Source organism: Malania oleifera, chromosome 1, assembly GCF_029873635.1.
Source record: "Malania oleifera isolate guangnan ecotype guangnan chromosome 1, ASM2987363v1, whole genome shotgun sequence".
Taxonomy (NCBI): Eukaryota; Viridiplantae; Streptophyta; class Magnoliopsida; order Santalales; family Ximeniaceae; genus Malania; species Malania oleifera.
The window spans coordinates 147,753,114-147,825,202 of NC_080417.1; the positions used below are offsets into that span (position 1 = coordinate 147,753,114).

Consider the following 72,089-nt stretch of genomic DNA (forward strand, 5'->3'; position numbering starts at 1 on the left):
TTATTCACAACAAATGCATCGATTAAATTTCAGTGGAATGATCAATGTGTGCTCATTGCATGCATTTTTAATAATTGAAACCCAAAACCACATTTTTTGAGCTTTCTGCATATAATTGTCACTTGATAAGTTATGAATATGAATGCAATAGGTAAGCATATTATTTTATGTAAAAGTTTTTAAGGTAAGAAAGCTTTATGTTGTGATTAGAGTATTTTTTTTAAAAAAATTTGGATTAGTACTCTTCTATGATGGACTTTACCCTTCTTTTTTATTTTTTTTCAGATATTAAAGGGAAAATGAGCAATGACTTGCCTATAGAGGTGGAGGTGCCAAACTTGGAAGATGCAATAATGACGCAAGCTAATTCCGAACATCAGCCTTCAAATCCCTGTATGACAAGTGAGAGTGCTACTAATCCTCCTACTCAATCAAATGAAAAAGTTAGGAAGAGAATGAGACCAAGATCTGAAGTGTGGGATCACTTCACTAAATTTGTGACGGAGTTTGGTGAAATTAAGGGTAAGTGTCATTATTGTCATATTGATTACTGTGCTGATCCTAAAAAGAATGGTACGGGCACACTTAGATATCATATGGTTAGATGTGCACAAAATCCACATGTTGAAGAAACAAAACAGACACAATTAAATTATCAACCAGCCTTAAAAAATGCAGAGGGCTCAGAGGCAACTCTTACAAATTGGAAATTTGACCAAGAGGCAATTCGAAAGGCATTATCTTACATGCCTACTGTTGATGAATTGCCTTTTAAATTTGTAGAGAATATGGGATTCAAACATCTTATGAAAGTTGCATGCCCTCGTTTTCGAATTCCATCAAGATGGACAATTTCTAGGGATTGTTATGACCTTTACATGGAAGAGAGGTTAAAGTTGAAAAAGTTTTTGAAAACCTCCTCTCAAAGGGTTAGTTTCACAACTGATACATGGACTTCTTTGCAAAAGGTCAATTATATGTGTTTGACTGCACACTTTATAGATAATGATTGGAAATTGAACAAAAAGATCCTTAACTTTTGTCCAATTTATAGTCATAAAGGTGAAGAGATAGGTATGGCCATTGAGAGGTGTTTGCTTGACTGGGGAGTTGATAATGTGTTTACAATGACTGTAAATAATGCAAGTTCAAATGATGTTGCAATTGCCTACATAAAAAGAAAAGTTTCAAATTGGAAAAAAGACATTTGTGGAGGCAAATTCTTGCACATGAGGTGCATTGCACATATAATTAACCTAGTTGTGCAAGATGGTTTGAAAGAAATGGGGGATTCAGTTGCTCGTGTTAGAGACGCAGTCAGATATGTTAGGCATTCACCTGCTAGGTTGAAAAATTTCAAGCGTTGCGCAGAAGTAGAAAAAGTAGAATGCAAAAAGATGTTATGCCTAGATGTTAGCACTCGATGGAATTCTACTTATTTGATGTTAGACACAGCTCAAAGATATGAAATGGCTTTTGAAAGGTTTAGGGATGAAGATCCCTCATTTAGAATTAAGCTTGAGACTAGGGATGGCATACCAAGTAGTTTTGATTGGGAACAAGTTAGAAAATTTGTGATGTTTTTGGAACACTTCTATGAACTCACTATACGAGTTTTAGGTTCTTTGTATATTACAAGTAATACCTTTTTTGACGAAATTAGTGGGATTGATTGTCTTCTAAAAGAGTGGGAAAATAGTGATGACCTGGAGTTGAGTTTAATGAGCATGAAAATGAAGGATAAATACAACAAGTACTAGGGAAACATTGACAAAATGAATATGTTGATTTTTGTTGCATCTGTTCTTGACCCTAGAGGTAAGTTGGGATTTGTGCAATATGCTCTTTCTACTATGTATGAAGGCGACAAAGGTTTATTGGTGGGGAAAAAGGTACAGGATACAACAATGGAATTGTTTGCTGAGTATAAAAAGTTGTCACAATCTAAAAATGAAGAATCAAATAGAAGTGAAACTTCAAGCTCGACTTGCTCCACTGGTCAAGGTGAAGCAGCAGAATGAAAGTTCAAAGTTTTGTATCAAAAGTACAAGACTCAAATTGGAGGTGGAGATAATAAATCAGAGTTGGATAGGTATTTGGGGGAGGATTGTGAAAAGGATGTGGAGGGTTTTGATATTTTGGAGTGGTGGAGGTTAAATAGTCAAAGGTTTCCCGTCCTTTCACATATGGTTCGTGATGTTTTTGAAGTACCCATCTCTACAGTTGCTTCAGAGTCTGCTTTTAGCACAGGGGGGCGTGTTCTCGATGCCTTTAGGAGTTCTTTGACTCCTAAAATTGTTCAAGCTCTTATCTGTACACAAGATTGGATTCGGGGTTCACATACTCCAATTAAGGTTGAAGAAGACATAGATGACCTTGAAAATCTAGAAAAAGGAAATATTATATTTATATATTGTCAAAAATTTTCAGTTGTTCATTGAATGATTAATTATTACAACTTACGAGTGCTTCTATACAATTTTTTAGAGTTGTCAAAGGTTGCATTGGAGTCCACAATTGGTGAATAAGACAAACAAAGAAAGACAAAGGTTTGGTTTCATACTTTCATATTGAGATTATGTTTTAGTGTTTTGTCATATAAATTACATGCTATCAATTATCATTATTTTGGTTTGTTGCAGACTTACAGGTGAAATAAGCAGAGAAATTGTGCTTTGTATTTTGCAATGTAAGAAGCTGAAAAGTGAGAGTTTCTAATACAAGAAGCCATGAAATTGTAGCTGTCACTTGTCAGCTGATGTATGAAGCATTGAAGTTCTAGTTTTTTATTTTAATTTTTTAGAAAAAATTTATATTTTATGTTTGTTTTTTATTTTTATTTTGCACAAACTATTTACATTGGTCTGTAATATAATATTATGAACTTTGTACTCTTGAACTCAAATCCAAGTAGACATTGCAGACATTTAAATTTCATGTTTGGCGACTTTGGTCTGTGATTATATTTTTTTAGGAAGATTTTCTAGATTGTTTTGGCATGCAGATGATTTTATTTTTACATTTATTAGATTTTATGTAAACAGGGTTCTATACTTATATTTTTACATTGATTATATTTTATCTAAACAGGGATAAGACACCTAGTTGACTAGTTGTGAGCCTCTGATGGTGTCATTATAGATTTTTTTTTTCTTCAAAATTAAGAGTTTCTTAATTCAGCTGACGGTGGGTAACCCTACCCCCAATTCACTCCACCCCACTTTTTTTTTTTTCTATTGAATTCTGGGATTGTCTTGCTTAATTTGCCTTTAGTAGAAACTAAACTTGTGCAAAATATAGATTATTTGTTTCCATTATTCATATCACTATTTCACCAGTTCCGTGAAGAGCGTATTTTTACTTTCCCAGGTCCTTTGAAGCTTCATCTGGCCATACCTAGTTATCACCTTTGGTCATTTAAAAGAGGTAGAGATGCAGGAGCTGCAAAAGAAGAGATTTTACCAGTAAGCCAAACAACCATTATGGTACAAAGAGGAATTTGCACAAATGGTGAAAAATCCAAGTTTCAATACATGGGTAGATGATAAAAGTTAGTATCAATAATAATAGTAGCAGTAGAAGTAGTAGTAGTACTAAGTGCCAGAGATGTCTTGAAGGAGTGAAGAGGTTATGTGCCAAGGCTTCCACTGGGAGCGTGAGATTTGGCATCATACCCCACTAGTCAAACAATTAATAATTTTTATTAAAAGAAAAGTGCATAAGATTCTCTTCATCTAGTTAAATGGACAATCCTAGGAGTAGTCCACAATAAAGCTCTGCTAACATGCAAGTTTTACAGACCAGGAATTAGATTATCTTCCAAAAAGTGACATTATATTCTATACCCTTTTCTCTCTTCAATTAATTGGTGGATATAGTTTTTAGAGTATCTTTTGAACTCTATAGTCTCTATATAATCCAGCCAAAAAATTGCCAACCTTTTGAAATAAATTTTTAAGGCTTCATTTGCAACTGCCAGCCTCTTGAAATATATATATATATATAAATCCTTTTCCACAAATTTTTGCGATCATGGATCATTTCTTTTGATGGATTCAAGGATATTAAATCCTTAATCACTATCTCCTCCCAAATTATACTCGTCATTATTATTATTATTATTATATTTTATCGTCGTTTTTCTTGTTTTGGGTTCTTTGTTCTATGGTAAAATATCATTTTTATTAATAAAATTAATAAATAAGGTATTTAATTAAGCTAGATTTTGTTTTTTAATTTTTTTGTATAATTATCAATTTTAAATAAAATCGGTTAAAATCGGTTAAAATGGTTAACCGAATTACCTGTTCGGGTAATTCGGTCGGTTCGGTTAACACTTTTGTTTAACCGAATTTTTCGGTTAATTCGGTTAATTACCCGAATTCGGCCGAACCAACCGTTTGCTCACCCCTAGTTGGATCCGATATCTGTTGTTGGTTGAGTTTGCATACAATAATAGTCACCAGGCCAGCATTGGAATGGCACCACTTATATGGTCGTCGGTGCAGATCTCCGTTGTACTGGGATGAAGTAGGTGAGCGGAAGATTTTGGGACTAGAACTTGTTCAGCAGGCCTTTGCAGAGGTCGAACTTATTAGGGTGTTAGCTTTACCGTGATCCCAAGAGGGGGGGGTGAATTGGTATTTTTAAAATTTATCTTCTAGGTATTCCTCCTAACAGCAGTATGTTCACAAGCGTATGGTCAATCTAGTGCAAATAATGTAAATATACCAGAAATTAAATAAAGCAATTTAAACAATCACACAAGCACTAGAAAGCAGTAAATAAAGGGTGACACGCAGATATGTTATCGAGGTTCGGCCAACTGCCTACGTCCCCACCTTGGCTAACCAGCACAAGGATTATCACACTAACTTGCTCACTTGAACGGGTGGAGCGGCACCTATACAAACCAGGTCAAATTACCACAGGGCTGACCTTAACCTTTACCAATCCTTACCGGGCTGGATTACTGCCCCCTCAGGCCACGCCTGGAATCTCTCAGATATACAATCAAATGGTACAATATATGGGTGCTTTCACATAAAGCAGATTTGTACCACAAATGCGCACAAACACAAACACCACAGATGATTTAATAATGTAAGCTCAATGTGGTCTAAGTAGTTTAACTCTCAAAGATGTTTTCTATCAATGTAATGAGTACGTGAGTGTATCAATAATAATCTGTGTATCTCAAAATATTCAATCAAACATGTTTACACATAACACCAAGCAAGCCTAAAGAATATCAATCAGAGAATATCTCAATCACAAGAATGTGTATATGCTTGGATTGCAAAATAGATAATCTTTGTTTTCGGCAAATGATATATATACTTGTATAAATATTACCACAAAGATTAGTGTAACAAGCACAAATATCTTTTGACAAATAGTTCAATAAATTCAACAAGATATTTGAGTAAGCTTGAAATGTGTTTTTGCAAACCAAAAACAAATACAAACTTCTAAAAATATTGCAATGATAATGCAACACTTGGAAGTTTACCACAAGTCTTCTTAGGGTAGACTTATTAGTAAAGCCTCCTAAGAAAACTTAGGTTATGCTCTCGAGAGAAAAATCGATTCAAACACTTCAAACAATGAGAGCAAAACCTTTTAGAATATACACTCAAAGTACTTACAAATTATTTTGAACTTGAAGAGGTAAGCTAGAGTGTTTGTAAGAAAGGTATGAGCAATACGAATCAAAAGGAGTATTTTTTTCTTGAGAGAGAAATTTTTAATCCTTTTTCGCTAATCACGCTTAATTTTCCTAAATGAAACAGTATATATAAACATACCAAAATATTTGACCGTTACGGACCTATTAGGGATTATTGGAAAAGTTTAATGACACTTAAAACAATTTAACCCTGTTTAAAATTAGTAATCGCGGTAAAAAAATAGGAGCAACTTGAGAGGTCCAGTCGACCAGAAATGGTTCGGTTGACCAGGACTCAAATGGCTCGATCGACCAGGAGATTTTTGAATTGAAAGGCTCAGTCGACCGAAGAGAGAGATTTCCTAAACTTCCGAGGTTCGATCGACTGGGCCTTTTTGAACTGCATGGTTTGGTCGACCAGACCGTTGGGAATTCTCCCGAGACCCTCCGGTTGACCAGGTAGTTGGAGTACAAAAGTGGTCGGTCGACCAGGAGGTCAAAAGGTTGACTCCTAGGTGGTTTGGTTGACCGGGTTCAAGTGAACTGTAGGGTCTCAGTCGATTAGGACCTTGGTCAACGGTTGACCCAGGTATGGTTTGGTCGACCAGGCCAAAAATGAACTGATTTGGCCGGTCGATCGAAAGTGCACCAAGTGTGCATTTCGGTCTCGTCTTGACACAATCAAGCCCTATTTAAGTGCCTAACAAATATATGTGAAAGTATGAGTGTCCTAGGGGCACTTAGGGTCCAATTTGATGACACTAAAAAAATTCGGTGTCGGTCGACCGAAGGGAATACCCTAAGGTCTTTCTAAGGTCATTTTTGATTTGTATTTGGTTTGAGCTTACAAAATAAATCATGCATGTGATGTATGTGTTTATTACAAACCGAATACCCTAATTACTATTATAGACAAAACTCACTACAAAAATATTACAATTAAGAGCTTGAATTTGTCTTCAAGTTTTGAGCTTTCGCGTGCCATTGATGATATGCTAATATGAACCTGCACATGAACTAGATATTCATTAAATACAAGAGTATTTGTCATTATCAAAACCAGGGCGTGACCTATAAGGTCAACATAGGGAAAGGATCAAGGCAGCCCAGAGTCAGTAGAAGAGTTATGCGGACTCGCTGAAGGGAGTTAGAATTCGAAGTAGGTGATATGATATTCCTGAGGATTGCTCCGATGAAGGGGGTGATGAGGTATGGAAAGAAGGGCAAGCTGAGCTCTAGATACATTAGGCTGTTCGAGATTCTGGAAAGGATTGGTTTGGCGGCGTAATTGATAGCACTATCCCCAGCGCTATCCAGGATACACGATGTGTTTGATGTGTCCACGTTGAAGAGGTACATTCTAGACCCTTCGCATGTGATCAGTTATGAATTGTTAGAGATCATGGATACTTTGGCATACGAGGAGGTACTAGTTCAAATTTTGGATCGAAAAATACAGGAACTGCGTACTAAGGATATACCGTTAGTGAAGGTGTTGTGGCTAAATCATGTAGTTGAGGAGGTTTCTTGGGAGTTAGAAATGGAAATACGCTTGAAGTACCCATAGCTATATAGCGAGGGTTAGTGCTAGACGAGTAAGGGTATGGTTGTATATAGAGGGATTAGAGTAGGTTGTGTAGTTAGTTGTTGGTGGTTTTAATTATGGATAGTCTTTGGGAAAATTTGTTATGGTTATTGTAATTTTTCAAAGGCAGTATTGTAACCATGGTATTCCTCCACCATAAGTCAGGGTAGTTAATAAACATGGGACGAGGCCACAATGTGGGTGGCTACCGACTTTTCTATAGACGGGGATCGTGAGTTAAGGAGGTGATTGGTAGTAGTTAACAAATTTCGAGGACGAAATTTTTTGTAAGGAGGGGAGAATTTAATGATCCTAAAAAAATAAAAAAAAATAAAAAAATAAAATTAAAATAAAAAAATTTATAAAAATAATAAAATTAATTAATTAAATTATTATTATTATTATTATTATTATTAATTAAATAATATAATATAATATTATAAAGATATATATATATATATATAAAGAAAAGCTTCCTGAAGGTTATCTTCATTAGGAAGCAATTGAAAATTTTTTTCCAGAGGATGCTGAGCTTCAATGCCTCCGTTCCTCCATCTCCTCTCTCCCACTCTCCTCCATCTCGTCTCCGATATTCGGCTGATCAAAAATTCGAAAATACCGTTGGACTCTGCTCGGCGCCACCGACATTTCTACTGGAGCGGATATGTCGTGGGAGCGGCGTAAGCATATCTCCTCGGGTAAGGCCAAATCTTAAACTTATCTCAATTTCTTTTAAATTATAAGCCCCATTAACGAACGAAAATTTTCATGAGACTCATGGGGAGATTCTCTACAATTTAGTTAGAGCGAGTTTTTAAATTGGAGCTCCGGGGTACCAATCCTAAATCGAGGGTAAGTTTGATAATTTAGGCTATTTAGGGTATTTAAAACTTAGGGAAATTTAAGGGAAAGTTACTCTAAAAATTATGACGAATAATATGGTGAAATTTGAATTTTAGGGTTCAGGGGTTTTTGAACACCTAGGGCGTATGCCGGAGTGTTATCGGGTTTTTTTAGAAATTAGGTAAGGGGATTAAGTTAAGTCAATAATTTTATGAAATTTGAATCAATTTAATTGTTACGTTTATATAAATATATTTATTTATTTATTTATTTATTCATTTGGGGAATTTAAATGTTATTTTGAAAACCAACCGTTCGAAATTGATTTAACAAACCTATAATATATGGTATGATATTTTTGAATAAAAGGAACGGTGGAAAGCTTGTTTGTTTATATGGATATGTTAAATATGGAAAATCATTTGGCAGATGATTTAATTTGTATGAATTATTGTATATCTGGATTTGGGATTTTGAACAACTAGGGCGTATGTCGGGGTGTTATCGGGTTTTTTCAGAAATTAGCTAAGGGGATTAAGTTAAGTCAGTAATTTTATGAAATTTGAATCAATTTAATTGTTATGTTTATATAAATATATTTATTTATTTATTTATTCATTTGGAGAATTTAAATGTTATTTTGAAAACCAACCATTCGAAATGATTTAACAAACCTATAATATATGGTATGGTATTTTTGAATAAAAGGAACGGTGGAAAGCTTGTTTGTTTATATGGATATGTTAAATATGGAAAATCATTTGGCAGATGATTTAATTTGTATGAATTATTGTATATCTGGATTTGGGATTTTGAAATACTGAATTGTTTGAGAGATACTGAAAATGTTTGTAAAAATACTGGAACTGTTTATGAAATGCAGAAGTTTGAACTAACGGCCAATGGCCGGGTGTTATTGGATTGGCCAAGGGCCAGGATTATTATTTGACGGCCGAGGGCCAAGTTTTACTTGATGGCTATATGCCGGGTTATATTTTGTGGCAAGGGGCCAGGTGTTTGGAATAACAGGAAATATATATGAATTAATATTTTAAATGGTGTTTTCTATTATCTAAATTGTATGATATGTTTTAGGATCCCCGGGGACCAGTGTATTATGAGCACGGTACCGTTGCTAGTTAGACCATGTGCACCCACACTGTTTGGATAGAAGTGTAGGGGGTCCAGCCGACTACCTGCGTGAGGTTGAAGTAAGGGCGTTAGACCTGCAGCTTTAATGTGGATGCTTGCAGATGTGTTTGCAGAGGATGTTGTTTTTGACTTTGTTTGGGTTGATCACCCAAACTTTTCCAGCCTTCGGGCCACACAACCTGTGCCATGGGGATGTAAATGGCGTGTTTGTTACAAGGAGTATCTTATATGCATATCTGTTAATTTATGTGAATACGGTTAATTAATAAGATAACTTAGAGAGTTTACTGAGAAATGTGAGTGCCTTGGTAGTAGTAATGGTACTAGAGCAGAGAGAAACTATTTGTATGGGCGGGTAATCTTCCTTATCCTCGGCTAATTGTGTGTGTGAGTGTAAAATAAGAAAATTTTCATAAATGTGTTTATCTACTTAATGAACTAGTTATTTTATGTACACTAAATGCATCCTGACCACACACTAACATTAACTTAGTTTTTCCCTTACTGAACTGTGCCTCACTCCTACTTTACAAACTATCTTTTTAGGAAATCCTAGAGATTGGGCCTAGCAGGCTAAAGAAGTCGGGCCAGTGGTATAAATTTTATGTGGGTAGTGTGTAGATAAAGATTTTATTTTTATTTAGTTTTATGGAATGTAATTATGTGAAAATAAATATATTTGTGTATAAAGATAGTTATAACTCTGGTAGTGTAATTTGAGGATTTTATATTTTATTTTCGCTGTGTTTGTGTGTTTTATATTTGATGAATAAGATATCAGATACACTGACGTCATTAAAGTAGCACCCTGAGCCCATGTGGCGGGCCGAGGTCGTTACATAAGTACTTATGTCAATAAGTAATTTTTTAATTTTAACTTAAGTAAGTTATTATTTTAAAAAGTACTTTTCCAAGCTATTTTTTTAGAAAATTAATTCTTTTTTTGAAAAAAAAAATACTTTTTTTTCTAAAAAAGCACTTATCTAATTTAGATAAATATTTTTTTTGATAAAGTACTTTCTTTTCTTGAAAGGTACTTAATTATAAGTGGTTCCAAACAATCTTAGAAATTCAAATTGGTGACTAGTTCAATGTTGGTGATCAAACCGGTAATGACAAAAAAAATATATACTATTACAAATATATAATAAAAAAATAATATTGCACTATTCCATGTAAAATTCAATTAGAATTGATTACAATTACTTATTCACTAATATAAGCAAATTAAAGTCAAAAATTACTAAGGCATTCAAACAAAATGTGTACTCATCTTATTCTTAAAAAATATTTTTAAAATTTATTATTGTATATACTATTGATTAAAATTAAAGTTTAAGAAGTTCCATGTATCAATTCTATGTTTCAAAATTTTCTATCTAAAAAAAAAGTGACACGAGCTAATCCTTATGCCTGCATTTCAAATATTACAAATTTACAACATGTATACATTTTATAAATTTAAATAAAATAAAATATATACTTTATGCATTTTATATACTAATAAATATGTAAATATGTTGCATGTGATCCTATAAATAATATTACATAATAATAATATATTATTATAATTTATTTTACAAATATCAAAGTATGAATATTTAAATTTATTTATAAAAAATATATTTGATCTAAAACTATAAAATACAAACACAAATATTAGATAGAGACAAAGAAAAATCTCAAAAACATAGAATATCATAATATAAGAATACTTTGATAACAATTATGCAAAATAAATGATTTTAGCATTTACATATAATTACAAATAATTTTTTATAAAAAAAATCCTATTTTTATTATTTTTATTTTGTATAAAATCTCAATATATGACCAATGAAAGTAGGAATAAGTTTATTCTATTTTATAATTGTGATTTGCTGCCTAAACTTTTGATAATAATAATTATTTTTGTTTAGTTTTTGATCATTTGAGCATTTTTTAATTTCAAATAAAATTTTAAAATTTATTGTTTCTTGGATACTTTTAGGTCTATCTAATTTTAAAATTTATTTTTCAAAAATATATTATTATTTATCTAAATAACACAAGACATTTCACAATAATTTTAGAAGATGTCATAGAAACTTATTTTATTTTGGAATGTACTTATTATTTAGTATATTCAATACTTAATTTTATTCCGTGTTTTGTAAAAATACCCATGCTAGCTAATGTGGTTAATGACAACTTTGATCACTAAAGCTTATACACTTCAAACTCGATCGGTCACCAAATTTTAGTTGATTAGAAATTACGGTGATCTTAGGTCGTACACTCAATCGTATCTCTTCAATCCTTCTTGAATTCAAAGTGATCCACATTAATTATGTAATTTTGTAATCCACGTTAATTATGTTATTTTGTAATTTGTAAAAATAAGTGATCAACTTTGAAGAATATCTAATGCGAATAAGTATTTTTCTTTAATTGAATTAAGTTTGAAGCAACTCCTCCTCTCCACTCACTAGGGTCTTGGTTTGTTCATGAGTCTACTGTGACTATAAAAACACCTGTTGAGTTAGCTAGAAGACATTATTTAAACTCTTCTAATATTAATGTTCTTGTCGTATAAAAGATATAATTTGCAACTCTCTTGTTTTTAAATCAATAAAATAAATAAATACTTCTTTTACTAAATAATCAATATATTATTAATATATTTGTGAAGTTAAATAAAAGTGGAAAAGCAAAATAATTATGAATTCATCAAAGAAAAGGGGTTATTTGGGCCTCATACTCAATTGAAATTCCGTTTTATAACTTCTATTTTTTGTTTGATAATTCAGAAACTGCAGTCACCATTGCGCAATCGTGCAGCACCAAACCCGAAAGGGTGAAAGCTGCCGACCCATTGACGCACTCCTAATAATTCACCGATGCAATGTCTTAAGGGCGAATCGAATCTACGATCTTGGGTCACCAAAGTCATAGGTCACCTTTACTGTTTGAGCTGACCCGACTGGACCATAACTTCTAATTTTACCCCCTCCCCTTCTTTGTATATTTTGTTTGGGTATTTTCGAGGCCATCTTTTTTTTTTCAGCTTGAATTTGATTGTTAAACTAATAGAAAATTAAATAATTTTTGCCTTTTAGGATGCCCATTTTGCATTAATTTTTCAAATTATTGAAATTTGAATTTCTTGTTTCTATCATTCATTTTGCCTTAATTTGCCTGAATCACCAAAATATAAAAATATTAATTTTAAAATCTAAAAATTTTCAAAATTTTTCATAGCTTTGTAATTAAAAAAATATCAAAAATATATTTTTTATTTTTTTTATTAATTTCATTTTTCAATTTGATATCATTCTAAAAATAGAAAATTCCTTTTTATTTGATCTCGAGGCCTTGCTTTTTCAGTTTAAATTTGTTTTCCTTCTTCTCACACTTACTTGATTTTATGATTACTTTTTTCATATGATTTGGTACGTACTAATAGAATGCAATGAGGAAGATGAAATCGAGTTTATTAATTAATTTCATCATACTTTCCATTTCAATTTTTATTCCCTTTCAATTTTAGCATCAGCATGTTCCTCATAGCTCTTAACATGATATGCTGCATGCCTCAGAGCTGAACCATTTTGGTCCATTTCGCTATGGAAGCCCAGCCATCAAGCAAGAACATACAGGAGAGATGCCTTCAACTATATATATGTATAGACTTGTGATCACACAAGAGGCCTTTGAGACTCAGGGAGTTGTTTGACATATATTTCATGTACCATTCCTACATAGTCCTCAATCTTGTCAGCTGTCCAATCATCGGTTCGTATCGGAGGAAGATACGAGACAGTTAACGGCGCTGGCCGAATGTGTAAGCTGCCCTTTCTCCAGGCTCGGTGAGTCCCCGTCAAGACCACTGGAACTATTGGAAGGCGCGACTGTAATGCCAAATGAACAAAGCCCTGCAATGGGAGAAGAAAGAAAGTAAGAGAAGGAAGATGTACAGGCAGTCCCAAGTCTCAACCTTGAGAAGAAGAGACCAAAACTCCAAACCAGATCAAGTTTGGAGCGTGCAACTGCCCAGTGTAGGAATGTGGATAGTAATGAACTTCTGAAGAACTAAAGAGAGAAAAAAACTCTTATGATCTGTTTGGTAAGCAAGAAAAGAATGAAATTTAATTAGTTGTAGGCTATAATCTTTTTCATTTTAATTCTAGTGTACCAAACATATGGTTAGGTTAAATAGTTGCTAAGGTCTTGTTAGGGTGCGGTTTTCCTCTATTTCCTCTATGTGCATTATGGTACATGGAAATATTTATAGACCCTATAAATTGAAGGGAGTACATTATTTATCCACCAGCATTATGCATAAAAGGCTGTGAATAATCAATTTGTGGGAACCTCTTTCAATGAAGATAAGCTAATGAATCTGTCAATGTGTGAACATATGGGGATGGTAAGCGAACGCTTGTTGAAGCATTTGCTGCTAGGGGAAAAGGTAAGATATCATTTAGGAAACCCACTAAGCAGCAAGGCCTGCCGCAAATTGTTATCATTGCTTAGTCTAATAATCAAAACAACAAAAGAAAAAAACGGATCATCATGAGAAAGTAATGGAAATTGCCTTCTTGAAAGGGAGCAGTCTTCCATTTTTGGACCTGGTGCCCTCTGGGAAAATGATCAGTGATAGATTGTTCTTGACTACTGCAGAAGCTGCCTATGAACAACAAGAACGATTACGAACTGTTTAGTCATGAAGCTAGTGCAGCAAACTAAGAGAACTGGATCAAGGATGAACAATGGATTACCTCTTTCATGGATTCAATTGCTGCATTTGGGTTCGAGCGATCTATACGAAGATGGTTTGCCAAAATATAAAGCTGTCCAAAAAGGGGGTACCATATGATCTGAAAGAAATCGAGTTTGGTCAAACATAAGAAACTCAGGTTTACACCATGCCCACTTCTTCGTCATTATAAAAATGAGCAAAAAAGTGCTTTATCTTGCAGGATTTATTCATTTTACAGAATGGTTTGTTAGCAAAAATGATTTTCACAAATTGAAGAAGAAGAAGAAGAAGAAGAAGAAGAAGAAGAAGAAAGTACCTCTTTCTTTGCAATGCCAACAGAACCAGTGGGAGTCAACCACATCATAAGGAATATATCAATAGGAGATGCATGGTTGCTGACATAGATGGCCCTTTCATTAGAGAATTCAGCACCTTCAATCCTTATAGGATTCCCCAAAATCCACATCTGCATTCACTACTCTCAAATTTTTATCATCCAAAGGGGCATTCAATTGTAAATTAAAACCCTTAAACTTAGGATCCGTTTGGGATCAAGCATTTTGCTTAGGAAAAGAAAAAGAAAGGATAATAAGAGAAACTCATTTTCCCTTATATTTTCATTCTCTATTAAATACTATCACTAATGAATGTTGGTTTTAATATGACTAAAATTAAGAAAAACTAAATATTAGCAATTTATAAGATTAAATTTTTATTTATAGGTTTGATATATATATATATATTTTTTCCATTTTCCTTGATACCTAAATATAAAAATATGAATTATTTGATATTTTCCCCCTTTTTCGTCCTTAATATTTTGCGAATATCAAATTGAGCCCTAATAAAACAAGAACTAACAAGACAAAATATAATGGGAATTATCAACAAATGTTTATAAATTTCAAGTATCTAGATGAATCAAATAGCACGAAGCCCAGTATATTTTGGGAAACAGTACATAATGTTTTTGATATTAATGGATGTAGAACTAATTTGTCACATGTCTAACATTAAGGAAACAGCACACGAACATGTGGAGGGCAAGGTTTCCCGTATAATTTTCCAACATATCACAATATTACACTAGTGATAATTGAGGTCTTAAATTTCAATTTCAAAGACCCAAGAGTACAAAAATTTCAATTTAAAAAAAATCGATTGAAATTAATAGTAAAGTATGTAATTCTTTCGTGAAACTTTAGAAATAATTAATAAACATAATAATGTAAGTTCTAACACTAATATTTCATGAAATTAAATATAGTTATTTGGTGTATGAGGTGCAATAGTCGTAATATAACATATTTGTAATATAATATGGGTATTAAACACATACCGTCAATATAAATAAAATTCATATATCAATCAATTAAATACTATTTATTATATAAATAGAAATAATTTAGATATGGATGATTTAATAAAATATTGCTGTTATTTGAAATTATCTTTTGTTTCGAGAAAAAAATAAGATAAATTAAGATAAAATAAGATAGTGACTAAAATATACTGCAGTATATGTAAAATTATAGCACAATCAATTAAATGTAGAACTCTAACCTCTGTTTCATCCATTTTCTTCAGTTTTCTCGGCAACCAAATAAAGAATCCGAGAGAGATTAGTGATAAGAGATAACTCACCATCAATTTGCCAGTGACGTGCCCATAAACATTTCCCTGCCTAATCCTCTGATACGGCCATGGTATCAGCACCACCATGATCAACGCCCACAGGAATGTCGTCACCATCATCGTCACAAAACACGTTACGATCCTCACGCATGATATAATCACAGCCGCCCAGCCATCGTCATCCTCGTACGATTCAGGGCTCCGCTGCTTCGGCGCCGTCTCTTCCTTCAGTTGATCAGCTTTTGATGATTCTCTCGCGTTTGGAACAGAGTCTGCGGTGAGGAAGCTGTCCAGCCTCCTGTTCCTTAAGAAGGAAGCGTCTCCAGTGTTACCCATACCTGTTCCAATCCAAGCACACTGTTTCTTTACTCAGAGAGTGAAGGAAAATAAGAGGATGGATACAAATTACAAACCAAAACACCGTAGTCGCACCACTCTGTTCCTCGCGAAGCAGATGGAACAGTTTTGAAGAAATAAAGAGCTGTTTTTCGATATCAAAACCATAACGTGGATATTTTTATTTCTTTGATCATTGTTTTCGAATCAAAGAAAACGAAAACACACATTCAATGTCACATTTAATTCTCAGACGCTACGACCGCTTCCATTTAGTGCCGTTTTGGAAACTCGCGTGCAGTAGCAAAACGCAGGACGAAATCAGGGAAACTCAAGTTTTTTATTAATTGTTTAAATTCCACCCAGTTGATCGCTTCTCTCAGCCACCAAACAGACCTTACGGAAAATTCAATCAAACAATTAATGCAACTCGTTGCAACAAACCCAATTTTCACAGAAGGAGTTCTTAACTTACGAAAGAGCAGACCTTACGGAAAACTCATCAAACAATGAATGCAACTCGCTGCAACAAACCCGGTTTTCCCAGACGAAGTGCTTCAACTTACGATAGGGCAAGTGGCGAGCTCTCTCGGGAAAATTCCGGGAGAAGACTCACGAAAGCCGAGAGAGAGTTCTGGAAAATTGGAGCTCAGAAATAAATCAATTGCAGTTTAAGAATAATTAATCGACAAGAAGACCAGCGGACGAGAGAAATCAACAGAAACACAAAAAAAAACGAAAACAGATTACGAGAGAGAGAGAGAGAGAGACCTAATTAACTTTCTCGTGCTAAGTGATTTGGTGTGGCTGGACCAGGAACCTTACCTTGGACGCTTGATTCTGTACGGCCACGTTGAGGTCCTTAATGACGGTTTTGCCCCTGAACCGTTTTAGAGTACCGTAAATGACCCTAGGGTAGCTGCGCAGAAGCACAGATGGGAGAAAGCGATAGGGGAGGGGTGAGTGGCGAGGAGTGGTTGTGTTGATGTGTGGCTTTATTTATTTTACCATTTATCTTTTGATAATTCTAAATATTTTAAAATAAATGTAGTTTGATATTATTGTTAAAAAAAAACTAATATATAATTAAAAATGAAAATCAAAGGATAATAATTTGTTTTAATTAATATTCGAAAAATTATAATTAATTGAGTGCATTTTATTTTTTTTGAATTATTAATAATAAAAAACATGATTAAAACAGTAATTAGAGATTAATTAGAACTATTGGGCATAATTATTATATTTTAAAACTTTATTTTTAATCATTCAATTGCATATGACAATTTAAAATTATAAACAATATTTTTTAAAATAAAAAATAAAAAATATGAATGAATCTATTTTTTTATAAGACAAAAAGTAAAATATAAAATTGATTAACAAACAAAAAATTAATTACACATCATCAAATTTATTTTATTATTTTTCAATTATATTTGAAGAAATTATATTCTTAATAGCATTTGGTGTAAAAAGAATTTAATTTTTCACTTTTATTTTTTTTTCTCAAATAATATCCATTCAAACAAAGTTCTTAAAAATTTTGCAGACATTTTTAATTCAATTATATTTAAATGTTTGTGGTCACCTATTTAAGTTTTTATTAAACTTTATATATGAAATGATTTAATTCAAAACTAAATTTTAGATAATAAATTAATGTGACCATAAACAGAATAATCTAAAACCTAAATTGTTCTTTTGATGCAATAATAATATTTTCTATTAAATTTGGATTTTTATTCTTGAAATTGTGTCAAAAATTTAATAGGCTTAAGAAAGTTTTTTTGTTATTATTTTTTTATGCGAGGCAAATATATATATTTTTTATTTTTATGTCATGTACCTATTTTTATATTGTGTTTGGGAGTGAATAAAATAATTTATATAGAAAGGGAATGGTAGGCTAGGATAGGGTGTCATGGTTACCTCCTCTCATGTTTTAGGCCTAATTAAAAAAACACATACATCTCCAAAAATAACTCGGTCATTTTACAAAATATAAAAAAAAATTTATATTTTTGTACAAATCTAAAAATTTTAAAATCTTAAGGAAGATTTTTTGAAATCTCAAGAAAGATCATTATCTTTTTATCAAACTTTTAAAAAGATTAACGTCTTTTTATTTTATTTTAAAATATAAATATATTTTGGTGGGGGAAATGTTGATCCTGATGTCCATGAATAACAACAAACTCAAGTTGGTCAAGTCAAATAATGAAACCAACCATCAAATTCCCACTAATTTTTTTTGTTTTGTCATTTTAGGATTAGTTTCCAAATTCCAACAATCCCAATCGCCCAAAAAGAATGAAAATGTTATCTAAAAAAGGATCTTATCAAGTCTAAACTTTATATTGGATTGGATTATAAATTAAATATTCAAATTTGAAATTTCTAATCTGCAGGCCCTAACTTCAATTTCCCCTCTTCCCAAATTACCCTTTGTATAAAGGGACGCCCCTTTTTTACCCTTGTTTATAATTTTAAATTTATTTTTACCTCACGTAAAATTTGATAAAAAATTATTGACAGACTCATTTGGTTCCACCGAATGGTTATCCTCTTAATTAGATATAATATAGTTTAAATTTTAAAAATCAAGGAAATAATTATTTCTTATATATTTCTAATTATTTCATTCAACATACAATAAAAAAGAAACAAACATCATCAAAATCAAATTTAAAAATAATTATTCCTTATTATGCACTCATAAAATATTTCACATTGTTATCTCTCTTAAATATTATAATTTCTTATATAACTAACTATAACTAACTCACTAAAACTAATATATTCTTAAGGATAGATATTATGAGATTTCAAAATTTTCAATAATCTTTCCTAAAATTTACTGAAAAAAGTCATTATATTTGAGAAAAAGTTATTTTTTTTTCTTTTTTTAAAAATTGTATCTTTTCAACGAACTTCAAGATAAGTCTTTGACATTTTTAAAATCTTAAGAAAGTCAATAAAATTTTTCTTATTCTGAAAACAAGTTCCTATCTTTTTGTCAAACCTCAAATAAATGAGTGCCCTTTGCCCATTAAAAAAGGATGCAATTTTCAATTATATTTTTTCCCTTACTGTTCACGAATCACCTCTCACCTTTAAATTCAATATTTAAAAAAAAAATGTTAAAACTAATGAACATACATTAACAATTTTATATTCTTTAAAAACCTATCCACGGCTCTCTTATTGTCTCCAATATTCCTGCAATAAATCTCCCGCAATCACTTTAGAAATAATAAACTCCGAGTTTCAAAACTCACACATGGAGCTTTAAAGATTACTTTACACTATATCCATGAGAAAGCAAGCATCATAAATTGTAATTAAAAAGCAGAAAAATACAATCTAGAAATAGCCTAATTTAGATGCTTTGAAAACATAGATGCTGCATTTGGAAGCATAGATATTGGCCTTTGGATTTGGACAAATTTGAATCCAAAACACCCAAGACTTCAATCAGTGAAGAAATCCATCTGGGACAACGACAATCGCCCCACTGCTCTCCTTAGGGACCTGTTTGTTTACGATACATTGATTCCCAAACGTTCACAAAAAGGAAATCAGGAAACAAAGACTTATCCACCATTCCAATCTTGAATTTGAATAAAATTCCACACAATTTTGCATTAAGATTTATCTGAGTAGAGGCAATTACAAGTTTGCAATCTCAAATACATATTTACAGACATGAGTTTACCACATTTGGTTTGTCTTTTCAACTGGGCAGGGTTAATGGGAATGGTTCACATAAAGTCAGGCTCATTCACAAATGAATCCCACACATAATCATTCCATTATATTCTCTCCCTCTCTATAGCAAAAGTAATTAAGAATGATGTTCTGTTCTAATATGATTCAAATTTAAGAAACATTAAAGTTGATGAGATGTCAAATCAAATTTTGTTAATTGATATATTTTCCCTTTTTTCCCCTCTCTAATGTGTTTAAGTTCCAAAAATGACTTAATAAAAAAAGTATAAAATGGGCAAGCTAGATTGAAAATAAGCATGGCATATCACAAGGACTACAGCAGCAGTAACAACACAGTAGCTAACTAGTTACAACATACCAACATGCACTGTCAGAAAAATGTAATGGCACACGATCTGGTATAAAACTCCTTTCACTTCTTCTTGCTCTTTGCAGTAGCTTTCTTTTTTGACCTTCTCAATCCTGCTCCACTCTCCTGTTTGGAAAAGTTCAAATTCCACATTAGGAGCCCACAGCCATGCTGTCATCAGTGAGATACATACACACAAACACACATGTATATACAAACACCCCCCCTCCCCCAACACACACACACTAGAATCATTCCCCATGCAGTGGACGAGTTCGCAAAAAATAAGATCATAATTTGAATCCAGTTCACAAATATTATTCTTACTTTATTTAAAAGAAATTATAATTTTAAATAATTATTCAGAATGAATACTCAGCCTTCTCAAAAGCTATCAGTTTCTTTTTTTGGAAGAAGAAGGTTAATCAATTTCTATAATAGGGTATTTAAATTTTTGTTACTTTCTAGAAAGTATTAAACATTAAAGGCATCATATGTATAGACCAAAATCATTTAATCGCACAACCTATGCTAAGAGAATGCCCACTCGAAGGAATAATCTTTGGCGGACAAATTATGTCAACTAAAGCAGCAATAGATGGAGTTGAAATCAAAAAGCATTATGCTCAACAGAGGGTAACAAAAACACTTCAACATAACACGTGTACATAATTACCTTCCTGTACTGCCTATAGGCAATTTGACCGGTCAACTCCTGCCCACTCTTAGTGACATAAACCTGAAGAATAATAGCATGAGTTAGCATCGAGCTGTGAAGAAGGGACAAACGTGGAGTTGGTGCCAATTAAAAATTTTAAAAATGTACAGAGCTAAAAAGTAACTTCGCCCAATTTGAAATGGTTATTTGCTAGCATGCATGGTCAGAAGTAAGAAGAACTCGTCACAAGAACAATTTATTCTGGTGGAGAGCCAAATAAGTGTGAAACTTGCAAGCTATAAAACCATAATTTCGTTGTGCAATTCCATTAAACCTCAAATGGATTTAAAGACACAGTATAGAAAAGTTCTACAGCTCACAACTTCTTAAAAGAGCACATGATATCTATTTTTAATAACCATTCATTATAGATTTACCTAACCTGGCCCTTTTATTTTTCTCTTCGAAGTACAAATAAGTGCACACAGTATTAGTAGACTAAACTTTCCAATAGTGAATAATTTTGACCTGTGTCAACATTTAAGCAAACAAAATTAGCAATATATAAGTATTTCAACCTACCTTCCTACCATCCGAGCCTGTATACCAATGACCAGACGACTGACCATCAGCACAAACCCGTCTTTTGCCAGCATTCTTTGGAGTGCTAGCATCACATTTAGGATTAACCCAGCTTCCAGAAGCATTTGAGGCTTTGGCAGCACTTGAATTTTCTGATTTCTTTCTACTTTTGACTGATCTTGTATTAGTTTTTCCGTTCCCAGTCGCTTGCCGTTTAGAATTTTCACCATGACTAAATTGACTCCTGAAATAACAAACAGGTTTACAGATATACCACTGAAAGAGCACAATACAAGGATTAAAAAATAATTTACGCATCAGGAGAGTTACATGTAATCAATAACAGTGGCATCAGATTGCTGATTTCCTTCGCTGTTCATGACACCCAATGGGAAAAAGTTTGATAAGCGACCGCGGACTAATTTCTGGATTCTCAGGTCTTCATGGAAAAAATATCGATGAGCAGGAGGAAGAGAACTACCCAAACCCCACTGGCAGTCCACATTTTTACTGATATTTCCTATTTGCTGACAGCTTTTATCCTTTGGCAAGCAGATATCAGACTCTTGTTTATGAGCTGCATCTTTATCCTTTACATGCCTGAAGTATTCTTCACAAACCTCATCCAAAGCAGGCGTTGGAATGGTAAAACTTTTAATTGGATGAAAATCTTCCCACAAATCAGCTGAAGCTTTCTTTATCTTCTGTTCACTTCTTGTTGCACTTTCTTCAGTGTTAAACAGTCTCTCCTTTGAAGGTTGGTCAATTCCATTAGCATCTCTGGATACATCTCCACTAACAGAAGAATCATCAGAATCAGAATCAAGCAACTGGAACCTCCTAATAGGGCTAACAGTTAACTTTGGAAATGTCAATTTGTTGCTGCTCATCTCCAAACTTGCAGAAGCTGGGCCATTCCATGCCTGCTTCTTTTTACTAGCTTTTGAATGGTTCACTCTTAAAGCACCATGTCCATGCAATGGAAATTTTGAACTACCACACACAGAATGGTATTGTGTTGACGAGCGATCATCTGCTATAAAAATGAAAAGATTCGATGTCGGAAACTAATCTAGAAATGGAACTAAAGAGGTATATTTACATCAAGATGCCAATATCTATTAGAAAAAAGCATCCCCAAAAAAATGAAGCTCTAAAGAAGTAAGAAATGAAAATAACTTAGCTGAAGCAAAAGAATTTTATAACTGGGATTATAACCGTCGGTCCAAATTAAGAAGCAATTACTGTGCAAGAGCCTAAACGAGTGATGATCATGGTTTAATTCAACTACCTTGCAATAAGCATCTGATTAGAAACAAAACCTTCTTATGCACACCAAGTGACTAGTAAGAAACAAATTACATCTTTCTTTTCCTTGTCAATAAATTATCAAAATTTTCAAAACTAATCCTATTAATATATATATATATATATATATATATATATATATTATGGCTTAGGATACCAAAATTCCAAATTACACAGGGAGCATCAACCATTTTTGTTTTAGTAACTTATATTTCAGAAGCTAATAATTTTTATCTTCTTTTGTTTCAAACATAACAAAGTAGTCCCAAATTGATGTGATAAACTACCACCAGTAGCCATGGCATCATCCCTTCCTATCCTTCCACTATGACTCCATGAGTGTGACTGCATGGCATTAGAATGAATTTGGCCATATTTCTCTGAATCTTTTAACTTTAAATCCACCAACAATTAAGATGTACTGATGTAAATGTATTATCCCCATTATTTTGCATCTTGAAGAAATCTACAGATCCATTCTAGAAAACATAATCAAAATAAAACGACTTTAAATGAAGAATACATACTAATATGAAAAAGAGCACTTAAAATTCATGTATGTCGGTGTTTTCAAAATAGCTTAAATTGCCAAAAAAAAAAGGAGGTAAACTACTGTAATGAGCGTACCTGGTACGCAGGCCATTTGTTTAGCAAATACAATGCACCTAGATAAGTCAAACTATGTTAGTACCTAGGTGACTAGGTTGACTTGCTAAGACTATTTATTTATTTTTTAACAAGATAACTAAACATAAGCAACATCATTGAACAAAACAGTGGAACTGTTTGTGCATGGGAGCATGCATGTGCACCCATGTTTCCTAACTTGTCTTACCGGGGACACTGAATGAAAATACTGCTTCTTTGGGGAGTGGGAACTAGGCTTGCCGCCTCAAGCTCATCAATAGCCCTGTCCAAACCCCCAAGTCTAAACTGCAAAATACAAGCATGAGACGATCTTTTTGAAGTTCTAGCTAGATTGCTATATAATTCTTACCACATTTGGGGAGTGAAAGTGCTTTGACAAAGTATAAATTACTCTAGTCTCATGCTAAAATGCAACAATTTAATTTAGAAAATATCGTTGATTTGAAACCAACTTCAAGAGTGGCTTCAACCAACTTTCTCCTAAAGTGATTTTGCATTCAAAAGTAACTCAACGACCAATTTGTTGATGATTAGCCTAAAGTAATCTTGCATTAGAGAATCAGTTTCACCTGAAGCTGTCCCAAGTAGACAATATGCCAATCTAAAATGCCAACAAAAATTCCCAATTGAATGAATCCCATTCTAATTGTAAAAATTTCCCATCACTAAATCTCAAATTTTAAACTCACATTCATTCGCAGTTTCGAGTCATTCCCTAAATTCCATTCAGCGCCAGTCTCAAACAATTGCCAGGTTCAAAAATATCATGCCGCAAATGAAATACCGAAAAGTAGCACAAAATGTGAAAGAGTAGCATGGGAAAACGATTTCGGACAGAATCAAACTGAAAGAAAACCCATTAACGTTCTAATCTAACATTCTTTCCCTTCGTCCCCTTTTCTTTCTCAGCAACAAACACATAATTAGGGCTAAAATTAAACCAAAACAAAATAAAAGCCAATGGGCAGCTAGTTATTTACCTCCGCGCAGACCCTCCTGCGAAGAAAACTCTTCTATTTCCTCATCCACATTACAAGAAACCTCCACCGATTCTCGCTTATGCACCGATGCCGGTCCGTTGTTGAGCCCCCGTCTCAAACGCCTGAGAACCGGAGCCGAATTCTCCCCAAGATCGTGGTCCGAATCCAGGACTAGGGGCTCAAAACATTCATCATCTTCGAGATCGTACAGGGTCGCACTGCTCGAAGGTCCCGGAGCTAGTTCGCCCGAAAAGGGTTCTCGAGTAGGGACTTGAGGCTCCGAATCCAGGTCCAGGTCGAGCCCTAGAGAGAACGATGGCGCCTCGAAATTTGCCATGGACACGCACAGAGCCAGTGCGAGAGCACATTAGGAAATTGGGAAATTTTAAAGCGAGGGTTTTTTTTTTTTTTTTTATTTTATTTTTTCCGCGCATTTAAAATTGACAAAACAAAGTGGCGCGTTTAGTGAAAAATAAAATTTCTTTTTTTTTTTTTGATAAAAAAATACATCCTTTAAGTGAGAGTAAAATAAAATCACATGAAATGCAATCAAATTTAGGCATGATTTTACCACATTGCTTATTTTGCAGTGTATAGAATATTTGTATTTTGCATTTCTGAGTTTATGTGAATATAAAATTTAGATAAGAGTTAAAAATTATAAATTGTTATTTGCCATAAATTTTTAAACTCCTAAATTTTGGACAGGGAATAAAATATAAGTCTTTTATAATGTGTGAGAATTGAAGCACTAACTTGCTATATAAGATCTTTACTTTTGTTTTTTCTATGTTAATTATGTGTCTATAATATACGTTCTTGGATAAATAAGTTATGAACTATTATGGACATTAATTCAAATGTTTAATTATTTCAAAATCATGTGATATTTGTGAGCAAGGATGTTGGTTACCGGCATGTTTTTAGTTTAGCAAAAGAGTAAGAAGCCAGCCGTCCATTGATGCATGGAAGAGAAATCACGGTCGAACGGAGAATTGGTTTTTCAATCAAATATAACTCGAAATAATGCACACAAATGTATGTAAATGACTTCAATTTTTGTCTCCTTAAAAACATAGTATTCAAGAAATTGCAAAAACAAATGAGCTTAAGAGCATACGTAGTAGGCATTAATAAAATTATCATTTAGGTTATGATTAGTTTGTTCAATGCCTATTTTTAAGAATAAATTAATTTTAATAGGTTAGTTACAATTAGTTATATAAGAAATTATTTTGTTAATACAAAACAAATAAAAATATGAAACATTTTATGATTTCATAATAAAAAAATTGATGAGAAATAACTATTCCCAAATTTCATGATAGGGATTTCTGCTCTTTTCTTATTTATGTTTAATGAAATAATTATGAAAATATAAAAAATAACTATTTTCTTAATTTTTAAAATTTAAATTATATTTTATCTTATTCTAAGGAATAACTATTAGGCTAAATCAAACGTGTCATTAGAATTAAAGCACAACTTTAATTTAGTCTTATTATTTTTCTTTTAATTGGAGGTTTATATTAAATGCACATTGTAAAAAGAAAAGTAACTTATTTTCAATCTTGTATTATTTTTCCATTGCTTGAAAAGTTGCATGATTAGCTTAGACCCATGAGACGCAGAAGAAAGAAGGTAGATATGGATGCCCCCGGGCATATGGTGCAGTGGCAAGAGTGGCCTTAGTGTTGGCATCTTGGGATGTGAGGGCACGGGTTCGAAACCTACCACTGCGCTGCACATCTGTCTTTACATCCAGGAATGTGATGGGTTAGCTGCTCCTGGTGTGGGATTAGTCGGGCATATGCCCGGACACCCGGCGTTATCTAAAAAGAGAAAGAAAAGAAGGGGGATATTGACCAGTGATAAACTCAAAGAAGGGGGATATGATGGAGTGTGTGGTGCGGAAGAGGAGAATTTAGATCATCTGTTTTTTAAATGTAAAGTATCCTCGAATGTATGGTATAGTGTCACGGGCTAAGCTTGTTCAAGGCATTATGCTTGCCTATGACCGCTTATCTCGTGTGTTTGGGATGAGTTTCCATCATGTAAATACTAGTGTAGGGTTATTTTCTAGTATTTCTTTCATTGTAAGCCAAATAAGGCAGTATGACTCCTCGGTCACTTTGATGTTTCCTAGTGCTAGAGTGAGAATGACCTAGAAAGCTCTTTAGGGGAGGGTGAGTGTTCATCAATCATTGTAAAACTCACTAGCAATTGTCAACGTGCTTAGCCTACTTGCCTCCCTCGCTAAGTACAACATGTCAACGGAGGATTTATTAATGAATTAAGTTTGCTTCTATATTTACTGCTTGGTTGCCACGGCTTTCATGAATTGATTATTATTTCCGCTGCTATCTGATTGAATGTTAATGAAAGTGTTCCGTGGATGAATGTTGGTAAACAAAAGGCTGGCTAGTTAAGCAAGAGTGCTTTAGCTAGCGCCGCACGGCCCTTCACAACGGTGTGAAAAAGGCGGACCGAGACATTTGGTATCAGAGCCAAGTCGGTGACACTTGGTGAGAGCCCAAGGTTGAGTTGCTACGTGAATTCGATTGCCTTCGTTGTTGGGTTTGGAAAGCTTTGGTAAGTGACCATGGCACCAAACAATGCTGAGAGGATCAGCGTGCTGGAAGCACAGGTTGAAGAGTCAACCAACACTATGGCCGCGGAGGTGGCCCAGATGAAGGAACTTGTTGATGAAGTGAGGGGATCACAAAAACATCAAGCAGGTTTGATAGGCGACATGTCAGAGGACTTTCGCCACACTGTGGAAACTTTGCGAGCCCGGATGGCAGATCTGGATGCAAAGGTAAATGTAATGGTTCTTGCTATGGGGAACTCCAACACTCCGGGAGTTAGCAAGACCAAGGTGCCAGAACCCAGGACGTATGGGGGTGCCCAAGATGCCAAGGAGTTAGAGAACTTCTTGTTTGATGTGGAGCAGTACTTTCGCGTTGTGAGGATGGCCTCAGAACAGGCAAAGGTGGATACTGCGACCATGTACTTGGTTGGTGATGCCAAACTGTGGTGGCGTACCAAGTACAGAGAAATTGAAAATGGAAGCTATGTGATTGATAGTTGGGCAGACTTGAGGAGAGAGCTCAAGGCCCAATTCTTTCCTAAGAACGTTGAGTATAATGCAAGGAGAAAACTGAGAGATCTCAAGCATACGGGGTCAATCAGTGAATATGTGAAACAATTTTCTGCTTTAATGTTGGATATTCAGGATATGTCGGAGAAGGACAAGTTGTTCTATTTTCTAGAGGGGATGAAACCGTGGGCAAGAACTGAACTTCATAGACAAAGGGTTCAAGACTTGTCAACTGCACAAGCGGCTGCAGAACGCTTGACAGACTACGCTGGTGATGAGACCACTTCGTCCAAGCGGTTTGGCGGAGAGGGAAACGGTGGAAAGTCTTTCAAGAATGGCAAACCCAAGAGTGGGGGAGCCGACCCTAATTCATCAACCTCACAGGAAGCTTCGTCGTCTCGAGGGTTCAACACACCTAATGGAAAGGGGAAGAGTAAAATTGAGTGTTTCTTGTGTCGAGGTCCTCATAGAGTTTTTGAGTGCCCTCACAAAGCATCACTTAATGCCTTACAGGCTTCTATTGCAGAACAGGCAGTGGAAGACGATGGGGAAGAGGATGACGCCCCGAGGGTGGGTTCAGTGCGGTTAGTGAAGGCATTGAAAAAGCAGGCAAAAACACCGAAAGTTACATAAGCAAAAGGGTTAATGTTTGTGGACTTGAGGATAAATGGGAAGAGTACTCGCGCTATGGTGGATACGGGAGCTACTCATAATTTTGTTTCGCAGTTGGAAGCAGGAAGACTCAACTTATCCTCAGAGAAGGATACAGGACGCGTGAAAGCAGTTAACTCTGTAGCCCAGCCTACTCTGGGAGTAGCCAAGCAAGTGGCTATAAAGCTTGGACAGTGGGAAGGTCATGCGAATTTCACAGCGGTGCCATTGGATGACTATCCAGTCATTCTAGGAATGGAGTTCCTAATGGGGACGAGGGCAGTGCTGATGCCTTCGGCTGGTTCCCTGTGTCTGATGGGAGATCACTCGTGCATGGTGCAAGTCGTTGCAACGAAAGGAGACGACGGGAAGTCCCTTTCAGCCATACAACTCAATGAAGGATTGGGTCAGGGTGAGCAGACACGTCTAGCCACGGTGGTGGTAGACAAAGAAGTAGGCCAAGAGCTGGAGCCTACGACCATCCAAGCGGTATTGGATGAGGATAAGGAGGTGATGCCGGATAAGCTGCCTCAAAATTTGCCTTCACGACGGACTGTGGAGCAAGAGATCAAGTTGTTATCAAGAGTGAAACCACCTGCTAAAGGGCCATGTTGGATTGCGCCTAGAGAGATAGTAGAGTTGGGGAAACAGCTTGATGAAGTGGAAGCGGGATGTGTTCGCCCTTCCAAAACACCGTTGGGAGCATCGGTGTCGTTTCAGAGGAAACATGAAGAGCATCTACGGAAGGTGTTCGACAGGCTGAAGGGAAACAGTCTGAATGTGAAGAAGGAGAATTTCTCTTTCGCTCGGTGGAGCAACAAATTCCTTGGTCAAGTCGTTGAACAAGGTCGTATCCGGAGGGGTATGGAGAAGGTAAGGATGGTTCAAGAACGGAAGATCCCCACGACAGTGAAGGAGTTGCGTTCCTTTCTTGGCCTTACTAGTTACTGCAGGAAGTTCGTTAAGGGGTATTCGCGGAGAATGACTCCAATGACAGGACTATTGGGAAGGTATTATTGGCCGCACACGCGGGATGATGTGGTTAATTATACCAAAACTTGTCTCACTTGCCAACAAGACAAGAGGGAGCGGAAGAAGTATGGTACTTTCATGGCCGCACCAAAGTACTGTTCGGCAGAGGGGACGACACAATTGTTCCTTGTGACTATTGTGAAACTTTGGGGTTTTCCCCAAGTTATTATTTGTGACCAAGATTTAATGTTCAATGACAACTTCTTAACAGAGTTTTTCAGGATATTCAGGTCACATCTTGACATCTCTTCGAGTTCTCACCGACAGACAGACAGACAGATGAAGAGATTCAGAGAGCTACTAGATCAGTACTTGTGCCATTTTGTCAATGACAACCAAATGAATGGCGTGCAACTACTTGATGTGGCTCCGTTCTGTGGCAACGCCCAAAGGCGCTCAATAACCAACAAGAGCTCTTTTGTGCTTGTTATAGACCAGCTACCGCTGTTACCTCACACAGTGGGTGAGCCGTACAGACGAAAGAGTCCTAAGGCGTACATCTTCACCAGTGAAGGGAGACAGAATGCAGACTTTGCCCAAGCCTATCTGGAGAAAGCTTCTAAGCAGATGAAGAAGTGGGCAGATCAGGAGAGAAGACCGCAGTCTCATGTCAACTGCCTCAAGCCATTCAACGCCAACACCAACAACCTGAGCAGAAGTCAGTCAAACAGCGCAGAGTTGAAGACAGTGCAACCTGACAGACATGATGTTGAAGAGATCCTTGTAGACAGAAAGTTCATATCCTCAAGGAAGAAGCGGCAGAAGTTCCTAGTGGAGTGGAAATGCCTTAATGACAAAGAAATCAGCTGGATTTCAGTGGAAGATTTGAAGCCATTCGTGGACAAAGTTGAAGTGTACCTATCGCCAAAAGTCTACGAGGCCGTCGACCGCATAAGTGGGGGAGAATGTCACGGGCTAAGCTTGTTCAGGGCATTATGCTTGCCTATGACCGCTTATCTCGTGTGTTTGGGATGGGTTTCCATCATGTAAATACTAGTGTAGGGTTATTTTCTAGTATTTCTTTCATTGTAAACCAAATAAGGCAGTATGACTCCTCGGTCACTTTGATGTTTCCTAGTGCTAGAGTGAGAATGACCTAGAAAGCTCTTTAGGGGAGGGTGAGTGTTCATCAATCATTGTAAAACTCACTAGCAATTGTCAACGTGCTTAGCCTACTTGCCTCCCTCGCTAAGTACAACATGTCAACGGAGGATTTATTAATGAATTACGTTTGCTTCAATATTTACTGCTTGGTTGCCACGGCTTTCATGAATTGATTATTATTTCCGCTGCTATCTGATTGAATGTTAATGAAAGTGTTCCGTGGATGAATGTTGGTAAACAAAAGGCTGGCTAGTTAAGCAAGAGTGCTTTAGCTAGCGCCGCACGGCCCTTCACAACGGTGTGAAAAAGGCGGACCGTGACATATAGCATAAAAGTTTGGATGAGGTTTACTAGAGCTATGACAACCATTAAAGGAAGAGAAATTTGATTATGGCCTAAAGGCCCCTGGGCATGCCTAGGGAAAAAAAAAAAAATGGAAGAAATTAAGGCAGACCAAGAGCCACTTGTTGCCCTCTTGCATCCAAAATCAGAAGCAACAGCTAAGATAATTCGGTTGGAAATTCTCCTTTTGGAAATTGTTTTAAATTTATATTCTCAATTTTAGATAGTTTTTTTTTTTTTTTGTCAAACAAAAAGCAAAAGAATAATTGTACATTAAAAATAAATAAAATGTGAAATGGGCATCCTATGAGCTTTTTCCATATTTATGAGCGTATCAAGTAGTTTTAGTGTTTTAATTTTTTCTATCATTTTATTTTTTTTCAAAGAAAAAAAATGTGAATAGATGATTACTCCATAAATTCACTTGTAAATTTGTCTCGCATCTAGAAAATATAGTGAATAGATGCTTCTATACATGATTAGACTTAATACCTAATAAGTTTAAAATTTTGGGTCAAATTAGTTTTCATGAATGTATATCAAGTGCCTATAAGGACTCCCCCAGTGCTAAAGTATTGGGTTTGGTGATTTATAACTCGAGTGAGTATCATCACAATGTCAAGGTGGAAGCTAATTAGGCTTTTTAGATGGATTTGAATATGGTTAGGAGGGGAGAGGTAGGATTGGTTGGAAGGCACATGAAATATTTGAAACATATAAGATTAGAGAGTAAGACTCACTTAAGCAATTATTAGAGAATTGGACTTGTTCATATAAGAGAGATGATTTTTGTTCTAGGGAAAGAGTTTGAACATGTCTTGCGAGTATTCATGCAGGTGTTTTAGTCGATGTAGACAGGTGGAAGCGATGGTTTCATGTCATTTCCCCAAGTAATGAGTTGGTTGAAAGACAAGAATGACTTTCATTTAAGATGGAGTGGTTGAAACTCACAAGAGAGAGATTATTGGGAAACCCACTTGGGAGCCTATATTACATTGGAAAAATAAAGTAGAGAATATGTGTTTATATACAAGGTAGAGCTTACGAGCCAGTAAAATTAAATTTTTGATCAAGTTAATATTCACGCATATGTATCGAGTGTTCATAAAAGACTCTCTAGGTGCTAACACATACCACATGTTATATTAATAATATTGAATTTGTGAAGTAAGCTCTAAAAAGCCAATATTTTTGTGGGAAAAAAATAAAATACATTTCCAACATTTTAAAATAACTTTATGGTACACTTTGAATGGTTCCTGCCATGTTCTAGTAAATTACAACCTACTAAGACCACTAGGGACTTGAATTGATTGAAAAACCTTATTGAATAGGTTAGTGTTATATGTTGGAAGATTCCTTAAATTTTAGAATAAAAATAAATTAAAATGCCTATCAAACATCTCATGGTAGTTAGCTAAGACTTTCATGTTAAAAGTTTTGAATTTAAATCTCTAAAAGAATTGAAAAAGCTACCTCTTTTTGTCCAACCTACTTTAGTGTAAGTTTCCAATTCTAAAAAATAAAGTAAAAGACTACTTAAAACAAAGTGTAACAATATCATTATAAAGGAAATTGTGTAGTTTTCCAACAAATCATCGACGATTTCTATATACCCTTTGACAATTTCAACAGAGTGTTTTTTAGGAGAAAATCGTCGACGATTTCACCAAACTGTCTACGATTAGTGTAATGCATCGACAGTTTCGCCTGTTGCTGAATTGTCGAGAATTCTAACAGTTGATGATATGCTAAGATCTGATAGTCTGCGGCGAACTTGGATTATTCAGTTGTATTACTTGAATATTTGTTTGTATTTGATAGTTTAGGTTCTTCTTGATTTGGTATTTAAATACTTTAGAATTTGTAAAAATTATACCTTGTACAAGTCCTATATATAGGACATTTTACATTACTGAAAGTCGTTGAGAATTCCACTTGTTAAGTTTGTCCCACATTGGAAAAAGTGAGTATTTGATGAGTGCTTATATACATGGTGTAGCCTAAGACCCAATAGGCTTAAGCTTTTAGGTCAAGTTGGTGTTCAACCATGTGTATCAAGCATACCTTTGGACTCCTCCGGTTCTAACAAGTAGTATCAGAGTTGAGGGTTCATATGTAGTGACTCGAATAATAATAGCATTTTAAATATTAAAGGGAGAGAAAATAGAACCAGAAACAGAAGGAGGCTGTAGACTTCGTCGACGACATTGCATTTTGGAGATAATATTAAATAATTATAAATTCAGGAAATTGCCCAGCTTCGTCGATGAACACAGGGTCTCGTCGATGAAGGTCTTCAGCATTTCGTCGACGAACACAGGGCTTCGTCGACGAGAAAATACCAAGAGACGGTTCGGGCTACTCTGAATTTCGTCGACGAACATAGGGCCTCATCGACGAATTTTGTGAAGGGCTCGTCGACGAAGTGACGTGTCTCGTCGACAAACCTGGCCCTATAAATAGTGGAAACCCAGGATGCCGCTCTCTCTCTCCTACGACTCCCTCTCTCTTCTCTCTGCATTTTCGGCCCCACCAGTCACCGGATCGACGATCCGAAGCTACCACGATGCTCCTGGCGGAGTTCTCCACGCATCTATTGGAGCGAATTGTCGGGGAATCAGAGTTGGAAATCATCCCAAATTCAGGGTAAGGTCTTTTAGTCTCCTTTTGGCCATGTGGTAGTTATAGGAAATGATATAGGTAGAAAAATACTGATGTTATGTTCTGGCATATGTTGGTTTCAGGGTATTTTGTAGAAGGCCCTACAGGTGTTAGGCTTGTATTCCCTAGGGGCTTTTCAAAGTTAAGGAAAGGGAAATATACTATGCTAGGAAAATTCCAAATATTATACAGTGTATTTATTTACGAAAATGATGTATTTTAGTATGGTGTGACTTGTGATTATGTATATGGTACGGGGATATGTTTTACGAATTTAGTTTCCTGATTTTATGAATTTCAGTATTATGGTTATATGAACTTCAGTATCATGATCTTACGAATTTCAGTGCCATGATTTTACGATATTTCATTACCATGGTTTTATGAATCTCAGCTCCATGATTATACGAATTCCAGTATTACAAATATGCACTTCCATGTTATGATTATTCAGATTTCAGTATGTTATGCAGCATCATGGTTATTTCAGTACTTTAGAATCATGGTAAATCAGTTAGTTATGTATAGAAATATATTATATTATATCAGACCCTGTTGGACTTGCAGCTACAGAGCACGGTACCGTTGCTACAGATACTATGTTACTTTATGAGTGCAACCACCTATTCAGATAACACGTGGTACGGTCGACCACCTAGGTCCTTGAAGAGGTTAGGCTCCCCATCCAGATATGGGTTGAGGTGGGCAGGTCAACTGACAGAGTTCAGTGATTTATTCCTGGTTGGCCAGCCAGGGTAAATCCAGCCTACGGGCCGCACAACCTCGTCATGAGGGGCATGTCATGACACAGATAGCCACAGGGAATAGTTTCAGTTACTATTACTTACGTATTGATTTACAGAAACGGGGATCCTAATATATACACTAAAAGTATTTTGAATTATAACCATAATACTGATATGTCAAGCAATAGGGAAAAAGGGGTGGTGTACTTTATTATTTGTGATGTACTTTTATATTCAGTTATTCATGTTTATATGAAATAGATTTCATGATATATATAGTAGCTCATTTGCCACACACTAGTAATAGCATATTTCTTCTTACTGAGCGTTAGCTCATCCCAGTGTTAAAATATTTTTCAAGTGATCCAGATAGGCGAGCAAATCAGGCTCGCAAATAGAGGGGCGTCTATAGTGCCCTGTCAGAGAGTGAGTATCATTTTTGGGAGCGTTTTTGTATTTCCCAGAACAGTTGAGGGAATTTTTTAGAAACATTTATGTGTATATTTTGGGAAATACAGTAGTAGTACTCTGGTATTGATTTTGTATTGTATATAATGGTTATATTTGTATGATATTGCTTCCTGCTGCTTAGGTTAATATCATGGTATCATAGTATGTTATTTGCTATTATGAAAAAAAAAATTAGTTAATTAAGCAGGTCGTTGCATTATAACTTTGGGAGTGGGAGTGTGTGTGATTACGCACCGAAACTGCGTAATTGGACGTTCAACCCGAGCTTTATGGTTTATATTTTTAATTAAATGTCAAAAATTGTCCAATATTTTAATAAAGTGCCAAAATCATCATTCTTGAATTTTATTGCACTATTTATAAAGTTTTGGTAATTTTATGTCGCAGGAAAATTCCCGGGAACCAAAATCGACACTTGTTTGTATTTTGTGCATGAATTTTCCGTTCGAGCTCCGATCGAGACGATTCAAATTTTTAAAGAAAGAAGAAAGGATCATCTACAACTTTTGTGTTTTGAGTTTTGTGAAATACAGGCTCCATAAGAGTCAGATTTGCGACGAATAGAGAACAAATAAAATGAGAAAATAAAAAAATATATTTGAATGAATATATGATGTGACCCGGCCATGCATAATCGGGTCGGGTCAATGCTATCCGGGTAGGGCTTCTCCTTTTTTCTTTTTAAACTCCTCCAGCGCAGCTCTTAGGGGTGGCTCTCCTTTTCTCTCCTCTCCTATACTCTTCTTCTTCTTCTCCTTCTCCTTCTTCTTCTTCATCTCTTCTCCTTACTTTTCCTTGCTATTTCTTGTCTTCTCTTTTGATATTTCTTTTAGCTTTTCTATCTTTCAGTATTTCTCTTCTTCTTTTTCCTCTTTCTTCTTCTCCTTTCCCTTCTTTTTCCTCCTCTGTTTTCCTGCTGAAATTCCCTCTGCACAGCCACTCTGAGTCCACGGATCTCCAGCAACTCAGTCCCATCTGTTCCTCTGCTCTAGCCACATCCGAGAGGCCACCATCACCCGAGCTCTCCTATGCTCTAGCCGCAAACCCCTGTTCGAGCTCCAGCCATCACCATCCCAGGAAACTCTACAACTTGCTGCAACAGTCCAGCCTCCACCCCAGAAGCTGCTGCAACCAGTTGAAGCCCGGGAGCTCTCTCTTCTGCAGGTCACACCAGCAGCAGTCTGCTGCCAAGAACCAAGCAGACCATCACGGCACATCAGCCCCCTTGCTGCTATACCAACAACCACGAGCAGCAGCAACATCCTCCAGGCAGCTCCCTGTTCTAGCCTTCATCAACAACCCACGAACAGAGCACAGCAGTCTTCATCCGCACCAGAAACACAGCAGCAGCTAGACAACTTCCAGCAGACCCGAGCCCTTCTCGGCCAGCCCCTGCCTCTGCTGCCACGCCAACACTTGCAGACCTGCTCTGTTTTGTTCTCTCTCTCTCTCTTCTTCTCTTTCTCTTCCAGTTTTCTTCTTCACTTTTTATTGTTATTATTATTGTCATTAAGTCTTGAGTTAATTTGTATTGCAATTTATTAAAGTTTTGATTTTTTTTTCTCTTACTTTGATTATTGTTTAGGGATTTTTGCTTGAAATATTTATTTAGTTTTTTTCTATTGCAGTATTCAGTTATTTATTTATTTATTTATTTTCTTTCAATTAAGTTTGTGTTAGATTTGTTTAATGTTTTAATTTAGTAGTTTAATATGGTGATGTCTAGTTTTGTCCTAAAATAATGTTTAACAGTATTTTTTTTAAAAGTATTTTTTTTTTTATCAAAGTTCGGTTTAGTTCAGGGTCAGTTTCATTAAAGTTTTTTGTTTTTATTGCGTTCAGTTACCGTTTGAACTGCTTGAGTTTTTATTCGTGTCTATGTTTATGTGAGTTTTGCTATTGCGTATTTAAAGATCAAGGTTGTCATTTTTAATTAGCACGTGTTTCGGTTTTGTTTGAGTAGATTAGGGTTTCTATTCTGGCCATTTAATTCAGTGCAAGTTAGTTTTAGGATTTTAATTCGAGTGTTTGCTTTATATAAGTTTCAACCAACTTTGAAAACCCCGAATCTGAACTAAGTTCAGTGCATTTTTGTTTTCAATTGGGTAAATGTGAAATTTGAGATTAAAACGCATTCTCTAAGGAGACGATCTAGCCCTTGAGCTTAATATTACACGACAGAACTCCTATACTTGGGATAGCTTCGGAGCTGCTCATTTTTTGAGTGAGTCAGTGTGACCAAGCCTAAAGAAGGATCATCTAAGCTACTAAGATGAATCCAAATTGCGTCAAGATGTGAAAGGAAGGATTGGTTTGGAGACGCCATTTGGAATACAATCCAAGACACATAAGATGGCCCACGTGAGCAAACTGTTGGAGAATTTGTCTTATAAGGGAGAAGATGACTTCTATTCAAGGGGGAGCAGTTGGAACTTACAAGTGAGGGGGAGATGGTTGAGAATTCCACTTGTGAAGTTTGTCCCACATTGGAAAAAATGAGTATTTGATGGGTGCTTATATACATGGTGTAACCCAAGACCCAATAGGTTTAAGCTGTTGGGTCAAGTTGGTGCTCACCCATATATATCAAGCACACTTTTGGACTCCTTTGGTACTAACAAAAGTGTCATGCATTTTCTATAATCATATACTTTAGGTTTATTTTTGGTTTACTTTGGCTTTGCTAGAGCACATGCATAACTTGTGTTACGATTAGTTTTATGTAGAAAAGGAAATGATAGACTTCCTAAGCCTCAAGTTCATAAAAAAAGAGCAAGAGAGACTACATAATCCAAAATTACAATTAGTGGACAACCCTGCTATTCCAATCAAGGAATAGAGTAAGGGGCTACCGATGCCTTGTGTGATTAGCAAGAGGGCGCTTATGCCTCGACGATGGGGCCTTATGGGGGTGGCCCCCCCTCCCAAGGGGGACTTTGGGGGGAGGGGGTAACGTTCCATTGAGAGTTTTGCGATTCCTGTCAAGGAATCCTCATCTGGGTCAAAAATCTGATTTGAGGAGAGAGTGATTGACGTCGTTGTGTGGAGATAGGACTTACCAACAAAAAATATAGAATAAAAATATTTTGGTTTATCTAGTATACATATATCTATATACGAGATACATTACCACTATTAATTTAATAAATCTTTTTATTAGAAGTGTATGAAGTCTACCAAAATAAATGATTACGATGTGTTAATTACAAAAATACTTGAAAAAACAAACACAAAAACACTAAGGGTATGGGAGAAAATAAGATTAAAAAAGTATCCAATAATAATAACATAAGTGGGAAAAAATAGAAACGTTTTTCTTTATCATTTTTTTTTGGAAGAAAACATACACACCCTACTTGAAAAGAAATAAAAGTAAAAATTATGCTGGACTTGATACTTTTTCAAACTCACATACATTACTCATTTTAGGCAAAATTTCTAAATCCACTAACTAGTAAATACGCACGTAAAATATCATTGATACTTTTCTATTTTTATAAAATAATTAAAATCATAAAATTTACTAACTTTCATTTTTACTATTCAACACTCTAATTTTAATGGAGTTTAAATCAATTTATAGAAACTCACCAACCATCAATTTGACATATTGTACCATGGAGTCACATTTATTACCTCATTAATTTATTTAAAATAAAATTTTGAAGTAATGCATTATTTTTAAGCACAAATATCAAATGGATAAATATGATGCTGTGTTTTGCTAATATGATTAAAAAATAATAAAGATTTTTATTCTCTTTCAATGCAATAAATTATACAAAACATTGTTAAATTTTAATAGTTTTTATATTCTTCACGCGCGCATGCCATTTGGTTAAGAAAATTAAATTTTACTTTTAAACATGTCATAGAATCTATTGCTATAACAAAAATTTAAAGAACAAAAGACATTGATCTTTCTTAAAATTTTGTAAAAAATAATTACCTCTCCTAAAATTTAAAATTTTTTAAAGATCTCCTTTTAGATTTTAAGAATTCCATAGACCTTTTTTAAGATTTGTCAAAAAGACAAAAATGTCCCATTTTATTATGCAAAAAAAGACAATTTTTTTTAAGAGAGATTTGTATCTTTTTGGCAAATCCCATGGGAGGTCCGTAACATTTTTGAAACCTTAAACGATGTCTCTTTCTTTTTATCAAACCTTAGGAGAGGTAGATGTCTTTTGCCCAATTTTAGAACTAAACTATTAGAAATTTAAATTGAAGAAACTAAGAATGTCTTTAATTTTTTGTCATAGTTTATTTTTGAGAAAATTTCTTAAAAGATTGTTTGATATTTCAGTTATTAATAATGATACAAAGTTTGTATCAATTGAAATGAGAATTTAATGCTTACATCACATATTTGAATAAAAAACTCGTATAAGTCAAGTAATATGTTGATGCTGTGTTTAAAAACACGAATTTCAAATTTTAGATTTGAATTTAAATGGATTTGGGCAAATTTTATTATAATTTTATATTATATCTTCTCCAAATATAGGGTGATAGTTGTTTACACTCAACAATTCTTATTTCAATTATTAACAATGACACAAACCCGCCTGAAATGCTTATACAACAAATTTGAGTAGAGAACTCGAAAAAAGTCAATTAATGCGTTCAACTTCATTCATTTCACATACCCAACATACAGTCGCAATAGAATCATATTAATCATGCATATAAATCGAGACAAATGACGTCACAGATACGTCAAAATGTTCTTTTGATCTTTTCGCCATACATACTTTGTATGATATTTCCATTAAAAATAATAAGTGACGACTACACATATGTGTTAATGTACCCAATATGTCTAAAAAGTTGCACTAGTGTCATTCAAATATTTTCCTCCGCCTAAATTTGACTTTCAATAGAAAAGCAACTTAATTATATAGTGCTTTATTCAAAAGCATTCATTATGCATTGTGACTTAATCAATAAATTACCATTTCAAAAGGAATGCTTAATTAATTCCCACCCACGTTTGTGCATTCCTTTTCTTCCGGCAAGGCCAAAGTCCCTCATTCCCATTTCTTCGTGCTCACGCACTTCCCTTTCCACCAACCACGCAAAACTTGCCAAGAAGTTTTAACTTGTAATGAACTTATACCTAACGCTGCTTAATTATATACCATAGTTTATAGGAGACATTCTCAAGTCTTAATCATATTTAATAGGGCATTGTATAGTTGTCAGATCATATTGCATGAGAGTCGTTCAATATTGCGTCATGTTACGATAAATAGATTTTTTTTAGCCTAAGTCTCAAAATAATAGGAGGCCATGGGTTAGTTAGTTCAATCAAATCTTTGACTATGTTGTAAAACATTTTTGAAATCTCATGACAAATTGTATCTTTTTTAATAAGCTTTGAGCTCCTATTTGAGAATAAAATATATTAGGGAAAGGAAAAATAAATATCAAGGAATCCACATTTCTATTTTTGGTTATTAAGAGAAGTGAGAAAAAAATTATGCATAATGAAGACATGCTCTACATTGAACCTTTATTTACTGAATAATAATATCTACTATAGTGTTATTTGTGGTTTCAAACCAGAACTATGATTTCTTAAGAAAAATAAAATATTACTGCTCACACATTGACATGAGTTATAACAACCAACATGTTTTGGTCTTGTGCTAATTCCAGTTTTATAAGTGTATTTGAGAATAAGCACAATTCTTATAAAAAGTGCATTCACGGTCACACCCACATAGATGAAATCTGTTAAAGATGCTCCTATGATTACAACACCCCTCTCATAAGATATACAAATTATCATTAAGAGTTTTGAAAACTCGACTTTCCCCATTACAAAATAGATGTACTTACACCACTTAAATGAGTTTAAGATAATAGTGCATTCTAACGACCATCATATCGTATTCCCATTGAACCTAATTATAGAATCTTTGTTCCTTGGATTGGTTATCCTTGTTGTAGCTAGAGCCAGGAGCTGGAGATGCTGAACTGGAAACGCGGTTTGCAAGATGTGCAAGCTGTGTCATTTATCTCTATCATTTTAACCTCTCAATTTTTTGATTTATTGTAATAAATTGTAATTGATTATCAGCCCTATAAATAGAGGAGCTGTGGAGAGTTGTAAGATGTACACAGAGAAAAAACAGAGAAAAAATGAGAGGAAGAAGAGAGTGTGAGGAGAGAGTTGTATTTTTCCGATGAATTTTTAGTGAATTTGTGGTGTGCTCCGTGGGTGTAGGTTGATCTTGACCGAACCATGTAAATTTATGGTGTTCTAAATTTATGGTTGCTCACAGGGTCCTAACAAGTGGTATCAGAGTCCGATTTGAGCAGAAAGACCATATTAGAGTTGTACACCGAAATCAGAGTTCTGTCTAGTGGCTCGAAATTGAATTTTGAGGCCACCATCACGTTCACCTCTCTGATACAAAGCCAACAGTGCAAACTGGAGCTCGAAAGAAGCTCAGACGGAGGCACACGCGCCAACACGTGCCTCGCTGGAGCAAGATACCTCGTTATGCGTTGGTCATGCGTCGGTGACCTGCCGCTCATGTGCCCCACGTGTCTTCCTCGCCCAAACCGTCTCAGCTTGATTCGGCAACCCGACTCCGACTTGGAGACCCAACCTGGCGATTCGACCCGGTGACTCACTCAGACCGGATCAACTCGAGACCTGGTCTGCACCCGACCTTGGATCTGTATCAGACCCGGCCCACTCCAGACCCAGCCACATCAACAGTGTTGCCTCAGCGCCACGTCGCCTGCCACGACAATAGGTGGGCCCCAGTGTCATGTCAGCACTACCACGTCACCAGGTGGGTCCTAGTGCCACATTAGTAGGTGGGCCCCAATGCCACCTCAGCACGACCACGTCAGCGTTGACCCATTTGACAAGGTTTGACCTGATATTTGACCGAGTTTTTCGGAGTCGTTTTAGACCCGTTTTTTGAATGAATTGAACCATTTCTAAGGTTTTTGACCGTTACGGACCCAACCATGCTATCCATTTAAGCCAATTCCATCTCTAGATCAGAAAAATGAGATGTTGAACGAAAAGAGCTCAAAAATCGAAATGTTCAATGGCAACTATTTCGGTTTCTGGAAAATGTAGATAGTAGATTATTTATTTGGGAAGGAGTTGTACTTACCATTGAAGGATAAGCCAGCATCTATGAACGAGGACGAATGGGAGTTGCATGATCGAAAAGCTCTCAGAGCCATCAGAATGACGTTGTCAAAGTTTGTGGCATTCAATATCAAGCATATATCATCCGCCAAGTCTCTGATGGATGCGCTTTTGAATATGTACGAGCAATCGTCAGCTGCTAACAAGGTACATCTTATGAAAAGATTATTTACTATAAGCATGCCTGCAGGTGAAAGTTTTAGGAGACATTTATATAATTTCAACTAGTTGTCGGATCAACTCACCTTAGTCGAGATAACATTTGATAGTGAGATTCGTGCCCTACTAATTTTCAGTTAGTTGCTCGAAAGTTGGAATGGTTTTGTTACTGCAATCAGTAGCTCCGCAGGAAAATCAAAGCTTGTGTACGATGAGGTTGTCAGCATGATTTTTACGGAGGAAATCAGAATGCAGTCAAACCATGGCTCCACTTTAAGTTCAGCCTTGAACATGGAAAGTCGAGGCAGAGGAAACAGGCATGGATGATCAAACAACCACGGCAGATCTAGGCCCATGCGGTCTAAATTTAGAAATCCCAGAGGTTCTTAGGACACAGGTTCCTAGGGCACAAAAATTATTGAGTATTGGAACTATGGAAAAATTGGTCATTACAAGAACCAGTGCAGAAGTCTGAAGAAAAAAATATGAGACGAGGGCAAAGACAGAAGCCAATGTTGCTTTAAAAAATGATGATGTTTTGATCTGCTCTTTGGAGAGCGAAAATGAGTCTTGGGTGTTAGACTCTAGAGCTTCATTCCATGCCACTTGTAGCAAAGAGTGCCTAGAGAAGTATACATCAAGTAATTTCGGTAAAGTATATCTTGGAAATGATCAACCTTGTGACATTGCCGGCAAGGGGATAGTGAAGATCCATATGAATGGGTCAGTATGGAAACTGAGAGATGTCAAATATATTCCAGACCTGTGGAAGAATTTGATCTCAGTTGGTCAACTGGCAGACGAATGATATAACACATCTTTCATTGGTGATGAATGGAAGATTTTGAAGGGTGCATTGACAATTACACGAGGTAAGAAAACTGGTACTTTTTATGTAACTCCTGATGCATACATGTCTATTACAGTTGCTACAAGAAATGATGATAGCAACTTATGATATCAACGACTCGGACACCTGAGTGAGAAGGGACTCAGGGTGATGCACTCAAAGGGTAAGTTGAGTGATTTATAGTCGGTGAAGATTGACACATGTGAGGATTTCATATTTGGGAAACATAAGAGAGTCAGTTTCCAAACAAACATCAGTACCCCAAAGAAGGAGAGACTTGAGCTAGTCCATTCAGATGTATGGAGACCAACAACCATTTCGTCCACAGGTGGGAAGCATTACTTCGTCACATTTATCAATGATCATTCATGGAATGTATGGGTTTACTTCCTTAAATATAAATCTGATCTTTTTTATGCTTGTAAAATTTGAAAAGCAATGGTAGAAAACGAAACTGGTTTGAAAATCAAGAAGATGAGAACAGATAACGATGGTGAGTATGTTGACACTGAGTTCAAAAAAATTTTACTATGAGCATGGTATTAGAATGGAAAGAACTGTGCCAGGTACGCTTCAACACAACGGCGTTGCCGAGCGGATGAACAGAACGTTGATAGAAAAATCCAGAAGCATGCATGTGCAGTCAGACTTGTAAAAGATGTTTTGGGCAGAAGCAGTCAACATAGCAACTTATTTGAATAACAGGAGTCCATCAGTACCATTGGACTATAGTTTACTAGAAGAAGTAAGGAGTAATAAAAAGGTAAGACTTTCACATTTGAAAGTTTTTGGTTGTGTTGCATATGTACATATCAATGATCATGTTAGGAATAAGCTGGATCCAAAATCGCGGAAATGCACTTTCATCGGTTATGGTGGAGATGAATATGGATATCGCATTTAGGATGATGAAAAAAAAAAGATGATCAGAAGCAGAGATGTGATTTTTAATGAAAAAGTGATGTACAAAGATAGACACACAATAAAATCTACAGAGTCTGAAACAACCTTTATAGATGTGGATGATGTTTTAGAAGGTGTAAGGACATGTCAGCAGAATACTGAGATACCTCAGTTAGAGGAACATGTGGAGCAGATTGTTGCACCACCACCTCCTACTCCAGTACCAGAGCTTAGGAGATCTTCTCGGCAACATGTACCAAACAGGAGGTATGTGAACTATTTACGTCTTACAGATGGAGGAGAACCTGAATGCTATGTTGAAGCATGTCAGGCAGGAGATTCGAGCAAGTGAGAGCTTGCAATGAAAGACGAGATAAAGTCTCTTAACTCCAACAAAACATGGGACCTAACTAAGTTGCCCAATGGTAAGAAGACTCTTCACAACAAATGGGTATACATGATCAAAGAAGAGCATGATGGATCCAAAAGGTATAAAGCTCGGTTAGTAGTCAAAGGTTTCGAACAAAAGGAAGGAATTGACTACATAGATATTTTTGCACCAGTTGTCAAGTTGACAACCATCAGGTCTGTTTTGAGTATTGTTGCCTCAGAGAGTTTACATCTTGAGTAGTTGGACGTGAAGACGACATTTCTTCACGGTGATCTTGATAAGGGGATTTATATGCAACAGCTAGAAGGTTTCTCAGTAAAAGGTAAAAAGAATCTTGTATGCAAATTGAAGAAGAGTTTGTATGGTCTCAAACAAGCTCCTAGACAGTGGTACAAGAAATTTGACAGCTGTATGCAGAGAAACAATTTTCGGAAGTGTAATGCCGACCACTATTGCTACTTCAAAAGGTATCATATTAGCTATATTATCCTACTGTTATATGTTGATGATATGCTAGTTACAAGATCAGATATAGAAGAAATCGGAAAATTGAAGCAGCAATTGTCAGAGGAATTTGATATGAAAGACTTGGGTCCTACAAAGCATATTCTTGGGATGCGGATCTCTAGAGATAAGTAACAAGGCACGTTGCAGTTATCTCAGTCAGAGTACATCAATTGTGTTTTACAGAGATTCAACATGAGCAGCGCCAAGGCAGTAAATACACCATTGGCATGTCACTTCCGTCTTTCTAAGGATCAATATTCCTAGACAGATGAAGAGAAAGGCTTCATGGCTAAGGTACTATACGTGTCAGCCGTTGGAAGTTTAATGTATGTTATGGTTGGTACCAGACCAAATATTGGCCAAGCAATGGGAGCTGTCAGCAGGTATATGTCAAATCTAAGGAAGACACACTAGGAAGCAGTGAAGTGGATTTTGAGATATCTACACGGCATAATTGATAAGGGCTTATGTTGCGGAAAAACTGATTTGAAAATCCAAGGATTTGTAGATGCTGATTTTGCAAGTGAAATTGATCATCGCAAAAACACTACCGGGTATATATTCACTGTTGGCACAACAACTGTTAATTAGATGTCATAGATACAGAAGATTGTTATTTTATCTACTACAGAAGCTGAGTATGTAGCAGTGACAGAAGCCAGTAAAGAGATGATTTGACTTCAGGGTTTCTCAACGGAGCTTGAATTAAAGCAGGAGAGGAATGTTTTGTACAATGATAGTCACTGTGCGATACATTTGGAAAAGAACTCAGCATTTCATTCCAGAACTAAGCATATTGGATTGCGTTATCACTTCATCAGATCTCTGATAGAGGATGGCGTGTTAACACTTGAAAAATCCAAGGTAGTAGAAATCTGGCAGATATGTTAACTAAGGTGGTGACTATAGAGAAGCTGAAGTTGTGTTCAACATCAGTTGGTCTTCATGCTCGAAGACATATTTTGAGCATATCATTTATTCATGATACTGGTTGAGGAGGCATCTTCATCTCCAAGTGGGAGATTGTTGTAGCTGGAGTCAAGAGACATAGCTAGAGCTAGGAGCTGGAGATGCTGAGCTAGAAACGTGGTTTGCAAGATGTGCAAGCTATGTCATTTATCTCCATGATTGTAACCTCTCAATTTTTTGATTTGTTGTAATAAATTTTAATTGATTATCAGCCCTATAAATAGAGGAGCTGTGGAGAGTTGTAAGATGTACATAGAGAAGAAACAAAGAATAAAGGAGAGGAAGAAGAGAGTGTGAGGAGAGAGTTGTATTTTTCTGGCAAATTTTTAGTGAATTTGTGGTGTACTCCGTGGACGTAGGTCAATCTTGAACAAACCACATAAATTTCTGGTGTTCTAATTTTCTGGTTGCTCACAGGGTCCTAACAATCCTTATGCATGACTTATGATTTTATAGGCTTTAACCCTATCTCCCTTAATGTATTCTAGACATTTTCTCTTGCTAAGGCCTTAGTTAATGGATCTATAAATATTTTAGTAGATCTTACATAATTCATATTAATGATTTTACTACCTAATATGATCTTACAATACTGTGTTTCCTTCTTGCATGTGGATCTAAATTTATCGTTATAATGATGGTTATTCACTCAACCAATTGCAACAGTGCTATCACGATTAATTAGGATAGATGATACAATTTTTTTTCAAATAGAACTTTATATAACATATCTCTCAACCAACTTACTTTTTCACTAGCAGATATTAACTTCCATAATTGAGTTAGCAATTATTATTTATTTTTTTTTTAAAAAAAATTTCCACAAACAACACCATCACCTAAAGTGAAAATATAACTAATGATATAGAGGGAATCTCTTAACAAAGTATTCCAATTGACGTCACAAAAACCTTCAAGTAGTGTTGGATAGGTAGACACCCCATTTTGTCCAGGGGCTTATATAACAAAATTGAATAACATTTTTTATTTATTTCATGGGAAAATACAAGAAAAGGAAAAAAATATAGGGAACTTGAATTTTTATTTACATTGAAGGTCCTGTTCCATCCCTCCCAGCGTTCATACCGCTACTTCTTGGGTCCATCCTGAAAATACAAGAAAACACAATTTAAGAAACTTATTTTCTATACAACCTATATCTATCTCCTTCAACTAAAATTACATATTCACACTTTACTACCCTTCCTATTCTAAATTCAAAATGAGATCATGTAGCCCAAACACACAATCCGACAATAGTTTACTATGGTTTTCCTTAAATCGTCACCCTAGGAAAAACACAGAAACCACCCTGGAAATCTTGTACCCAGATATAGAACAAACCTCAAATTCTTCCCTATACTCTAGTATTACTTCTGCTGTACTCTAAAGTCTACAAAACCTAGCAACCTAGGCTCTGATACAAAATTGTAACGCCTTGAAAATAAAATAAAATCTTTTTCCTTAGTTTTAAATTCAATCAGTAACCTAAACAACGAAAGACCAATCATATAAAATAAATTCACATATAATAAAATACCAGAGTGTCAAATCATCCCACAATGTACAAACATCACTGTTCTCTCGAAACTACCCTTATTGATACCAAGGGTTTACAAAACATGCCACCCAAAAATAATACTCATTCTCAAAAAGGGCAGTACAATAGCCCCTCTACCCACGAGCCTGCTCCGCTCGCCTAGCTAGTTCACTTGAAAAATAATTCAACACTGGGATGAGCCAACGTTTAGTATGACGAAACATGTTAGTATATTTCTGTATAAATAATATGATTTAAAAATAATATAATGGATAACTTGAACTGTAAATGCTGGTATAAGGAACATACATTAAAACTATATAAATTTACTTTTCATAGTATTACTACTATTTCTGGAAATCTATTCATACTTATAATATCTGAGAAACTTTCCCTGGATGGCTGTATGTCATGATTTAACTCCTTATGATAAGGTTGTGCAGTCTGAAGGTGTCCGACCTATCCTGACTGGCCTACCAGGGTAAATCAACTGAACTCCGACAGTCTAATCGGTCCCCTCAATCCATATCTGACGGAGAGCTTATCCTGACGTGGGAACGATCGACCTTATACCCCTTACTATCTAAGTAAAGTGGTTGCACTCTAAACTGAATTTCTGTAGCTACGGTACCGTTCTCTGCTGTCTGATCCATCAAGGTCTGATATTATATAAGTAATTGATATTTGTAATATACTATTTTTACTATGGTTTCTAAAATAACCATAACCCTAAAGAATTTGTCTGAATTCTAAATAAACTGACTAAAAATATGATTTCTGTATAATTGAACTGCTGTCTGAATATCTGTATATTGGGGCGTTATGGTACTGATAAACGTGTTATTTTGAAATTACTGAAAATGCATATTTCTAAGTATACTGTATACTGAAAAATTTGTTATTCTATAAACATGCAAATATTATGGTATTTCGGTTAATAACTATAAACATGGTATTCATAAATTCTATAAATATAGTACTATTCTGTTATCAACTCAAGCCACACAAATAAATATTAATATTATCAAGTTATGGAAATTGTAAATATATATAATTTGAATAATAATTTGATGAAACATATAGTTCGTACGGAAATCGTAAAAGGGTTTCCTAGCATAATATATTTCTCTTACCTGACTACTGGAAAGCCCCTATGGTATACTGGTCCAACAACCACAGGGCTTCCTACTCAACACCCTGAAAACAACATTGGCTAGAACAAAATATAATTATTTCTTTGTCTCTATCATTTCCTACAACTTCCAGAAGGCCAAAAATTGAATAAAAGGCCTTACCTTGATTCTAGGAAGAAATTCAATTCAATCCCACCGATGATCCGCCCCGGTAAACTTGGAGAGAACTTTGCCAGGAGCGTGGTGGCCTCAGATCATCGATCCGGTGACTAACGGGGCCGAAATAGAAGAGAGAAGAGGGAAGGACCGTAGGAGAGAGAGAGGGGAAGGTTTGCGTTGAGTTTTCTGCGATTAAACCAAGTTTAGGGCTATTTATACTGCGGCCTTCGTCAAAGAGCCACGTCATCTCCTCAATGAGTCTAATAGGCAATTCGTCGATGAACTCTCCCATTCGTCGACGAAATTCAAAATTGCCCAAAACATTCTCTCGATATCTTCTCATTGACGAAACATGCCCTTGTCGACGAGACCCTCTTGTACCCTTGTCAACGAATCCCCTGTGTTCATCGATGAGGCCATGAGAAAATTCCTTGGGTTATTATATCCAATATACAATGTCGTCGATGAAGTCTGCTACCTCCTTCTGTTTCTATTCCCATTTCCCTCCCTTTTTATTATTTAAATATCATTATTCTTCGGGTCGCTACAGACTTGGCATAGAGTTAGTAGAGGATAGTCCTCTGGAATTTGTTGCCAGCCTGGTTGTACAACCTATGCTATATGAGAAGATTAAGGCCGCTCAGGGTAGTGACGTAGAGTTAGCAGAGGTAATAGCCAAAGTACGGGATGGTTAGGGAGAGGAGTTCAGTATCTCTGATGATGGAACTCTGAGATTTCGCACTAGGTTGTGTGTGCTTGCAGATGATGATATTAGAAGGAAGATTTTGGAAGATACTCATAGATCACTATGCACAATTCATCATGGTAGTATTAAAATGTATAGGGATATGCAAGAGTATTTCTAGTGGAGTGAGATGAAAATGGAAATTGCTGAATTTGTACAGTAGTGTTTGACGTGCCAGCAGGTTAAAGCTAAGCACTAGAGACCAGCAGGACAGTTGCAGCCACTTTTCATTCTAAAGTAGAAATGGGATCACGTCTCTATGGATTTTATTATTGGGTTACCACTAGTACGACAGGGATTGAATGCTATTTGGGTGGTTGTTGATCGTCTCACAAAGACCACTCATTTCATTCCTATTAAAGTCGGCTATTCCATGGACAGACTAGCAGAAATATATGTTCAGGAGATAGTTCACGTCCATGGTGTAATGGTATCCATAGTTTCAGACCGAGATCCTTGGTTTACTTCACGATTTTGGAAAATTTTTCAGAAGGCTATTGGTAAAAAGTTAGCATTTAGCATGACTTTCCATTACCAGACAGATGGCCATACTGAGAGGACGATCCAGACATTAGAAGTTATGTTTCGTGCATGCGTGCTAGATTTTGGGGGCAGCTGGACTCAATTTATGCCACTAGTTGAGTTTGCTTACAATAACAGCTATCAGACTAGCATCAGTATGGTAGCTTATGAGGCATTGTATGGTAGGAGGTTTCGTTCTCCTCTTTTCTGGTATGAAGTAGGTGAAAGGCGATTTTTGGGTTTAGAGATATTATAACAGACGTATGATAAGGTCCGACTAATTAAAGAAAGAATCAGTACCGCACAGAGTTGGTAGAAAAGCTACGCAGACACTCGCCATCGGGAGTTAGAGTTTGACGTGGTAGATCGAGTATTCCTAAAAGTAGCTCCTTTGAGAGGGGTTAGGAGATTTGGAAAGAAGGGTAAGTTGAGCCCTAGGTATATTGACCCTTTTGAGATACTAGAGAGAGTGGGGTCAGTTGCCTACAGGCTAGCTTTGTCACCAGCTTTATCTAGAATACACGACGTATTCCATGTAGTTATGCTGAGGAAAAACGTCCCAGATCCATACCACATAATCAGTTATGCAGAAATAGAGTTTAAAGATTCATTAGCTTATGAAGAAACACCATTACGGATCTTGAACAAAAAGACACAAGCACTGCGCACTAAATAAAATCAGCTAATAAAATTTTTGTGGAGGAATTATGCTATAGAGGAAGCTTCTTGGGAGCTCGAGGAACACATGAGACATAAATACCCACAATTGTTCCAAGAGGTTTAGTGGTAATCAAATAAAGTGTAAGTAGTTAGGTAATGTTTCTTTTGCAGGTACATGTATTGGTTTAGTTAGTAAGTAGTCTTTTAGTTTTATATGTGTAATCTCCCAGAACTTAGAATGTAACCATGGTATTCCTCTGCCATAAGTAAAGGTAAGTAATAAAATAAGTAGACCATTTTTTTTCAGAGAATGATGTATGGTACAAATAACAAATTTTGAGGACAAAATTTTATAAGGAGGGGAGAATGTAGAGACCCAGATAATTTTAATAATTTAATAATTGGAGAAGGAGAGAAAAAGAATTAAAAAGAAGGAAAATTAAACAGGGTCTCGTTGACAAACGCAAGAGATTTGTTGACGAGCACACTTGAGGGTCTCGTCGACGAGGATATGTTCCGTCGACGAGAAGATACCAAGAGACTATTTTACAAGTTCTGAATTTCGTCAACGAGGAGTAGGCATTCGTTGACAAACTTCCTTCTTGACCTCATCAACGAAGTGACGTGGCTCGTCGACGAAGGCCAATGTATAAATAGCCTACACCTTATTTTTCAGTTGAAATTCACGCACGAAATTTACTCACTCTCTCTTTCTCTCTTTCTCTCCTGTTTGTCTCTCCTACCTACTCTCTAAGTTTTCGAGCCGGATTCTCGCTAGTTCGACGATTCGAGGCCACCACGATACTCCTGGGAAAGTTCTCTTCAAGTCTGTCGGAACGGATCGTTGGTGGGACTGGTTTGAAATTCATCCCAATCTCAGGGTAAGACATTTTATTTAGTATTTGCCTTTCACACAGTTATAAGAAATATAGTATATGATAAAATACTAATATTTTGTTCTGAGAGATGTTGTTTTCAGGGTGTTGAGTGGGGAACCTTGCAGGTGTAAGGCCTGATTACAGTAGGGGCTTTTCAGAAATTAGGTAAGGGAAATATGCTATGCTAAGACATTTTTAGAATGTATAACAGAAGATTATGTATGTATATTTACAAGCATGTAAAACAGTTTATTTTTCTAGAATATCATGAGTATTATTATTTTAGTGAAATTACAGATATGAAGCATGAGATTTTAATTACACAATTGTGTGGCCTGAGTTTATTATAGTTTAATATGTTGATTATGAAATTTTACAGATATTCAGTTATACAAATTTATTAGCAGAAAGTAAGATTTATAGCATTTGTCAGAATAACATGATTTCTAAACCATAACACTCAGACATAAATTACAGACATACAGAAAGAAATTACAGATATTACAGACAGATGTTACAGATATTACAGATATTACAGAAAGATATTACAGATATTACAGATAGATATTACAGACATTTCAAGAAGATATTACATATATTATAGATAGATATTACAGATAGATATTTCATATATTACAGCTCAGATTTATAGTGTTATGATTGCTTTGAAATCATGTTAAAACAGCAAGATAAGTATATATATATATATATATATATATGTAAATAGTATTACACGATATCAAAACCCTGTGGAAATTTTAGACAGATACAGACAACAGAGTACGGTACCGTTGCTATTACAGATAGAGTGCAACCACATAACTCAGATAGTATGTGGATTCTGTCTAACCGCGCTATGAGAGATTGCAGTCTCCCCAGTGAGCTGGGTTGAGGTGGCTGGTTAGACGATGTTAGATTTGGAGATTGTTGAGAGAGACTGCAGTGGGCTAGATTGGCGGAAGTTACAGATATATATTGACTTGCTTGGTAGGCCAACTAGAGTAAGTCTAGCCTACGGGCCACACAACCCTGTCATGAGGGGTTAAATCATGACATATAGATCTCAGGGTATAACAGAAGTTCCTATGTACATATATATATATATATATATATATATATATAGCAAGCTCAGATATACAGTTATATTTTAAACCACATTACATGTGTTTTATATAGTATATCAGCTTATTCGTTTAACAGTATTAGTATTATTTAAGTATGTTAAATATGTAACTCAGCTACCACACACTAGTAATAGCATATTTCCTCTTACTAAGTATTGTCTAATCCTAGTGACTTACTATTTTTCAGGAAATCCAGCTAGGCTCGCGGATCAGGCTCGCGAATAGTGATTATCTTGCACTGCCCATACTAGAAGGGTACGTGTTTTTATGATATCAGTGGTTTGGGTAGATTTCAGGTTTTAGTGATGTCTTTGGGTATTTTGTAATATTTGCATACATTTTGGGATTTATAGTCTTTTGGTATTGTATATAGCAGTTCCCAGTTTTTGTATATCGCTGCTTAGGTGTGTATGGCATTTAGAGTTTTCTTAGTGCTCCTTTGAGCCTGAGATATTTTCAGTAGTATTCCAGACAGATGATATTTATGATATACAGATAGAAAAAAAAATTTTATATAAGTAGCAGGTTGTTACAGATAGACACAGACAGACATGCATACAAATGATTGAGAATGGGAGTTAGGAAACCGAGAATTTGCAAGAGTTTGGATTAATGAGAGATTGATATTGAAGACTCGGAAAGCAAGTTGAAGTAGAAGGAATTCATGAGCCTTTGGAAGAATTGCAAAGTGCAGATTTAGAGGTTTGAAGAATTGCAAAATCCAAGGCTTGAGGAGTAATAAAATGGAGAGTCAGAATCAGAAGAGCAGTGACATCCAATTTAAGGGAGAGTTAGAATCCGAAAGCAGTGACATCCAATTTAAGGATTAGAGGAGTTTGATGACAAAAGGTTGGTTCCTTTAATTTTAATTGCAAATTGAAATTCAAAGTTGTATGATTTGAGTACAAACAACAATTTTAATTCATATTAATTATCTGAATTTAAAATCCAGATCAAAATACCCATACCTAATCATCTTATATCCATACCCAGATTCAATTACCCAAATTCGAATATGGGTCAATCCGACCCGGAACTTAAATTGTTGACTTGAAACCCAAATACCCAAGTCCAATATGGACCTAGGCCCATTGATCATTAGCCGTGACTCATAACCCTATCCAATTAATCATAAAACCAATTGGGCTCAAGATGGTTCAACTCAATATCCCAGAGCCTGATTAGGTTAAGATAGTTTAGCCCAAGTCCATTTAATTTAAATTCATTAACTAATCACCCCAACCCAAATTAATCTAAGCCCAAAAGCCCAAACTGAGTTTAGTTCGACCGAGTTAATAAAACCACATCAAGCATATATTTAATTTAAGCCCAAGATCCAATTAACTCAGTAAAACTCAATTTAGGTTAGACTTGTTTGTCTCACAAGAAAATTTGGGGAAATTTTCTTGAGAAAATCTAAGCAAATAAAAAAAAAATGAAAGGAAATAAAAAATAAGGAAATAGAGAGACTTAACTTAAGAACTATTTAATCTGACTTTAGATCTAGAAGTAGAAAACTCGAAGTTCCTTGTCACATTTGCCTTCTTGGTTCATATCTACAAAAAGAAAAAAATGGAATGAGATTTAAATAGAAAGAGAGAGATAGAGAGTGAAGAATAGAAAAGAAAAGAAAAGAGAACGGGAGCAAGAAACAGAAAAAGAAGAAAAGGAGAGGAAGATCAGAGAGAAAGAGAGTAAGAGAGCTAAGAACAGAGGAGAACTCAGAGAGAGTAAGAAAGCCAAGAATAGAGGAAGATCAGAGAGAGAAAGAAAAAGAAGAATCTACAAAAGTGAAAGAGACAGAGATAGAGAGCGAAGAGCAGAGAGGAATCTAGAGAGTAAGAGAGTGAAGAACAGAGGAGAAATCAAAGAGAGAAATAGGAATTTGTGTGAGAAGAAGAAAGAGAAAAGAGAGATTGAAAAGGAGAAAAAGAGAGAGAGAGAGAGAGAAATGAAACGAATCGAAGAAAGAGGAGAGAAAGAGAGAGAGTCTTTATATGTGTGTCAATGGGTAATGTGTCCCCATCCATATGTGACACGTGACCAAACATGGTCGCACCTTTGGAGGGTGACATGACGCAATCTTGACCATTTAATATGTGTTTTCTTTGAATGACCGAATTGCTGTCATGTCAGCAATCCATGTTAAACACCCAAATCCAACCAGAAATTGCCACGTGGTAGGTGACGTCATGTTGATGTCACCCTACTGCAAAAAAGCCAGAAGGTGACGTCATGCTGACATCATGCTAATGTCACCTTGCTATAGTAAATAAAAAAGAAAAAGAAAAAAGGAAAATAAAGTCACGTGTCTCCACTGTGGGCAAACATGTGGCCCACTTATCCCAACTAGGTTAGGTCCAATTCAGATCGGCTGAATTGGTTTAACTTTTGAATTGCCAATTCAGTTTAATTTTTAAAAATTATTTTTTAAATGATTTTTAAATTTTTTTAAATTGAAAAAAGGGAAAAATCATAAAAATTTAGGAAAAAATATTTAAAAACTAGGAAAAAAATAAATAAAAATTATTTGAGTTATTTTGACTTGGATGAAAAAAGGGAAAATAAAAAAAAAACCAAGAAATGAAGAAAAGTCTTTAAAAATCCCAACAAATTTTGGAAAAATATTGGAAAATTTTCAGAAACATTACTACAAAATTTTGCAAAAAATTGGGAATATTTTGGTGATTTTTTGTTCAAATTTGATGATTTTTTATTATTATCTGTATATATATATATATATATATATATATATATATATATATATTCTATTTTTGTGTGTGTGCATCCCAGTGATTAAATAAAGGGTAAACACGTATTTTAAACCTCAACTATATTAGTTCTGAAGCCTCGGGGGGAGGGGTTTATATAAGAAGATCCCCTTATTTGGAGATCTTATTTGACATTCCTAAATCACACTTTATTTTTAATTTTTTCTTTATATTTTTATTTATTTATTTTAAAGGAGTTAATTAAAGACCATTATATTCAATTTAGAGATAATTAATAATTAATTAAGTACCGTTCGTAGAACAAATGTATAGGGGGTGCTAATACCTTCCCTCACATAACTAAACTCCTGATGACAACTCTGGTAAATGTAGACCAAGACTACTGGTTCCTTGGCTTAGGATTAGTCTAGAGACTAATCAACAAGTAGTAATTAAGTAAACTAACTGCATCTAGGTAAATAATAGGTTAATAGCGACTCCATCAAATTTTTAATATTATTATTTCTTATCATTCCAAACTCTTCTTCGAGGCATTGTGACAAGATGCTTAGTAAAAAAACAAGCCATAAGTTTTGGTACCAACAAAATATTTCATTACACGTTCAAGAGTATTCCATGGTTATCTACTTGACTTACAAGAAAATCTACTAAGTACTCTTATATATGCAATGCTAAGTCTAGTTAAATCAATTGCATATTTTAGGCTACCTATGTTTATTTTGATTAATTACTTCATTTTTACTCTTAATTGAAGATAAATGATTACTTAATTCAAAAGGAGTAGAGATATCATAGCAAAATTTTTTCAAAATTTTTTCAATGCAATGCGCTTGATTAAAAAATATGTCATCACATGATCTTATCATTTTTATGCCTAAAATAAAGTTAGTCACACTTAAATCTTTCATCTCAAAATACTTTTTAAGCACATTTTTTGTTTTATTTATGACATACAAATTTGAATTAAATTTAGCACGTCATCCATACATACGCTTGTAATAACATGTGAGTCTTCCAGTATTTTTCATATTTTCCTTCTTAAGCTTTAATTTAGGGTTTTTAGAAAAATGATCATTATGAAAATTTTTGTGTTTAGAAAAATTTTAACTTACCTCTTGAATCCGTCTTTTGGTGCATATTCACCACCATTAATAAGATATTGAACTTACCTAGCTTGAGTCCTCCTCTTGATGCTTGATCACTTTCCATCTCTTAAAGTGGACCCTTTTAAATCGAAAGGGTTTGTTGAGATCTCAACACTTTTTGTTGGGTTTTTCAACTAGAGCTCCACATTTGAATCTCTTTAAAATTGTTGGGAAATTAATGCAAATATAATAATAAATTTAAAGTCAAATTAAATATAAGATGTTTTATAATTAGTCTGATTTTAAGGAGAGTCAAGCTCTCTATGGTTTTTCAGCTTAGCCTATGAATCTTACGACTCTCCAATTATAGACAAATGTAAGAGTCTAGAGTTGCACAAAAACACTTTTCTTAAATTATGAAACTCTCTAGACTTAAATAATGATGAAAATGATATGCAAAGATTGGTGTATCAAAATTATGTTGTATATACATACACACACTAGTCTTTTCGTCATCATACACTTAATAAAGATACACTCACATAAATGATTTATAAATATTTGAAATATGTGAAATGTAAAATCAACTAAATATACCCGGATCAAGAATCTACTCCGTTAGACATGTAGAGAATTTCCCCCTGATCCTCGTGGTAACTTCCGATCGTTGATTTGGGTGACGAACGACGAAGAAACCAAAGAGAGAGAGAGAGAGAGAATGTGATTTCTTAACTCTTAAGCAACTAATATATATATATATATATATATATATATATATTTATAAGTCATTGACCCGGTCACCTTTGTCAACGAATTGGCGCCTTCGTCGACGAATTGCAGAAGGGCATTCGTTGCCGAAGGAAGGGTTTCGTTGACGAACCTTAATCCTGAAATTTCAGTCGTTTGGGATCTCTTCGTCGACAACGCTTTGAACTTCGTCGACGAACCATAGGAAAACCTTCGTCGACGGAATCAGGGGCTTCGTCAACGAATCCTATTGTTTGCCTCTTTTTATTTTTCCCTTCTTCTTTTCTTAATTATTTCTTTATTTTCCCAAGTTCGGGTTTCTACAATTTGGGTCCCTTAATGTTTGACAATTCATTTTGGGCAATGGTTACTACTAAAAGGATGACAGATCATCTTTCTACTACCCAAAAGAAAATCAAAGAAATCCCTTACTAGCCCTTTTGAGCATAATTTTTTTTAATGCACTGTCAAAGGACCATCCGCCACACTGGGGCAATTTTAAGAAGATTAAAATAGAGCCCCAAGTGAAACCAAAATAAAAAGGGGAACTAAAAATCCTTTCATAAAAAGGAAAAACAAAAGATATAGTAAAATAAGTGAAATACAATAAAAAAGAAAAAAAAAAGAATGATTAGGGACATACTTCATAGGTGATCCTTGGCTAATGATTATCCCAATAAAATTGATGACTTTTAGCCTTGTTAAATTTTTTCCTTCTTTAGCCCATACCCTCGGCTTACATTACAATTCAAAATGAAAGCCTTGACCTAATTGGTATGTGTCAATACCTCAAATAAATTGTCAAAATCAATAGAGTTTGAACCATAGTATGATCTGATCCTAATAAGGTATGTTGGCAGCTTGTTCAAGGAACAGGTTCTGTCAAAACATTTTTTACCATTAGGGGTACAAATGTCATTTTGGGGAGGCTTTTTGAGCCTTAGTTTCCTTGTTCTTCTGGAAACCTATATCCTTAGCCTACATTTCATCCCGTGTCTTAAAGTCCATCCTGAAATTGGAATACTAATCAAAATACCCAAGAAAATGCTGATTATAATCAGGATGGAAAGGTTGAAATGAGTTATCATTGGAAGTGGCATAAGATTTATAGTGAAATAGTACAAACGTGGATGCAGTAGATGGGCAATATCAGTTCTCTCATAAAGGAGAAGGAGTCTTGGATTAAAAAAATATAAAAAAATAATAAAAGAGGAGAAAATCTAGAGTGAAAAAAAAAGGGGAAAAAAATCAAAGTTGTTTGCCCATTGATGTGATTCTCTAAGTTAACATCAAGGTTGCATGACGTTTGAGACTAGTAAAGCCACTTCCTATTAAAGAAGCACAAAAACCAAGTAAATAGATAGGTTCGAGAATTTCATTTGTATCCTTAATGAGATGGTGTTATTTGATTGGATATTTATTCATTTAATTTCAAGATGATTTAAAACATTAAGAATGCAGTCCTTAAGAGGGGTGCCATTGTCAAGAAAATCCAGTGAAGCGTTGGTTAATCAATATGCTTGAAATAAATGGGTCAAGTTGAATAACTGGGCCATAAATAGACCGGGGCATATGACATGCCAAGTTTTGGGATAAAATCTAGGGGCATTCACATCAGATAATGCAATTGATATTTTCTGTGCAGAAATATCGTTTCTCGAATAGGGGCATCATTGGCAAAGCATGAGTTTTTTCTCCTTAGATTGAAATTTGAAGCACGTTGAGTGAAATCGAGATATGGAAAAGCTGGGTTTTAGAGTCTTATCTATTGATTGGATAAGGTGTTGGTTCACAAACATACTTGAAGAAGGAAGTTCATGCATCTTCATGCATTGCATGCATAGCATCAAAAGTGATAGGAAGCAAACCACATGCATTTTGTAAAAAAAAATAAAAAATCATTGCATGAGTAGAGTTAGGATGTGTCCTCATATCATGCACCATTATGTTCATATCATACAAGTTTTTTTGCATAAATTTTGTAAATAGTGTTCATTCTAATTCTCACCCATTCAATTTATGTCTTCCACAAACTGAAATGCTTGGCATTCTACTCAGGGTAGGGGACATCAATTCCTAGATCCAAGTAGTCACCTCCAAATTGTTATGTCTACTTCAAATACTAAGGACATTAGTTCTCGAATACAAGTAGTCATTTCCAAATTATTTGGTTTACTTTGGACATTTGGGACGTTGGTTCCCAAGTCTGAGTAGTTGCATTCAACTTGTTTTATCTATCTCGTTAATTTAACTTGTCGCATTCAAGTTGTTTTGACTATTTCGTTAATTCAAGTAATCACATTTAAGTTGTTTTGACTATCTTGACAATCCAAGTGGTCGAATTCAAGTTTTTTTGACTATTTCATTAATTCGAGTAGTCGCATTCAAGTTGTTATGACTATCTCGTTAATTTGAGTAATTGTATTCAAGTTGTTTTGACTATATTGTCAATTCGAATAGTCATATTCAAGTTATTCTGACTATTTCAGAGGCATGTGACAACAACTTCCAAATATAAATAATCACATTCAAGTTAATTTGGCTATTTCGGAGGTACGTGACATTAGTTCCCAAATATGAGTAGTCACATCCAATTTGTTATGACTATCTCAGAGGCTTGTGGCAATAGTTCCCAAATCTGAGTAGTTACATCCAAGTTATTTTGGTTATCTCGGAGGCACGTGGCATTCCCAAATCCGAGTAGTCGCATCTAAGTTGTTTGGCTATCTCATAGCTATGTGACAATAGTTCCCAAATCTAAGTAGTAACATCCAAGTTATTTTGGCTATTTCAGAGACACATGGTATGAGGTCCCAAATTCGAATAGTTGCATTTAAGTTGTTTTAATTGTTTTATAGGCATATGACATTAGTTCTCAAATCTGAGCAGTCATTCTCATAATTGTAATATATGTTTATGCTGCATGACATGATTCCCAAACCCATGGTAGTGATATTTCCATAAACTATGACAATTTTCATCTTACTTTATAAGTTTGTTGAGTTGACCTGGATTGCAATCTTTTTTGTAAATTCATACATTTTCTTTGGTTAAGGTTTTGTTATATAGAGTTTGGTCCAAAATTTGTGTCTTTTGTCTTTATAGATTTGTTATTGGAATATGCCAAGAGACATGTTTTCTTTGTCATCTTAAGCAACAAACCTATAAAGAGGGGCAGTTGTAGACACCCAATTTTGTCCAAAAGCTTATATAACAAAGTTGAATAACATTTTTATTTATTTCATGGGAAAATATAAGAAAGGAAAAAATATAGGGAAAAATAAATTTTTACATTGAAATAAAAATGAAAAAAAAAAAAGTTGAAAAGGAAAAAAAAAATAAAAGAAGTGGGCCAGTGTCTTAAACTTCAAATTCAAACGTGCAAAACAAAGATTCAAGCAATTAAACATGTGAAAAATGTGCGAAAATTGAGTTAAATACTGATTGATAAATTTAGTTCTAATTGACTTAATCAGTATTAAGTTGATTATTTCCCCAAGCCTATAAATAGAGGCTTTCTGAGGGTGAGAGGACATACACAGAAACAAAAGAGCATACATGCAATTGTGAGTGTGAAAAGTAAGGTGAACTCTCAAGAGAGGAGGTGAATTGAGTTTTTAAAATTTCTTTGCTTACTTTGTATTTAAAAATTCCTTAGTTGAATTTTAATCTCAACAATATATACTTTCAGCAATTTGCCAATAACCACAATACTATTGATAATCAATTAAGTTTAACCAATGTTCAATCTTAAATACAAATCTTTGATATTGACACTCAGCTAATTAAATTCAAAAATTAGATTAGGATAGTTTAAAAAATAAAAACTAAGATTTCAAATTCAAAAACTCAGGCTTTATTCCTTTACCCCAATCAATATAATTTTCAGATATTTGATTTTTGAAAACTTTTAATTTAAAATACCTTCCAGCTGTTTTAATATTCAAAATCAGGACTTTGATGAATTTGTTAGATCAACCAACTAACTAATGTATGGTGAATTTAAATATGCTTTCAAAACAAGATTCTAGCACTCCCCAAAGTTTAGCAAGATATAAAAATTATCCACGCAGATAATATACTTGCAAAAAATAAAGAGTAGGGAAAAGAGTTTAGAACCAAATTTTTTACAAGGTTCGACCAGCAGCCTACGTTCTTGCCCCAAGTAACCACTTTGAGATCTCAACTTTTTATTAGGCGAAGTTACAACCTCTCTCCTTCTTAGGTGGAGATCCCTCTCTAACAAGAATACCCCTTCTCGTTAGTCAACTATTCAACAACTCTGAATCGTAAAGAAAAAAAAAAACAATAATAAGAAAAAACAAACCTTGTTGTCGTACAAAGAACACTCTCAGTTAGAGCAGATTTGTACAAGTTATAAGTACAATATACTTCAGCAAATAAACAATATAAAGAGATGAAACTCAAAGTAAATATCACTAGGGTTCTTTTTTAGATTGTAAAACTCAGTTAGAGTACAAGAACCGTAAGCTTTAACTCAGCCAGCAAGTACTCATCAATAGCTTTTAGCAAAGTATTCAGTAAGAACTCTTTGAAAGTATGAGAATTTGATCAATAGCTGATTGTTTGTAATTGTTGGTGTGATTAATATGTAGGTCTAACATGTATTTATAGATAGAAAAAGTTTCTTGGAGTGTTTCCCAAGTTTTCACAAAGTTTGGAGACCAAGCAATCAGTTTTGGAAACTTTCCCTCGCTGTTATAAATTTATAAAACCGAAGGTCAGTCAACTGTGATTCACAGGGTCAGTCGCTCGATCCTTTATAATTCAGCAAAATTTCAAAATAGAACGGGGTCAGTCTCCTGAACCCAATGGGTCAGTCGCCTGATTCTATTATGTTTGCTCAATTTATTCAGCATTTAATATGTCAGTCAATTGATCAAACACGGTCAATCGCCTGAACTTTACAACTTTCAAAAGCTTCGATTTTTAACACTTTTAAAGATGTTAGTCAACTCATCTAACAAGGTTAGTCGCCTGAACTTACAATTTTTTCAAAAACTTTGTTTTTCAATACTTTAAACCTTTAATCTTGGAAAACTTAAATGAAACTTATTTAAAAAAATTTTCTGGGGTTTTCGAAAATTAGTCTCTACATCAATAATGTTCCCTAAGAGCTTCAACCTTTTATATAGATTTTTGTGAAGTATTTACATAAGACTTCTTAAAAAGACCATGACTCTTCTAATCACTAAGTCTTCATATATAGCTTCCATTCTTCATGTTTAGCTTGTCGTCAAGTTTCAACAGTCTTTAGCTTTATAAGATCTTGTAGTAGTAAGTTCAAACTTTTAATAGACTTGTCAAACACTTGATATTGATCACTTGAGTCACTTGATCTTGATCTAAAAACACTTGAGTCACCTGAAACTTTACTTAACCAAATATGTTAAGTTCCTTTGATTTGTTATCATAAAAACAAGATTCTAAACCTTGTAAGGCCAACATAGTTAAAATATGAGAGTTTGGATTGTTGGGCGAAAGTGAGCAATAGAAAATTGAGAGCTTGAGAATTTTGAGGTTGGAGGAAAATTTTTTAAGGAAAAAAAAAGAATTCGAAAGAGTTCGGACAAAGTAGGTTGAAGTTCAATAAGTAAAAGCTTGAAGCTTGAAGATTATTGAAGGTTATAGTTGAAGAAGAAATTGAAGGTTGACATCAAGCTTGAACATAGAAGGAGTTTGAAGATCAAGGTTGGTTTTTGACTTTCAAATTGTGTTCAATTCTGCTTTAAATTGTACAAATTTTAAAAATTTTGTGGTTTGAATGTAAATTCAAAGTTTGGATCTAAATCTGACCCGTTGACTTGGATTCGACCCATTACTTAGATCCAACCTGCTGACCCAAAGACCAGGACCCAAGACTCATATCCAATTTGGACCTGAGTCCATTGACCATGGATCTTGAACCTGACCCGTAACTCAACCGAGTCCGAGAGAGTAAGGCCCTTTTGATCCAAGTCCATAAGCTCAATTGGACTTTAGCCCACTTTCTTGAATAAACTTATTGGGCTTGGCCCAATTAGCTAAAGCCCTTTAAATAAAAATAAAGCCCAATGACCCTACATCCAAAGCTTATTTAGGCCAACCAATTCAATTATAGCCACCTTGGCCCAATTTGTTTGAGCTCAATTAACTGGACTTAACCCTAAGCTTAACATAAGTTGTTTGTTTCAAAGGAAAATATAGGAAGATTTTCCTAAGAAAATTCAAGCAAGATAAAAAATTTAAAAAATAATAATGAAGAATAAAGAGAATAGAGAACTTATGTGACGATTTGAAAAATTTCACTTAAATTTCTCTAATACCACTTGTAATAACCCGAATATTTCATATTATAATAATCACTGATACAGAGAGTGGGTAGCGTCAAATTCACATTACTAGAGTACTAATTATCCCAATACAACAATAATATCATTTTTAATATCACAATTTATATATTCTTAAAAGAATAGTTTAAATACATCAAACACCTAATTTAATTAAATATCTATTCAAAATAAAACCTTATATCCCACCCACGCTTCCACTGCGCTACTCTGATCACTAATTGATCCATCAGGGTTCTGCTACCATATAATACATTTGATATAATATAACTGTAACATAATCTCATTTTTCATATTTTTTGCATAAAATCTGTCATATCATAATTTTTGTATAAATTGTCATTTCATAACTGATCAAGACATAAAGCTGAATGAACTGTCACGACATTAAGCTGGCTAAATTGTCTTATCGTACTGAACACGTCATTAAGTCGGTTGAACTGTCACGACATTAAGCCGGTTAAACTGTTATAATATACTGATCACGACATTAAGCTGCCTAAACTGTCATATCCTAATTTCATAATATTGTAACATTTTTTGAAATCATTATAACATCATACTTGCTTTGGACAATCATAAAATAATCTGACATACTTATATATACAGTAAAACTATTCATACTCATGCTACACAGTTTGAGTGATAATCTATAATATAATAACTGTCTAGGAAAAATATATTTTACTGAGAATTAATATTAAATCATCTTCTAGGGTTTACTCAACTCAAAATACCTGGTTTCCCAAAAACATACTAAAAATAATATTTCAAAATTTCCATTTCCATAAGCCTGAATATTCAGAAAAATCATATATATATATATATATATATATATATATTATTCCTGATAATCTAATAAAATCAAATCCCTGCAATTTCATTTAATTTCAAAATATTTCCCCAAAATATGATATAATCAAATCCTTGCAATTTAATTTAATTCAGGCATATTTTTGAAACAAAATCTGAACATAGATATAATTAATTCCACATACTCAATTTCAAATTGGGCATATCTTACTTACGATAAATCTAATTAAATTCACGTACTCAAAATTTAATCGGAAATATTTTACTTAAAAACCTGACATAATCTATTCCCCTTATTTTAGCCTTAGAGTGGTGCCTACGATATCAAAACGACGAATTCACTCTGATTTAAGTGTTCAGGAGCGAAGCTGAGACCCAGATCCGATATTCATTTTTAGATTCAACCTATAGACGGAGAGAAATTGAAGAGAGATAGAGAGAGCTTGAGGAGAGAGAGAGAAAGAGAGAGAGAGAGAGAGAGAGAGAGAGAGAGAGAGCTCCATTCGGCCAACTAAAGGGGGAGTGTTGAAACATTGAATTGAAATTTGAAATTCCTGAAGCTTCTTTTGAAGCTTCAAGTTGTTAATTTTATATATATATATATACTATTAATATATTATATTGATATGATACACACACATATATATATATATATATATATCTTTATTCCGATAAATTTAACATTATAATACTACTCATTTTATTCTTTTTTTAATACACTTACATATTATTTTTGGGGTCGTTACAACTTATCTTAGTTTTGAGTCCGATAAACCCCAGGTTCTCTGTTTGTACTTTTCCTTTTTCTATTTCAGATCTACAAATTAAACAAATCAAATAAAATGAGAATTAAGAAAAAATGGGAAAAAAGTTAGATTGAAATAAAGAGTAAAGAGCAAAGAGAAATCCAGAGAAAGAATAAGAGACCAAAGAGTAGAAATTAGAGTGAGAAAAGAGCGGTAAAATCTGAGCGAATGAGAGAAAGAATAGAGAATGAAGAGTAGAAATAGGAGGAAATTCATGCGGAAAAAAAGAAGGGAGAAGAGATAGAATGAGAAGAATCCAAAATGAAGAAAAGAAATTGAAAGATATTTATATGAGAAGAAGAAAGGGAGAAGAGAGAGAAGCATAAAGAAGAGAGAGAAATGAAACGGAAGAAAGAGGAGCGAGAGAGGGAAAAAAAGAATTTATATGAGTATTAGTGGGACACGTGTCACCATCCATACAGTGACAACGTGACACAATTAGGGCCATGCATTTGGAGGGCGATGTGGAGCAATCCTGACCGTCCAAGCTGTGTTTTTTTTGGACGATCGGATTGCTGCTACGTCAGCAATCCGTGTTAAACATTCAAAGCCAGTTGGATACTGTCATGTGGCGAGTGACGTCAATTTTGTAGAAAATTTTTAAAAGAAAGGAAAATAGAGAGACTGCCGCGTGGTGGGTGACAAAATGTCGACGACACCCAGCTATAGTAAATTCAAAGAAAAAAAAAAAAAAAAACGAGCTACGTGTCTCCACTATGGGTTGACACGTGGCCCAGTTAGCTCAACTGGGTTGAACCTAATTGAACAGGTCTGATTTTTAAATTGTCGGTTTAAAAATATATATATAATTTAATTTTAAAATTTTAAAAATTGGGAAAAAATAATAATAAATCATAAAAAATTAGAAAAAATAAATAAAAATTATTTGAGTCATTTTGACTCATATAAAAAAATGAAAAGATAAAATACAAAAAAAAAAAAAATCTTTAAAAAATCCTAGAAAGTTTAGACAAGTGTTGAAATTTTTTAGAAAAACTCTATAAAATTTTGGAATATATGGGAACACTTTAAAGACTTTTTTTTTTTTGCTCAAATTTGATGATTTCTAATTTATATATATATATATATATATATATATATATATATATATATCCTATATTTTTTTTTTTGTATATCCCAATAATTTAACAAAGGGTAAAGAGATATTTCAGACCTAACCTATATTAGTTTTGAGAGTGGTTTATCTAACAAGATCCTCTCATTTGGATATCTTATTAGACATTCATAAATCGTATTGTAATTTCAATTTTTCTTTTAAATTTTATTTATTTATTTGTTTGTTTATTTTAAATGAATTACTTAAAGACCATTACATTCAATTTAAAGATAATTCATGATTAATTAGGTATCATTCGTAGAATGTGTGTGTATGAGGTGTTAGTACCTTCCCCTCACACAACTGAACTCTTCATCCCAACTTTAGTAAATGCATGCTGAGACTACTGGTTATTTGACTTAAGATTAGTCTAAAAACCAATCAACAAGTAGTAATTGCAGAGACCCGAAGAGTTATAGTAATTAAATAATAAATAAAGAAGAAAAAAAGGAATTTTTAAAAAGGATTTCAGTAAGGTCTCGTCGATGAGTGTAGAAGTGCTCGCCGATGAGCAGGGCTTTCGGGCTCGTCGACGAGAACGCGTGTCTCGTCGGCGAGAAATTATCGAGATGACTGTTTCAGAACCTGAAACTCATCAACGAGGTGAAGGTGTTCGTCGACGAGCTCCCTTCATTGACTCGTCGACGAGTCCATGTGAACAAACTTTCTATATAAAGCCGAAAATCATTTTTTCTATGAGAATTTCAGCAGAATTCCCTCTCTCTCTTTGGAATACGATTTCTCTCACTTCTCTCTAGGTTTCTGACTCCGTCTTTCCCTGGTTCGACAATCAGAAGCTGCCACGATGACCCTGGGGAGATTTTCTACAACATAGTCGGAGCAAAATGTTGATTTGAGAAGTTTGGGAACCATTCCAAAACCAAGGTAAGCAGATTATTTGGGTATTATTAGTATTACCAAGTTCATTTGAGCCTAGATTTTGTATTATATGAGAATATACTGGAGTTTTGTGAAGTAAAATCAAGGTATTATATTTTCAGGAATAGGGTGTTTTGGAGACCCCAGTGGGTGATATTTCAGGAACCCAGGTAAAATGATAACATGGTTTATAGTCTAGAAATTGTGCATATGTGGATTTAGGAAATATGTATGTGATAATTATCTAGGTGAATTCAGTTGTTTGATTGGGAAATTATACGTGTGTTATGTCAGGATGATGAAATTATGAATGCCGCACGCATGAGATTTTAAATAGCATTTAGTACTTAGATAGTCAGGTAAGAGAAATATGCTATGCTAGAAATTTTTGGTATGGTTATCAGTAAAAATTATATACGTACAGAAACATATATTTTCAGCATTTTTAGAATACCATGATTTCAGAACCATAACACTCAGATATTCAGATATTCAGACATATATTCATATATACAGATACTAAATATTCAGATTTTCAGATTATTTATATCAATTTTACAGTGTTATGGTTAATTCAAAATTATGGTAAAATAGTAATATAGAAATATCAGCTATATATATATATATGTATAGTATCAAACCCGGATGGGCCAGATTCAGTCAGCAGAGCACGGTATTGTAGCTATTTTCAGTTCAGAGTGCAACCACATAACTCAGATAGTATGTGAATTTTCAGCAGTCAATCGTGCATTTGTTGTGGATAGGCTCCCCGTCAGTTAGGATTGAGGAGGCCAATATAACTTTTGGAGTTCAGTTGACTTATCTTGGTCTGCCACCAATGATAGGTCCCACCTGCGGGCCACACAACCATGTCATGAGGAGTTAAATCATAACTTTCAATTATCCATCCCGAGAAATTTCTCAGTTATTATTATATATATTCAGATTTACAGAAATCGTAGACATACCTATGATCATTATAAGTATTATGAATAGAAAATTCAGAAAAGCAGTTTATGTTAATTAACATAGGTATGAGTTATACTGTACATTATTTATACGTGTTTTTTCAAACTCAGGTATTTGCAATAGTTCTAAATCATATTTTACAATTATGTAAACTCATCTGTCATACACTAGTAATAGCATATTTTGACTTACTGAGCATTGTCTCTTCCTAGTGATTTAACATTTTTCAGGTGATCCAACTAGGCAAGCAGGTCAGGCTCGCAGATAGAGGCGACTACAGTATTGCCCTGTCTGTAGGGTTAGTGTTTTTGGAAAGTCATTCTTTTTGAGTAGTCCCTAGGTCCAGGTGAGGGCATTTTGGGGAATGGCTACGTATGCATATTTTGGAAAATTCTGATATTGTGGTATTGTATATATTGACGTGGTTGTATGCATTATGCTTCCCACTGCATAGGTAGTTTATTGAGTTCGAGATTCCACAGTCCCTATCTGGTCTTTGATGATGGTTTGTTTTATTAGAAGGTATCAGAGGAGTGGAATTTTATAGTTATATATATATATATAGGAAAAAAAATGGTATAAAAAATTAGGTCGTTACAGTTTGGTATCAGAGCCTAATTTGTTAGGTTCTGTAGATTGTATAGTGCAGTGGAAGCAATACCAGAGTATAGAAAATGATTTAAGGTTTTGTTCTGTGGTCTAGGTATAAGATTTCCGTGGTGGTTTTTGTGTCTTCCTAGGGTGACAATTTCAGGAAAGCCATAGTAAACTATTGTCGGGTCGTGTGTCTAGGTTACAGGATTGAATTTTGAATTAAGATCAGGGAGGATAGTTAACCGTGAATATGAGAATTCAATTAGATGAAATAAATTAGATCTGTATAGGAGATAGGGTCCTTAAAATGTGTTCTTCGTCTTTTCAAGATGGACCCAGGGAGCAGTGGTACAAATGCTGGGGGTGATAGAGTAGGACCTTCCAGTATGGGAGGTGGAGATACTGAGGCGGTATTGCACAACATCACCCAGCAGGTCATGGCTGAGATGGCCAGGAGTTCAAGGGAGCGCAGCTGCACGATCGAGTAGTTTTTGCGGATGAGGCCCCCATCTTTGGTAGAGGAGTTGACCCGATTGTGGCTGAAAATTGGGTCCAAGACATTGAGGAAACATTGGTAGTACTTCCATGTACAGATGAACAGAAGGTAGAATTTGCGACGTTCAAACTGATAGGAGAGGTAAAACACTGGTGGAGATCAGCGAAGTTGATTAAGGAGCAGATACTGGATCCTGTGCCAGTGATGTGGAGTTGATTCAAGGAATTGTTCTTTGAGCAATATTTCCCTGCTATCATACGAAGTGCAAAGGCAGCAGAATTCATGCACTAAGCTCAAGGGTACATGACAGTATCACAGTACGCAACTTGATTTATTGAGTTGTCTCTGTTTGCCCCACAATTGGCACCAAACAAGGAGAAAAATGCGAGGAAGTTTGAAGAAGGTTTGAGGCAGAATCTATTTGAGTAGGTTATTAGTTTTCAGGCTTAGAAATTTGTGGAGGTTATGGATAGGGATGCGGTTATTGAGAGTGGCATGCAAAGAGGCACAGCAACTCAGAGTCAGAAAAATAGGCCCACACCTCAAGGTTTTCAAGCGGGTTTTAGTTGGGGCCCCCATGGAGAGGAGACTGTTATAGTGGTGTTTAGAGGCAGTTGACGGGATCTCGTGAGAATCAGGGTGTGCAGACCTACCCTGTGTGTCAGACGTGCGGGAGGAGACATCTAGGAGAGTGCCGGGTCGGGAGAGACATCTGTTATCGTTGTGGGAGACCTGGCCATATGGCACGAGCATGCCTAGGACCGCCGATCCAGGTCCCAGCTCCTAGACCCTATCGGCGAGGTTATCAGGTGTCCCGTGGAGGCTAGTAGAGGAATGTAGCCCCGGCAAGGGTATATGCTTTGACGCCGGGTGATGCCGAGACCGCAGGTGATGTTGTGATAGGTACCTTTACTACTTTACCATATCAAGTTATTGTCTTATTTGATTCAGGTGCCACTCATTCTTTTGTGTCTACGACCTATGTTAAATTGTCTAGAAACGAGACCCAATTATTACATGTAGAATTGTCAATAGCTACACCGTCAAGGTTAGTGATGAAGTTTCATCGAGTGCTTAGGGGTTATCCAGTAGAAATTCAGGGGAGGGTGTTACCAGCTGACCTGATTGTGTTAGATATGTATGGATTCGATGTAATACTGGGAATGGATTGGTTGGTAGTTAATTATGCTAGTATTGATTGTCGTATGAAAGAGGTGATATTCAGACCACTAGGAAAGTAAGAATTTAAATTTGTGGGATTGCAGGTGTGTTCCCCACCTCAATTAGTGTAAGCCATGCAGACGAGAAGACTGCTCCTTGATGGATGTCAGGGGTTTATGGCCTTTGCAAAGGAGGTGTCAGAAAATGAATCGAAGCTTGATAGTACACCAGTGGTAAGGGAATTTCCAAATGTTTTTCTATAAGAGCTACTTAAGTTGCCTCCCGATCGCTAGGTAGATTTTGCTATAGATTTACCTCCAGGGACAGCGCCGATCTCTAAGGCTCCTTATCGTATGACTCCAACTGAATTGGGAGAATTAAAGGACCAGTTGCAGGATCTATTGAATAAAGGGTTTATCAGACCTAGCGTATCGCCCTGAGGAGCGCCAATCCTATTCGTTAAAAAGAAAGACGGGTTTATGAGGATGTGCATAGAGCATAGAAAAATTTACAAGGTAACCATTAAGAATAAATATCCTCTACCCCATAGAGATGATTTATTGGATCAGCTTTAGGGTACGCTAGTCTATTCCAAGATCGATCTTAAATCAAGTTATCACTAGGTGAAAGTCAAGGCAGAGGACATATCAAAGACAGCATTTCGAACTAGATATGGACACTACGAGTTTTTGGTGATATTGTTTGGGTTGACTAATGCAGTTGCAGTATTTATGGATCTAATGAATCGAGTGTTTCATCAATATCTAGACTAGTTCGTTTTGGTTTTCATTGATGATATGGTGGTCTACTCGAGGAGTTTTGAGGAGCATGAGACACACTTACTGTTAAAACCCCAAAAAGAGATATAAAAGATTAATAGAATGATTCCAAAAAAAAAAAATTTTTTAATTAAAATTAAAAAAAAATTAATTAATTAATTAATTAAACGAATTTAAAAAAAAAGAAAAAAAATTAATTAATTAATTAAAATTAATTTTTTTATTAAAAAAAATATTATTATTAATATTAATTAAATATTATTTTTATTATTATTATTATTATTATTATTATAATAATAATATTTATCCTCCTGAAGCTTCAACAAGCTTCAGGAGATTCAAGTATATCTATTATTATTATTATTATTATTATTATTATTATTATTATTATTATTATTATTATTATTATTCTTCTTCTTCTTCTTTTCTTTTCTTTTCTCTGTAACTCTCTACAATCCCTCTCTCTCTCCTCACGTTCTCTCTCCCTCTCTCCTCGATTTTGTGATGGATTTTTGCCCGATCGAAAATTCGAAGATACCACTGGATTCCATTCGCCGCTGCCGTCATTTCTACCGGAGCGGATCGGTGGTAGGAGCGGCGTAAGCGTATTCCCTGGGGTAAGCCATTTTCCCATTTTTCTTTAATTTCTCGCAAAATATAATCCCAATTAACGAACGGACACCATCACGAGAATTTAGGGATGATTCTCTACAAGTCTAGTGGGACGGAATTCTCGTAGGGGTGTCAGGCTAAAACCCCAAATTTGGGGTGTGGCGATTATTAAGGGGCTTATTTTTAATTAATTAGCATTAATTTAGAAATGCTAAAATATTAAGCATTTTGGGTTGAAGTAGGATTTCTGGAATTTAGGGACCGGGTGAGCGCCGCGGGTGTAATTTTGAGACCCGCAGGAAAAATTCAGAAAATTAAGTGGGGATATTAAATAATAGTTTGAATATTAATTTGAGGTATATGGGGTCTAAGGAAGGCTAGATGAGTATTATTTTGGAGAAATAGATTAATTAATCTGGGAAAAATTGCAGGAGTTAAATTTCGGGCGCTAAGGGCGTGAAATTTTGGATTCTAGCGAGACTCTCAGTAAGCTAGGTAAGGGAAATAAATTATAGCAGTGTTTTTAGAATTATTATTTGAATGAATACGTGAAATTGAGCATATGATATTTTGTCTGAAAATTATTATGATATAAATATCAGATAAATTATGTGGCATTTGAGTAATTGTAAATTGTGATATTTTGGAGTGTAAAATATAATAATGTGTAATTTCTAAGAAAATATTGAAATGAGAATTACTGATCTGATTAGTGAAAACTAATGTAATATGGTATTATTATATGAGTAGAAATGTTTTGCGTGGAAAATGGAATTTTGTGAATTATTGATATTGGAAAATAATGAAATGTGTTATTTATTTGTGAGTGAAAATTATTTGCATGAGAAATGAATATTTTGGGAAAATGTGAAAAATACATGAAATATGATATATGATATTAC

The 72,089-nt window shown here is 34.9% G+C and overlaps 2 protein-coding genes across 12 annotated transcripts; both read right to left on the bottom strand.

Moving 5' to 3' along the window:
* Positions 1-12,703: 12,703 nt before the first annotated feature.
* On the bottom strand, positions 12,704-20,152 carry LOC131160749 (1-acyl-sn-glycerol-3-phosphate acyltransferase-like). Of its 10 annotated transcripts, XM_058116650.1 has the most exons (7): positions 16,732-16,751; positions 16,436-16,594; positions 15,634-15,962; positions 14,306-14,455; positions 14,009-14,107; positions 13,825-13,917; positions 12,704-13,162 (listed from the first exon to the last, which is right to left on the bottom strand). In XM_058116650.1, the coding sequence occupies exons 3-7, from the start codon at positions 15,958-15,960 to the stop codon at positions 12,926-12,928; spliced, it is 906 nt and encodes a 301-aa protein (XP_057972633.1). In that variant the 5' UTR covers positions 15,961-15,962; positions 16,436-16,594; positions 16,732-16,751; the 3' UTR covers positions 12,704-12,925. The 10 variants fall into 10 exon arrangements, with proteins under 10 accessions (XP_057972633.1, XP_057972661.1, XP_057972619.1 ...); XM_058116678.1 differs by lacking the exons at positions 16,436-16,594; positions 16,732-16,751 and adding an exon at positions 20,051-20,152; XM_058116636.1 differs by lacking the exons at positions 16,436-16,594; positions 16,732-16,751 and adding an exon at positions 20,051-20,071 and having other exon boundaries at positions 15,634-15,981.
* On the bottom strand, positions 19,973-24,614 carry LOC131160739 (uncharacterized). 2 transcript variants are annotated; one of them, XM_058116625.1, is made up of 5 exons: positions 24,218-24,614; positions 21,612-22,314; positions 21,282-21,525; positions 20,718-20,780; positions 19,973-20,167 (listed from the first exon to the last, which is right to left on the bottom strand). In XM_058116625.1, exons 1-5 carry the CDS (start codon positions 24,552-24,554, stop codon positions 20,105-20,107), a joined length of 1,410 nt encoding a protein of 469 aa, XP_057972608.1. In that variant the 5' UTR covers positions 24,555-24,614; the 3' UTR covers positions 19,973-20,104. The 2 variants fall into 2 exon arrangements, with proteins under 2 accessions (XP_057972608.1, XP_057972605.1); XM_058116622.1 differs by having other exon boundaries at positions 21,612-22,317; positions 24,218-24,604.
* Positions 24,615-72,089: the final 47,475 nt, after the last annotated feature.

Excerpts from the sequence above, each read along its gene's own strand:
- LOC131160749 (XM_058116631.1), bottom strand. The coding sequence starts at position 16,128 with ATGGTTTTGATATCGAAAAACAGCTCTTTATTTCTTCAAAACTGTTCC. Across the intron at positions 15,982-16,056 it reads GCTTCGCGAGGAACAGAGTG|TGTGCTTGGATTGGAACAGG; the intron begins GTGCGACTACGG and ends GTAAAGAAACAG. Across the intron at positions 14,456-15,633 it reads ACGTCACTGGCAAATTGATG|ATGTGGATTTTGGGGAATCC; the intron begins GTGAGTTATCTC and ends TAGTGAATGCAG.
- LOC131160739 (XM_058116622.1), bottom strand. The coding sequence starts at position 24,554 with ATGGCAAATTTCGAGGCGCCATCGTTCTCTCTAGGGCTCGACCTGGAC. Across the intron at positions 21,526-21,611 it reads GCCACTGTTATTGATTACAT|GAGTCAATTTAGTCATGGTG; the intron begins GTAACTCTCCTG and ends TTGTTATTTCAG. Across the intron at positions 20,781-21,281 it reads CAGGCTCGGATGGTAGGAAG|GTTTATGTCACTAAGAGTGG; the intron begins GTAGGTTGAAAT and ends ATTATTCTTCAG.